At 36.4% G+C, this 70,474-nt stretch overlaps 8 protein-coding genes and 2 long non-coding RNA genes across 12 annotated transcripts; 4 read left to right on the forward strand and 6 right to left on the reverse strand.

Annotated features, from left to right (window-relative positions):
• Positions 1-268: 268 nt before the first annotated feature.
• Positions 269-8,108, forward strand: LOC125224446 (uncharacterized). Of its 2 annotated transcripts, none has more exons than XM_089062363.1 (5): positions 269-433; positions 1,458-1,840; positions 6,493-6,677; positions 6,764-7,369; positions 7,726-8,108. In XM_089062363.1, exons 2-5 carry the CDS (start codon positions 1,501-1,503, stop codon positions 7,849-7,851), a joined length of 1,257 nt encoding a protein of 418 aa, XP_088918489.1. In that variant the 5' UTR covers positions 269-433; positions 1,458-1,500; the 3' UTR covers positions 7,852-8,108. The 2 variants fall into 2 exon arrangements, with proteins under 2 accessions (XP_088918489.1, XP_047983800.1); XM_048127843.2 differs by having other exon boundaries at positions 1,479-1,840.
• Positions 8,109-9,351: 1,243 nt separating this feature from the next.
• On the reverse strand, positions 9,352-10,396 carry LOC148934301 (uncharacterized). The gene is made up of 4 exons (XM_089062257.1): positions 10,264-10,396; positions 10,059-10,190; positions 9,866-9,954; positions 9,352-9,408 (listed from the first exon to the last, which is right to left on the reverse strand). Exons 1-4 carry the CDS (start codon positions 10,394-10,396, stop codon positions 9,352-9,354), a joined length of 411 nt encoding a protein of 136 aa, XP_088918383.1.
• Positions 10,397-12,419: 2,023 nt separating this feature from the next.
• On the reverse strand, positions 12,420-14,709 carry LOC125218794 (small ribosomal subunit protein uS4y). Its single transcript, XM_048120566.1, has 3 exons — positions 14,580-14,709; positions 13,703-14,084; positions 12,420-12,787 (listed from the first exon to the last, which is right to left on the reverse strand). Exons 1-3 carry the CDS (start codon positions 14,605-14,607, stop codon positions 12,604-12,606), a joined length of 594 nt encoding a protein of 197 aa, XP_047976523.1. The 5' UTR covers positions 14,608-14,709; the 3' UTR covers positions 12,420-12,603.
• Positions 14,710-16,309: 1,600 nt separating this feature from the next.
• On the forward strand, positions 16,310-18,046 carry LOC125219195 (uncharacterized). Its single transcript, XR_007176085.2, has 3 exons — positions 16,310-16,684; positions 16,830-17,051; positions 17,305-18,046. It is a non-coding gene; the product is annotated as an uncharacterized LOC125219195 (long non-coding RNA).
• Positions 18,047-20,309: 2,263 nt separating this feature from the next.
• Positions 20,310-24,205, reverse strand: LOC125218930 (transmembrane protein (DUF616)). Its single transcript, XM_048120738.2, is given in 10 exon segments — positions 20,310-20,663; positions 20,744-20,827; positions 20,967-21,145; positions 21,241-21,497; positions 21,605-21,816; positions 22,268-22,617; positions 22,867-22,980; positions 23,396-23,495; positions 23,497-23,643; positions 24,062-24,205. Coding segments are annotated over 8 exon segments (1,332 nt in total). The 5' UTR covers positions 23,563-23,643; positions 24,062-24,205; the 3' UTR covers positions 20,310-20,663; positions 20,744-20,773.
• A 2,260-nt stretch (positions 24,206-26,465) lies between these two features.
• Positions 26,466-30,121, forward strand: LOC125223780 (sphinganine C4-monooxygenase 1-like). The gene is made up of 2 exons (XM_048127076.2): positions 26,466-26,866; positions 29,364-30,121. The coding sequence occupies exons 1-2, from the start codon at positions 26,624-26,626 to the stop codon at positions 29,916-29,918; spliced, it is 798 nt and encodes a 265-aa protein (XP_047983033.1). The 5' UTR covers positions 26,466-26,623; the 3' UTR covers positions 29,919-30,121.
• Positions 30,122-31,993: 1,872 nt separating this feature from the next.
• LOC125223421 (large ribosomal subunit protein eL34-like) lies at positions 31,994-33,793 on the reverse strand. The gene is made up of 4 exons (XM_048126560.2): positions 33,643-33,793; positions 33,413-33,492; positions 32,427-32,536; positions 31,994-32,293 (listed from the first exon to the last, which is right to left on the reverse strand). The coding sequence occupies exons 1-4, from the start codon at positions 33,719-33,721 to the stop codon at positions 32,200-32,202; spliced, it is 363 nt and encodes a 120-aa protein (XP_047982517.1). The 5' UTR covers positions 33,722-33,793; the 3' UTR covers positions 31,994-32,199.
• Positions 33,794-39,046: 5,253 nt separating this feature from the next.
• On the reverse strand, positions 39,047-42,185 carry LOC125217531 (uncharacterized). 2 transcript variants are annotated; one of them, XM_048119051.2, is made up of 5 exons: positions 41,893-42,185; positions 40,676-41,808; positions 39,822-40,220; positions 39,544-39,752; positions 39,047-39,466 (listed from the first exon to the last, which is right to left on the reverse strand). In XM_048119051.2, exons 1-5 carry the CDS (start codon positions 41,976-41,978, stop codon positions 39,215-39,217), a joined length of 2,079 nt encoding a protein of 692 aa, XP_047975008.1. In that variant the 5' UTR covers positions 41,979-42,185; the 3' UTR covers positions 39,047-39,214. The 2 variants fall into 2 exon arrangements, with proteins under 2 accessions (XP_047975008.1, XP_047975009.1); XM_048119052.2 differs by having other exon boundaries at positions 41,995-42,184.
• A 7,545-nt stretch (positions 42,186-49,730) lies between these two features.
• On the forward strand, positions 49,731-58,319 carry LOC125221813 (uncharacterized). The gene is made up of 7 exons (XR_007176431.2): positions 49,731-50,075; positions 50,162-50,706; positions 53,618-53,736; positions 53,963-54,039; positions 54,211-54,292; positions 57,765-57,803; positions 57,934-58,319. It is a non-coding gene; the product is annotated as an uncharacterized LOC125221813 (long non-coding RNA).
• Positions 58,320-68,302: 9,983 nt separating this feature from the next.
• On the reverse strand, positions 68,303-69,507 carry LOC148934302 (uncharacterized). Its single transcript, XM_089062258.1, has 2 exons — positions 69,146-69,507; positions 68,303-69,104 (listed from the first exon to the last, which is right to left on the reverse strand). Exons 1-2 carry the CDS (start codon positions 69,505-69,507, stop codon positions 68,303-68,305), a joined length of 1,164 nt encoding a protein of 387 aa, XP_088918384.1.
• Between the last annotated feature and the right edge of the window lie 967 nt (positions 69,508-70,474).

Raw genomic sequence — 70,474 nt, forward strand, 5'->3', positions numbered from 1 at the left:
CCCTCCGCCGCTTTCACCGAGTGCCGCTACTTGTTTATTCCTCCAGGAACTAGTTTAATCGTGCTCTCTTCCATTCTCAGTGAACACTTCAAAAGAATCTAAATTTTTTTTTAACTAACTAAATTTTACATTAATAAATACTATATAAATAATAGTATTAAACTAAAACAAAACAAAAAAAATTTTTGCAGCGCTGCGTTTTATTCAGTAAAAATTGCGTTTAACCCAGCTGTATTTGCTGTGATTTACAGCACTGCAGAGAATCCCATTCCGGATAGAATTTTCCTATTTAGGGAAACGATTTGAAATTTCATCTCAGTAGAGCTTATTTATGCTTCTTTTTACCTCACACGACTAAAAAGGCCATTTACTTCTCTCTCATTTTGAACAATTCACTCAATCTTCTTGCCACATTTTACGAGTTATCAACCAGGTAATTCTTAATCTCGATCTGAATATTTATAATTGGCTCTGATTTTGATTATCTATCAGCGTCGATGCTCGAATTTTTGAACTGAAAATCTTGTCTTGCTATTTGCTGTTTTTTTACTGAAGTGATGTTGAAAGGGATATAAATTTTTAATTTATTGAGCTTCTTGTTTGTTTAGACCGAAAACAACTTTAATTTATTTATTCTGATTAATGTACTGCTTTGATTTGCTATTTTCTTCGTCTACAGTATAAATTGTTAGATTGTCAACTAAATTTTAAAATTGCGCCTTGAAAGAAACGAAGATTTGAAGGGTTCTTTTTCCATTATGACCAGTTAAAAATAAAAAACATTTTCAAGTATTTCGGAAACTTATACTGGGGCTCTTTTGGTTTGCTTGACTTGACATTGCAAGTTACTCCCTCCGTTCCCTCATAGTTGAGGCGAAACTTTTCGGCACGGAGTTTAAGAAATGAATATTGAGTATGTTAAATAAATAGATATAAAAGTAAGAAAGAGAAAAAGGTAGAGAGAAAAAAGTAAAAAGTGAATAAAGTAGAGAGAATAAAGTAAGAGAGAGGAAAGTAAGAAAGAGAAAAAAGTTACTATAAATGGAAATGACTCAACTATAAGGAAACTTCTCGAAATGGAAAAATGACTCAACTATGAAGGAACGGAGGGAGTATGATATTATGTAGATTTAATAACTATGCTTTGAGATTATTATAAGGATTTTATTATTGACAATAGGAAACCAAACAAGTCCTAGTTAATCTTGCTCGATTTTTTATTGTTATTTCCTATCAAGGAATATTATAGCTAACTATTTTTGGCTTAATAAAAGGTGTTGCATAAAACCATGATGTGATCAGCCTGGTTTCGCCACTGCTTCGAGCAATAGAATGTCATGTTGAAAAGTACTAATTTGCATACTGAAGTTTGTTAAAACATTCATGCATCTGTCAATTCATGTACTCAATGAAGAGTCGCGTATCTCATTTATGTTTGATTCATGTATTGGACGAAGAATTGAAGTTCGGTAGTACAGGATCTTCACTTCCCATAGCCACATGTCGAAGGGCGAGGAATTGAAGTTGCATATCAAGGTTGTGGTGAACAAGCAGAGAACTAAGGTCCTGTTTGCAGAAGCTGGCAGCGATTTCACGGACGTTTTGCTAAGCTTCCTACTGCTGCCACTGGGAACGATCTTGAAGGTCCTTGAGAAGCAAAATGTAGACGATGCGCCTGCTATTGGAAGCTTGAGCACGCTGTACAGGGGCGTAGTGAATCTTGACATTGGTCATTTCCAGACAGAGGTTGCCAAGCAGAAGCTCCTCGCTCCAGCAAGTTGCTACGATGCTGAGTTGCGTAAACTGAGGCTCAACGTCTATAATGTTGTTCCTGCAAGTCCACACCCCGTCGCCTACCGGCTCAGAACTCAGGACTAACAGCCTCGTAATTCAGTGCCGAGTGAGGCCTTCGGAGTTGTCCTGCGGACAAAAATGTGGACTCATATGCGGGATTCCCTATCTCCCTATCTATGGTCAGAATGGTACTTCGAGCTTGGAACGAGCATGAAGAAATTAACGATACTTCTTTATCTTTTGAGTTGTTCTGCCGGATCGGTCGCTCAAGATCTTTGGTCTCTACCCGGACCCGATGAAAAAAATGGGATCACTTCTTATGGACTCGTTGAGAATGATTCGGATCTAGTTCATGGCCTATTAGAAGTAGAAGACTCAAAGAGGCGATGCAAGGTCTACTTCACATACTCTTCGACAAGACATCAGCAAATACAATCCTCTGAGAGTGAGACATTGTATTGTGTCTATGTAGCGATTGGACAGAAACGCTCAACTGTGGCACAATTAGTTCAAATTCTTTCAGAAGCCAATGCTTTAGAATATTCCATTCTTGTAGCAGCCACCGCTTCGGATCCTGCTCCTCTGCAATTTTTGGCCCCATATTCTGGGTGTGCCATCCCCCCTGGCGGGTTCTCTTCCGGATCTTGTGAAAGTGGAATAAAGGGGTCCGAAGGAAGCGGTGGTTGCCCACTTGATCCAAGATTCATTCCTCCCGACGCAGGATAGAACTGATAGAGCGTACGTGCTTGTCTAGTAAGGCCTGAGCCTTAATATTAATAAAAAGAGTCCCACACCACGCTTTAAAGGGGAAGAGACCCCAGTGAATGAATAGAAAGAAGCGAAAACGTTACCAATCCCGAACTTGAATATGCGATGCGCTTCCTTGCCGGTCTTTTGCTTTCATACTAGCTTACATGCCGCCCACGGGCCACTCCTAATTGCCATGGGGCTGCTGCATCACAATAAGAAATGGAGCCGGATAACGATAACGGGAGTGATTGCATGTAACTGTTAAGATTTAGCATTCCTCAATTATTCTTTTACTGCTCCGCTCTTTTGAGAGACTTTGTATTCAGTTTGGTTGGAAGAAGAAAGAATGGGATGAAGCTAAATCAAGCTTATGTGTAATACTCACTCGTAAATGATTGGTGTCAGAATTTTCATTTTTCACACGGATTTCCTATCTTTTTTGAATTTCATTATCCGTGTAAGAATTAGGAATTCCTCTTCCAACTCGTCCCAGAATGGGCGTTATGGCAAAAAAGAAAAAGAAAAGAAAAGGAGAAATTTGTCCAATAGTAACAAATGGTGCCTCCACAGGTTGACACCCGATCCAACCTAGTAGTAAGCGATCCGCCAAAAGCAACCAAAATATTCCTTGGTGAATCGGGCGAAAACTTGAACTACGTACATACATATTTTTAAAAAACGGTAAAGCCAACAGACATATAAAAACTGATGCCCGGGCTGCCCCTGCTGCTAAGTCCTTTCGTTCGAGTTCTGAGTTTCCTTGCTTTTTGGTCAAGAACTGGCCTAGTAGGCGGTGTGATGACAGATAAAGGGTGGTCCTTTGTCAGAGCTTCTTCGGTGTCTTCTTCGAGGCCCTTCCGGCTTCCTCCTTGCCGTCTTTCTTCTGGAGTGTTGATTCCTTTCCTCGGTCGGCGTGTTCCTAATCTCGAGTGAATGTATAACGGGTCAAGCCAATGGAAGACGTGGAACTCCCATATCGCGGTTTGAGCAAAGGATTCTGAAAAGCCTCTTTCTCTCAGAAGAAGAGAAAGATTGAATCCAGATCGGGGGTGGCCCCCTACGACACCAAAAAAACCGGGCCGAGCTTCTAAACAGCCCGCCCGCTTCCATAGAACAATATCGTGGCAACGTAGACCTAAGTGGTCATATTGAATCCTTGGGAACCATCACAAGTACGGCCGGCCTATATTATATTTGAACGAAAATGCCGTGTCGTCCAGCGGAGCCTATAAGAAGGTGACTCGCGCAGACAGCTGACTCCTTTTCAATAGAAAAGAATAGCCAAACCAACCCAGCTGGCTGGTCAATCTCTCTTCATCCTATTACTTTAGTGACCATGGCCTCCTATTGTGATGGAGTGAATTCATCCGACAGTTTTGCTTATCGGCTCCTACCGGCCCGACTCGAATTCGTCCCACTCGCCGGGCCTGGTCGCCTTCCTCTTACTGCAATTCAAGTATTTTCCTAAGAGATCATTGAACCTTTCAAGAAGAATTATAGAACTGATAATTAGGGCATCTTAGTCCATGGATGCTCGGGTCGGGGTTGCTTGTCGCTTTCCAGTGCTGACAATCAAGTCAGGGAAATATTTTCAACAAATAGAATATTCATTCCTAACCAGGATCATGAATTGGATTCGAACCAATATTTCTGTGCGACTTTCCTTTTCTTTAGTCGATCATGATGGGAAGATCCCGCTGCCCAGGATCTCGGCACCCCCCCACCTTTCGGTGAGAATTAGCCTAACCGGCTCATAGAAACATAGATAGGGTCAACGACGGAACGAACAACGAAACTTTACGACAGCTTTTTCGTACACGTTCACTTGCATCACATACACAAGTGCTCTCTGAACCGGGCAATAAAGTCACCCATAACTTCGTTCTCATGGCCCATGTCGAAGGTGAATTTAGTAGACCCTTATCTGATAGTCGAAGGAAGTCTCCTCTAGGAAAAAACTTGTCTTCTTTCAATGCTTTTGGAACCGGGCACAGTGAGAAGCTGCTCTTTCTCTGTTCAGCTATCCCTAACACACTAGACCAAGCGAACCATCTCACACCGAACTGTATAACCTAGATCTGAGCTACCTGGATCAGTCCAGTCGGCCGGTAGTGGAATCAGAGTACCATTGATCAGTCATTCCAACCATGGATTGAACTGAACGTACTTAGCTTGAGAAAGACCTTCTTTGTCGCCTACCTAGTGTTATAGAAGTCCTAACCTATAGCAAGATTCGTGCTAAGCGAATACCTGCATTGATTCACTTCAGCAGGAAGAAAACCTCCCCTTCATCCGCCCTAAGGCTCCTTGCTTTTCAAAGATGTTATTTCCTTAAGGACGCTGATAAGAAGTAAAGTCTAGGTCTGGTCTTTATATACTTAAAGATGTTGTTTGGTTCATTCTTTGACTGCTCTAAAAACACCCTGGGGGAAAGGATACGATTTGAGCTACTACATGAATAAAATGAATAAAGGACTGTCAGAAATCCAACTTAGGCTATGGATAAGAAAGGTAAAGCTCTTTTCGAACAGGCACGGTCAAGGCCCAAGTATCTAGATGCTTCCCTAAACAACTTGCTGAATAGTCCCCGCACGGATGGTGTTGTTGCCACGCCGGTTTAGAATTCGATTCTAAGGGCTAAGGCGTCCCCCGCCCTTTTTTTAGCTTTCAATGTATCCCTGGAGCCAGATCTTACTTCGAGGGTTTCCGACACATTCAAAGACCGCCTTGAGATGATTTAATCCCTTGCAAGAAATCTCCTTGCTTTCAACAACAAGCATCGTATAAAAGTAAACCAGCTAATCTGGAACCAATATAGGGTGTTCCATTCCTGCCATTACATTGGAAAGCCCCTACCGAGGGGAGAAAAAGAAAAGAGAAATCAATGTTTACTTCAAAGCTTTTACTGCATCTGCTCCCTCTATTATATAACCGGTCCATCTCTCTCCAAACCTAACGTGGTAGTTTCCCATCATAGGGCTTTCTATCTATAGATTGAGCCATTACCAAGGAGCTAATTCGTTCAGAACTCAGTTGACTCCTTCTATAGATAGATAAGGCGGAGCGTCCTTGGTTCAGCATTATAGCACATAGGGCTTCGGCCCTACTACAGCGCTTCGCTAACTCGAAGCGCCTCGCTAGGAGAATCTAGCTTCGCTAACGCTCGGCTAAGTCTTGAACCTTCGCGTTGACCGTTCGCTTTCTCGTCGCTAGAGCGTTTTCTCATTGCGCGGAGCCCGGCTCAGCCAAAAAAGGTAAGCGCCTAGCGCGAGCCTTTTTTTATTAGTTTAGTAAAGTCAAGCTTTGGCTCATGCTAATAAAAAAGATTGGCCATGATAGCATGAAAAGTAGGCTTAAAAGCCGATCAGTGCATTCTCCGGGAAAGCATTCAATTTAATCGTTGTTCTTGTCTTCTCCTTCGTACCCTGAATCGTTAGTAAAAGTCAAGGAAAGCGTTGATTTCCCGAAAGGTGACTTCTTATAAATGACGGAGTCAAAAAAGCCCGACTTTCGTCGCGTCATACAACGAACTATTTACTTCCTTCCCGACGATTGAGGAGAGGCTCTTTGACGAGTTGGACGATTCAGGAGATACTTTACTTAATGCTATAACTACAGTTTGAACGAGTCCGTTAGCTACTTTTATGAACAGGGTTGCCACGCTCGATTAGGGAAGCTAACGATATATACCCTTTCAAGACATGAAAACAAGGCTTTAAAGGCTCTTATTTTCTTTACATGAGGCTTTGAGCTTTCACGTGTCGAGAGGGGGAAACCCTTTAGCTTTAGCAAGTACTACTCCTATGTTGTCGGATAGGATAACCGATGCTATTTTCGCTCTTGCAGTAATAAAAGTCTGTTTGAAAGGTAATGCAGAAAGACAGAACTCTTCTTTATATACATAATTCTTAGTCAGAGGAAGAGAAGAGGAGCTAAGGGGCACAGCAGCCAATTCTATCAATAGATACGACGGGGTCTTCACTGAAAGTGCAGCTTCTTTCATAATCGGTGATGATCTGAAGGTGATGCCTAATGTGATGGGTTCGTTCATGGAAACTCTCAGGGGTCTCGACATTGATGGGACCAATATTGATGGTGCCGAGACGATGAATGTGGCTTTTGGATCGAAAGAGGTACTCTGTTTTTTCTCTTAATTCTTATATATTTCTTGAGAATGTTACCTAAAAAAGAGTATTGTTTATGGTTTGTTTTTTATCAGATCGTGGACTTGTTGAGGCTATCATTGGTTTCCCGGAATCCACTGACGGCCTTCGTGCTGAGTGGTGGCCAAATAAGGTTGGCGTCGAAGAAATCCAGCGAGCAGGGGAATGCTTGGTTGCAATGCATCAACGAGAAAGTTGCATCTACCAACATCAAGAAGATGATTGTGAAGGCCACTATACAGAAATCGACTAACAAGTTCCTATTTGCTCAAGCAGATAACGATTTCATCAATTTCCTTTTTGGCATGCTCACGGTTCCTTTGGGATGTGTCATGTCGTATTTGGGGAGTAACAGTGGCCTAGTGGCTATTGCTAATCTGCACCTGAGTGTAGCAGACGAGTCTAAGAAGGTCCAATTGAAGAGTGCAAAGACAAGAGTCTATCTAACCATGTCAAACCTCAGCCAATCCAACGAGTTTTCCCGTCTCAATTTCGACCCTGATGTGAGAAACCATCATGTTAAAGGAGAGAGGATGCACATGGTGACCAATAATTTGACTGTTTCACCGTTGGCTATGACATCATGCATCTCCGTGCTCAATGAGCTGAAGATCTCCGTGTCTGATATTGAAGAGGTGGACGTGCAAGTTGGGCTCGAAGAGGTAAGATTTCACTATTTGTTTTGAATCAAGAATTTGGTATAATATACAAGTGTTGTGTTGTGGGCACGGGTAATGTAAGAAAAATTTTAGGGGAGAGGGTATTTTACGCATAAAATAAACACACGTAAGATATGGAACGCGGGGAGAGGAAAGAGCTGTCAACGTTATTTCTAGGAAAGAGATTGAGAGAGGGAGAGATAGAGTTGGAGACACAGTGGTGGGTTGGGAGTAGATTGCATGATTCTTCGTGCTTAATTCCCTTTTCATGTGTCTACCATTGGTCGTGGGACATGTTACTGATAACGTGATGCGAAAAATTGCAACTGAGAATCTCATACTCGATATTGCTGCTACAGGGTTTACGCATAGTGAAAGAGGCTCTTACATCGACGACGGCATTGGAAGATGGCCTCATCAAACCCATCTTGAAGGCGTCTCTGGCTGCTTCAAAACCCGTGAAACGGCCAAAGCTTGAATGCTGAATATGGATTCATCTCTCTTTGACTCTCTAATAGGAGTATTAGGACAAGATTGTGGCCGTTCAGAACTAGCAACATGCTAACTAAGTAACTTGATAGGAGTAAGTGAAGTCATGTTAGAACTTTTGTGTTCGCCATTTTTAACATATTTGTTTTGAAGCTTTGAAATGGCAGCACCACTTGTTGTAAGTCAAAAATATCAATCTACAGTTTACATTGAAATTGGGTTTGAATACTAAACTAAATTGGGCAAGAAATAATACACTTACGTTGCATTTTGTGGTTTGTGATTTGTTTTAATTTAATTTAATACTTCGTCACTACTTTTCCTAAGCAAACGAATTCAAATAAAACTAGGGGTGAGCATTCGGATTTTGGTTTTTTTTTGCCCAAACTGCACCAAAACCGAAAAACCGAATTTAGTCTAAAACTCAAACCGAAACCCAAATCGAAAAACCAAACTTCAAAAACCGAATAAACCCAAAAACCCAAAAAATAAAAAATAAAAATATATATATATATATATAGAATATATATATTTTTAACATATAAAATTGATATTAGTTATTAGTTATTACTGTAAATTAGTTAGTATTTGATCACACGCCTATATATTTATATATGTGTGATCAAATACTTATATAATTTATTTATTTTATATATACTAATAGAATATATATATATATAGGGGTGCACTAGGGTGCCACCATAGTTAGGATAACACCATACCACCAATATAGTCCGTTAGATCTCATTTATGGACGCCTAGGATTAAGTTTCGTGAAAAAACACGGGTTTGCAGTCTACTGTATTAGATATTGCAGTTGTGGTAAACTGCAATATTGTTGTGGTAAGACTGCAATGTTCAATGAACAGCACTGCAATCTGGTAACGTAAAATTAGAAATTTCTTATTTTACCCCTCCGTGTTTTTACACGTGGCAGCATGACAAGCACACGATTTTCAGATCCAATGGCCTAAAATGGTGGTATGGTGTTACAATAAAGAGGGTTGTCATATTAACACATCCCTATATATATATATATATATATATATATATATATATATATATATATATATATATATATATACTCCCTCTGTCACGTCAGAAGTGATGAATTTCTTTTGGCACATGATTTTTGAAAATGATATATATTGAGTAAAAGTAAATCGAAAAAGTATGAGCAAAGCAAAAGTAAGAAAGATATGAAAGAATAAAGTGAAAAATGGGGAATAAAGTAAGAGAGAATTAAAGTTATTGTTTTTTTTAATATATATATGTATATATATACTCCCTCTGTCACGTCAGAAGTGATGAATTTCTTTTGGCACATGATTTTTGAAAATGATATATATTGAGTAAAAGTAAATAGAAAAAGTATGAGCGAAGCAAAAGTAAGAAAGATATGAAAGAATAAAGTGAAAAATGGGGAATAAAGTAAGAGAGAGTTAAAGTTATTGTTTTTTTATAATTATAATTAGAGGAGACTTTTGATTAAATGATTATGCTCTCAAGATTATAGCATCATCAGCGTCCAATATCAATCTCGGACCCCTCAGCTAAGAGTCAAAAATCCAAATATACATACCAATCCCACTTATTTTTTCTACCATTTTCATTTATAAAGTTAAATAATTTCGTAAACAAATGGGATTTCTAATGAGGACCGAATGGAGCATAAATTATGGATTGATATCCACTTCCACTATTTTGGACATTAAACCCGAATTTCTGATCTTTGTTGCTATGTGTTTGGTTGTTACCATTTTAAATTTCCACAGATATTTCGTCGACCCAATCTCTTGCGGGATGGTCTCCAAATGTGGACAATTCTTAATTTCTAGTTACTCAAGCATAGTCTTTGCACCTTCTTGTACTTGTACATTTCTCAGGTTCCACAACTCATTGATGAGTAGTACTGGAGCTGGGCAAACCCGTCGAACTGTATAGACATTTTTCTAGCCATGGAAGATTATTTAGTAATGGCATGGGATCTTCGTCAAGACAAGTATTTACCAAAGCCAAATATCTAATCCGTTGAGGGAAACTATTGTCACCCGGCAGCCTAGACAAAGGCCCATCCAGTTTGAGTGTCCAGAGTGTATCTAGAATACAATGTTGTCCAAACATGGTATTGTTTTGAAACGACACCCTTTGAAGATAAGGTGATGAAGGTGTTTCAATTCAGCTAGTGATGCAAAGAACTTGCCTACATCCAAATTTTCATCAACTTCTTCAACACCCAATTTTCGGAGAGAAACCATCTTTTCCAAACTCGAGACCTCATACATCCAATCATAAATCGAGATGTAGGTTAGGGTCTCAAGATTCTCTATCGCATCTACATTCAAAGGTTCCTTGCAAATCACATTAGACATGTAGATATGATGAAGGCTACCCATTTCCCATATTACTTGCAATCTCCACCATAAAGTTTAGAGCTACATCGAGAACCTCAAGCATTTTCAAGTTCCCAAATGAGTGTGGGATCTCTTGAAAATAATTGTTTCTCAATCCCAAATACCTTAACTCAATCAATGTGCCCATAGTTTCTGACAAAGTCTTCACCCCAAAATCTTCCAATAAGAGCGACCACCTCCATGGAAGATGAGAGAAACAAGATATTTGTCTTGATTCATGGACTGATTAAATTTTTCTAAGCATATTTCCTCCTCCGCTTTTTTGACTGATAACTTGTGCAGGAGAGGATTCATGCGACACCTTTTCATTTCACCGTTGACTTCGATTATGGATTCAGCAAATAACTTGTATGCCCATATGTTTATTCCCAATGTAGAATTGTTTAATCCACTTACAACCCAAATATGTACCAACTTTTCATTCCTCATTATTGCATTTTCCTTAAAAAAGGACATTTGCAAGAAACATGTCTTCATTTCTTCATCCAATACATCATACATCTGCTCCAATAACTTCAATGTTTCACCCAAATCAATTGTATCAAAAACCTTTTCCCATCCAAGGTTGTAAAGTATTTCATTTGCTTTCTGTCTTCCAGCATCTATTATAGCTATCGGCAAACCGCCACAATTTTTAGCCTCCAAGTCCACGCCTTGTAAATTTATCAATTGTTTCCAAAAACAATTTCCAGCTCTGATTTGAATCCAAGGCTTTCATCTCATGATATAATAGATATGTAGATCTGTAATCTCACGACGACTGATTATCCATTGCCTGATTTAAAACTTGTTAAGAACAGTTAATGACTAAAGGGAAAGTAAATGCTATTGAACTTTGAGATTTTGGATTATTAGACTATACTATTTGATATAGTCAGTTGATTTTTCGACCTTCCAAACTTACTCTTGCACATTTGCTTTTTTCCATTTTAGGTTCAACTAACCTCCAATCCATTAGTTACACTCTTATTCTATTATAAAACAAATGGTACATACTATATAAAAGTGAAGCACAAGCTCAAACAATTTCTAAAAATCCGTGGCAAGTTAAAATGGGAATATAAATGGCGAACGGAGGGAGTATTATGTATAAGCATTTAGATAGTTTAAGGCAATCTAATATGATGAATTTGTATTTCTAGTTAAAATTAATTCTAAGATAAGAAATAAAGACGAACATACCTAATAAAACGTAGAAAGAAAGATTCAGAGCTAAATTGTTGTCGAGAACTATGAAACATGGAAATCGTCGCAGGTGGTCGTAAATAACCTCCATGAGACTCTCGTTTTTCATATTCTTCGTCAACGAGGGATTTCCATCAAGTTCAATCAACTGTTGTATCAGTTCCAAAAACATCTCACCTCTACATTTGTCACTAGAAAGTGCTTGAATTTTCACACCAAGCATGCCTTTGATACACGATGTCACAAGGCCGGGCTCCTCGTTAAGAATCACTCTACCAAGCTGTTGGACGTTCTTATCCACGGAATCTTCTCCAACACTTTGTGGTCTGATTACCTTCTCACCATCTCCGAGCTCCCTCACACGCTTCCCTAACATCCTCAGCGGACCTAGGTCATATTCCATTTCATCAATGTTTCCCTACCATGATGATGAGGTCAGCTAACTGTCGAGCTGCATTGACATAGTCAGCTACCAAATGATTTAACAAGCTCCTCTCTCCCGAACTTTTGTCTGATCTCAACACATCCAACATTATTCTCAGCTCATTTATTACATTCCGATGGCAGCGTGCAGGATTTTTCCTCGTCTCTATTTCTCGTATTGCCTCTAAGATGATGGACTCCGACATGTATTGGGAGTTGGGACAAACTGTTCGTATGAAAATTGTTAGAATTTGCATAGAAATGAATGAAGAATCGGTATATGTAGACAAATGGATTGATAGGAATGATCTAATCTAATCCCACTATGTTTACTCCGATACTAGAATTAATCAATTTTGGGCTTTCACCACCTTATCATTTAACTACTCAATCTTACTCTTTCCGTCCCTCAATATATATCCCACTTTGACTCATCACGGGTTTTAAGAAATGTAAAGGAATGTATATTGAAAAAATTAATGGTATGTGAATCCTACTTTTATACTTTCTCCGTCCCCCATTATAGCTTTAAACAAAAATCATGAAAACCAAAAGTTCCAACTTCATTATAAATGGCAAAATTTAACATGTCAAAGGAACAAGTTCATCTAACTCTTAATATCTCAACAAAACCACTGATGATGTAAAGACAATTCATTGCTACAATGGAAAAGATGAATCAACCTGCTCCAACCAGTAAAACTATAAACTAAATGAACCTACACTTCACTCTTCATCATCCTCATCTCCATCACCACCAGAAGCCTTCTTTGAAGCTGCCTTTTGGTTCCTTCGCTTCACTCTTCCAGGGCGACCACCGCCAAATGGACTAGTGAGAGAGAAATCAATGTGTTTCTGGGAGTCAACTCTAACAAGGAAAGAAGGGACATTGACAACCTGCCTCCCAATCCTGGAGATGCATATAATTAGTTAATCCTAGTACTGGGCTAACACATAAAGGCAGTGTACACATAAATTTCTAGATATAAACATGAAAATGGATAATCTAGAATCAAATACATGTATGCAATTAAGCAAACTCCACAGAAACAAGATCAATCATTCGCACATTATTTGGAGCAGCTTCACTTAATGCTGAGGCTGGTGTTTTCGGATGTGTAAACAAAATATGGCAGTTACAAGGTTCTTCAAGACTAGGTATCAGTCATCTATTCTTACGATTTATGTTCCTACCTATTACCTAGTTATACCAAAGACAGATATATGGCACAATGAGGCTACTACAAAATATCTACAAATGAGTGGTGAAAGCTGGATGGTTTCTGATGGCCATATGGCTTAAGTATGAGTGCGCGAAAATAACATATGCAGATAGAACTTATGTGATGAGTTTGCATTGAAATGCTATGACGATGAGGTCTTAAATCATATACACACCCGAGCGACATAGAAAAGGCTTAACTAATGTCCTTTATAAAATTGGACACAGGCGAAATAATTGTTCAATATAGGAAGGATTAAAACAGGATTCAAATGATTCACCATCCATGCTAAGATCCAATTAACAAAAAATCTGGATTGCAAGGCAAGAAAAGGAAAAGACACATCATGACACACCAGATATAGCTAATAAACTTTTAGTAAAATTTAACTTTTGCAGGTATCCTCAACTGCCACCAGCTACAATCCAATACCTCAAAATATGCATGATGTAAAGGTGAAACAGAAGTGCATAAACTACAGTCCTAGTTCGCTGGAAGATTGCAAACAACTGTAAGTTGAAGCAAAGGGACACAAGTTTAAATATGACAATAACACCAGCACTGACACTAATTCAAAACACAAGCATATAGATAGTCAATACCTGATGTGCCTTTGCCTGATAAGCACTCTAGCATGGTGAATAGACTTGGCCATGCCTGCCTTGAAGACTAAAGTTTGGAGACGGCGCTCAAGAAAGTTCTCCACAGTGAGGGACAGGACATAATCAAGCTTGTTCTGGCTCTCATCCAGCAGGCCATACCTGTTCATCCTCCTCAATAGGGCCTCACCCTCGAAAATACGACGGGGATCCTTTTCATCAAGGGTCAAAAGATTTCTAGCATTGTTCCTGATACGACTCAAAGCGTACTGAACCCTCCATAGCTCCCTTTTGCACCTCAAACCATACTCTCCAACAAGCTTTAACTCAGCATCAAGTCTCTCCTTCTCATAAGGACGACGAGGCTTCTTAAATGTCTTCCCATCTGTTACAGGGTCATGTTAATTAAGTTTTGCTTAATCTTATTCACTGTCTGCTTCTTTTCCATATTGTAACTACATTAATTTGATCAATGCTCTTCTTAATCAGAACAAGTCGTTACTAAATTTCATTGAGGCTCAGAAAATATCCCAATTAACACGCATGAAAGATAGAAAAAGTAAAATCAGGTGAAGGCATAAAATACTGAGTTTGATCCTACAGTTTAGCAACTATTGAGATAACCGAATCTACAAATAAAAGAGAAATCTGCAAATTAGTCTCTTTCTAATCTATCAACGGAATCATCCATCAAGACACGCATATTTTGCTCACACTCTCAATTGAATTTACCAAACACGTCGTCGCTACTCGTCGATAAATAACGGACATACAAAGTGGCAACACACAAACACACAGAAATACAAGCACAGAAAAAATTGAGTGTGTATCGTGCAGGCATACAACGATAGAACCACAAAGAAGAGGTAGAGATGCTTACAATTGCGGTAAAACGAGACGTGCACCATGATCTGTGGCCTCCTACGCCGCCTGCTCTCTGCTGCAGCTGATCGTCGGTTGTATTGGGGAAAAGAGTGTTCAAAATTATTTGTGAGTGCTATTTATTATGAGGCCAAAACTCTAATGGGTAAGTGATTGGCTACTAGCAATATTGGGCTTCAATTCTCTACGGCGGCCCAAATTAAATAAGTTGTAACTTAATTTAGGAACGAGAGATTTCGGATAAAGGGTCAAATTTCGCAGGCCTTTCGAAATTAAGGATTTAATTAGTTTACCTTTCGAAATATGGATCATGGCATGCGAATTTTTCAGAATAAGGGATTTTCGAATTTTTATATACTTAATCATTTTTGTTATCAATATTTTTTGCACAATATTTATGAATGAACCAAATTATCCTTAATATTTTCACTTTAATTCTTTTTTCTCTAATTTTATTTTCACCTAAGTTGTAGATCACAGCTCATCACCGCCGCCTCCACCCTCATTCTCATCGTCCATTAGCTGCCGTCCACCCCTTTTTCTCTCTCACTTCTGATCCATATGGAAAAAATCAATTACAAAAACTCAAATTCCCCCACCCTCTTAACGCGATTGCGTCCTCTGTCCAGCAAGCTAGATTCTCAACATCCCTCTCGATCTCCTCTCTTAAAGGAAGATCTCGCCGCCTCTTCTTCTTCGCTACAGGTCACCTGCTGCTGTCCGGCGAGGGTAGCCGCTATTGCTAGCCGCGGTCAAACTGCCGTCGTCGCAGGTCGCCGCTTCCCGGTGCCATTCCAGCTCGGGCTACCCCATTTTTCCCAATAAGTTCTTAATTCAATTCCACATTCTTTAAGGTTTGACTCTAATTTTGGGTTGTTCGATTAATTCAATTCAGTTTACGGATTACATGGATGCAAGTACATGAAAGAAAATTGGAATTGGATGGTGGGAGAGATAAAGATATACCTTTGCAGTTCGATTACCAATTGAGTGGTTTATGCAATTGTGAAGAAATTTGGCCTTAGTGTGCAGAGGAATCGGACAGGGAGAGAGAGGGATTAAGAAATGGAGCTTTGGAGCTTTCAGTAGTTCGCTGGCGATGAAGTTGGAATTAAGAAAATAAATTGGAATAAAAAATACTCCATTAAAATTGAGGTGAGAATTTAGGGATAATATTGTCCATTCATATATATTGTGAAAGCAATAATAAGAAAAAATAAAACAAAACACATAAAAATTCGAAAATCCCTTATTGCGAAAAATTCGCATGCCACGACCCCATATTTCGAAAGGTCAGCGAATTTAATCCTAAATTTCGAAAGGCATGCGAATTGAGACCCTTTTTCCGAAATCTCTCTTTAGGAACAAACTTTGTTGTTGAAATTGTGAACCAACAAAACAATTCCCATCTACTTTATGTTCTATCATACATTCATAATTATGATTTTTGTAAGAATTATTTGTAGAAAAACTTTAATAGATTTTTAAATAGCCTCCTTGAAAGTGTTCAACCCTCCCCTTTTGGATTTGGTTTACTTTGTATTCCGTTGTCATGGTTATTGGTTGTTTTGTAGCTTAGCCACTAGGTAGAAGTGTGTCTCTAATGTGGTGTAGCTAGTGATGGAGCTTTTTACATGTTTTTTTTTTTAATGTTTCCATGAGTTAGCCTCGTGTTTTTGTAAAGTTTTTTTTTTTTTCCATTGAAGGTCGTCAATTCAAACACTCCTCTTCTCATAGCGTCTTTCATTAAATTCTATGTTTGTTTCACTTTTCTATTAAGGGCTCGTTTGGTAGCTCATACAAAGTGATACAACCCCATAAAATCCTAAACAAGCTGCCTTTATTTCATCTTGTCAGGTATTTGGTAGCTAGAGAAATTCATCCCACAACCCGGTAAAAGAAGTTCGGATCTCCTACAAACCCAGAAACTAATCAGTGATGTTCGCATAACATTATCGGAGGAAGTTAGTGGTATAACCTTTTCTCCACTTCACCGACTTCAAGTTCGACCGATTTATGCCCAAATTGCCCCCGTTTTTTTCAAATCTACCCGTCACAAAGCGTATTTTGGCGGAGGAGGATTCGACGTCCGTTGTTGACTAGGTAAGCCGCTTCATGAAGCTGGAATGAAACCCGCAATTTGATTTTTTTTGGCTGTAAACATTTGGGTAATAGCCGATTATTCAGATCCACTCAAATTGAAGAAATTTATTTGATCTCTGACTGGAATTTGTTTGTTCAATTCCAGTTTTGTGAAAGGATTTGCATCGGCAGGCGTAGTACCGACTTCACCGACTGTAACAGGGGGAGACTTTGGAATCTCGAGCTCATAGTTGTTCTTTGAAATCTTTGGTGGAGACTCTGCCCTGATAAATGTCATCAATTTTATCCTTGAATGCATGGGGCATGTTGTTCAAGATCAAATCTTGGAAGGTTTTCTGCTGCAACATAGTGCTGGGATGTTTTCCAGGTTGCTTTCTAACTCAAATTCTGCAAATTATTTTTTTGGGGGAGCTTCTGTTTATGCTTATTCTTGAATTTTAAATAATGATTTGATGAGGCTTTTTGATTTTGTTACTCATATGTTATGGGAGATTTGGGGCTGATTTCTTGCAATTCATGATTAAGAATTAGCATTTCGTGATTTAAGGGTGAGTTTGTGAATGTGTGATTTGGGATTGGTACTAATTGATCAGTTATTTTGGTGTTTGTTGATGCTGTAGTTGGTTGCTGTGAAGATTGAGGTGTAAGTTAGAATAGTAGTATGAGTGATGTGTATAGATTTGCAAGTGCTAGTGCGAGCCCGAGTTCGAGTTTAATTAGTACAGTAGCACAAATGATACAGAGGATGATCGCACCATTGCTGAGATATTGGCTAAGGTGGGAAATGATCCAATGAGGTGGGAACCTTGATATGAGGTGGGAAATGATCCAATGGAGGGAGTTCTGCAGCTTTCTAAGTAACTTCATGTGGGAAAGTTTCTCCAAGCGTGAAAACGGCTTTAAATTAAGGCATAAAGGGTTCCCAGCATCATCTTTGGATCGCAACCTCAATGATTGGAGATCAGATAAGCTCGGAAATCCACTCCACCAAAGGATCTTGACATCTATCATGATCATCACCGAGCTTGATGCAACGGAAAGAAATGTCTAGCTCTCTTAGGTGTTTCAGCTTGCTCAGGCCATTCTTTATTGGGGTCTCGTGGCTGACTGATAACCCCATGAGAGTTAGGTGATTGGGCAAGGACTTGTGGAAGTGCAGAGGTGTGTCCTTGTCTAGATGAACTTCGTTGAAATTGAGAAGCTGGAGATTTCCGCGCCAATTTGATAAGATCTCCGCGCCATCCAGCAGATTTGCAAGGACTGCAGAGGGCAGTGGTGACATTTCATGTGAAAAAGCAAGGGCATATTTGTCAACTCAATGTGTAATAGCATTTTCAAGTATAAAGCCAAATCCCTACCAAATGATGTTATTACCTTTAATAAGATTTCTACCAAACAGCATATAAAATAATCGAAAAAGTCAAATATGTGGAAACTTAATAAAAGCAAGTCAAATATATGGAAACTTAATAAAAGCCATGAAAAGCTACCAAACATACCCTAAGTTGAAACTTATATCCTTATATTGTTTTTGTTGTTCCTTACAATAACAACTCTTTTGTATATTAAATCAACAATCGAACCATCACGAATACATAACCGCAAACTTTAAATGATGGCAAGTGTGAATGTGCACACAGAAATAATTTTATACCCACTATTTAATAAATTGATCATGCTAAACAACGATAATTGGGCCACTTAACCGTTTGGATATTCAATTTTTGAATTTTTGCTCACTTTTAATATATAACTGTGTTAAAGCAAATTAAAAATTATGACGCATAGTCAGACACCCCTCCTCCCTCCGGTAGGTAAAGTTTATTCTATCATTTTCAAAAAAGTGTGGTGCAGTGTTATGTCTAGTTAGTGTTGAGTGTTGTGTGCTGCAAAAGTGAGTGTTTGTGAATACGTGGAGTGTGTTAGGGTTTAAGTCCAAATTGTGTGTTGGTGAATATGTGGGATTTATTCTTTTTAGTTTTTTGGGGTGTGTGTTTTGCTTTGTAGTATGAATCGTTTGGTGCTGGGGACAAGAAAATTGGTGGGCACTAATAGTTTATTCACATTGCTCTTTGTAAGTGTTAAGGACTGATATGATATGTTTCAATACAGATGAGACCTTCACAACAAGACTGCAATACTCCTGTGTGATGGTAGAATCATGTGGAAAGTAGTACGTTGGTGGGGAGATACAGTACATAGACTATTGTGACTCAGATAGGTGGTTTAAACTAGAAGTGGATGATGTTATGGAGAAGCTTGGTGTTAATGTAAGTAGGTTAAAGTATTATTACTTTAAGCCCGGTATAAGCTTAGATGAAAGGTTAGTGAGATACGTGTAGTGTGTTAGAGTTTAAGTCCAGATTGTGTGTTGGTGAACATGTGGGGTTTATTCTTTTTGGTTTTTTGAGTATGTGTGTTCTGCTTTGTAGTGTGAATCGTTGGGGACAAGAAAGTTGGTGGGCACTAATGGTTTATTAATATTGCTCTTTGTAAGTGTTAAGGACCGATATGATATGTTTTCAGTACAGATGAGACCTTCACAACAAGACCACAATACTCCTGTGTGATGGTAGAATAATGTGGAAAGCAGTGCGTTGGTGGGAAGATGATGTACATAAACAATTGTGACCCAGATAGGTGGTTTAAACTGGAAGTGGATGATGTTCTGGAGAACCTTGGTGTTGATGTAAGTAGGTTAGAGTATTATTACTTGAAGCTCGGTATAGACTTAGATGAAAGGTTAGTGAGATTGTTTGACAACATCTCATCAACAGAGATAGCTGAAATAGTTGTAGAGAAAGGGGTAGTGGATGTGTATGTATTAGAAATGGGTCACTCACCCCTTAAAAGGCCTCATAAGGGGGAGGGTTATCCACACTTATATAGAGAAGTTAGGATCAACCAAGTCGATGTGGGACAGGGATTTGGAGAATTTAACAGTATGCGGTAGAAGCAGATGAGGTGTGTGTTAATCAACTAACACAAGAGAATATCATTGGTGGTGTGGGTACAGTAGATAATGTCGGTGTGGGTGCTTCAAGTACTGTGGGTGGCGATGTGGGTAGTGTGGATGCTTCAAGTGTTGGTGAATTTAGGGATGGAGATGGAGCAATGGCTTCTGGATGGTGAAATTAGAGTTGGAGATAGACAAGTTGGTACTTCTTTTGAGAATGGAAATGGCAAGGGTAAAGGCAAAGGTTGGTATAAACTCAAATGGAAAGGCAGTGAGTAGAATACTGAGAAGGGGACCGAGTAGGTGAATGACAAGGTCATCGGGAAGGGTAAGGCTGAAGAAGAAGGGTAAGCTTGGTGCGGCTGATGGAGTACGGTCTGGGCAGCAATCCGGGCAGCATTGTTGTCTTATAAGTCGCACCAAGCTTATCCTTCCCGTTTCCAGTAGCCTTACCCTTCTCAGTCACCTACTCGGTCCTCTTCTTAGTATTCCTACTCATTGCCTTCCCCTTTGAGTTACCACCAACCTCTGTCTTTTGGCCCTTACTCTTAAGAAAATGTACTTCCTCTGTTATATGAGCAATTTCTATTTCACACAGATTAAGAAGAAATAAATACCGTGTTAAGTGAAGGGACAAAAAGTAGAAGAGAATAAAATTAGAGCGACGAATAGAAAATAAAGTAGGAGAGAGAGTATTAATATTGCCAAAAATAAAAAGGACTAAATTATCGTAGAACTTTCCAAAATGGAAATATAATAGTTAATGGATGCCCTCACATGACCCATAAGTAAATGCTCATCAACAACAAAATCTAGTGATTTAGGTGATGGTTTCATTGCACTTGAAGAACGAAGAAGACATTCCCTTTTCTTTACAGAGTTTCAAGTTCGGAATCAGGACCTGATCAAAGAATCAATTCCAGCATGAGGCTACAACAAAACGACATTCTTCTACTTGGCTAACTGCACAACCACTACAGCTAAAGCTTGAGCCAAATATGCAAAATGGTCGCCTTTTGTGTGCTGCATATCACGAATACCTTTTTAGACTGCATATTCAACCCGTTGATGGGAAAGGAATTATAAATCAAGAAATTTTTCACCTTTACATCAACCTAACGTTGGTCAAATCTCTACATCTCTGCTCTATGATGAAACAACTTTGTGATTCCTCTGCGTTCACAATCCTGAAAAGTAACTTTCAGAATCATCAGATAAATATGACCAGGGAGGGAACTGAAGCGCAGCAGGTTTTGATGCACTGAACTTAAGTAGAAATTTTGGGAAAGTAACTACTCTATCTACCTATCGATTGCCTTAACTGACCTTGAACATATTCAAATACAAGGGTTTGTCAGGATTCAGCCTTCTCAACTTCAAGTAAGTATAAGCAAAGCTCAGCTGATCACGTGATGTAAATCGATCAACTTCATTGAACCAAAGGCATGAAAACAAGTTTGACATTGCTGTATGTGCCCTGACAATGAATGATCCTTCAGGAACAACTACAGAAGAATGAAAGTAAAAACAGTGAGATTGCAAAAACGAGCAAAAAAAGAGGCACTAATAGGGAGAAAAAGAATTCACTAATCAAACTCACAGCTTGGAAGATGAATATCCGGGTCTGACAAGTCATACTTGGTTAGACCATCAGACTGATAAAAATGGAACTGCTCATCAATAACAGAGTGATTGTACTTATTTAGCCGTTTATTTTGGAGCACCTCCTCCCAAACACAATGACGAGTATAATGATTTGAAATAGCATATTCTGAGCCCGCTCGCCACAAAAAGTACTCGATGATCAGCATTGGATCGGCATTAAGGCGCAACTTACTATCAACCCAAATAGAATACCTAACCATGAAAATGCCACAATCAAGATTTCAAATTAGTTATTCAAATTAACAAGATATTATCAGAAATGAAAATGAATCATGGATATTTCATGGCTAGAGGACCACCTAGAAGACGGGAAAAGGCGATGCGACAAAAATTTTGGCACCTTTCCAGTTTTCCGCATATCTTCATATGGTAAGTTCTTCACAACAACTATCCTCCATAACCCAATGTTACCTCTTTCGTCAGGGATATTTCCTTCGGATGAGAGCTTAGCTAGAGTTTGCGCATCAACAAACATAACAAAGCAAACATTTTTCTTGGAGTACTCACTTATCTGCAATTAGTATGCCAATGTCAGTCCAAGAAAGTTTGTATAGTTTAAGCAACCATATTGTCATGTAAAGGCATAACCAACCTACATAGTGCCAAGCAGGAAACGGCATATGCAACCTACAGCAAAAAAGATGCCTGAGATCTATAGAGTTTTATGCCTTAATTCTATAATGACAAACTCCATCTTAGATGATGTAGGGAATAATAACTAGTAACATTTTGCGGTGATGGTGAGCTCACCCTTTCCCCATTATATAACTTTTCCCCCTCGGAAATGGACAACCGATATACAGAAAAATTTCCTTCAATTTGTGAGAATGCACTCAGCTCCATAGGATTTGGAACAGCATGAACTAAAAAATACTACATTGTACAGTACTTACAGTTCCACATAAAACATAAAGTAACAAACTAACAAGACAACAATTTTTCAGAAAGGTATCAGTCCTTACCAATTTGCTAGTTGGTCTTCTCAAAAAGTCAAAGCTCCCAAAGATGCACGAGGATACAACAATTTTACAAGCATTCATAAACTTTTTATCCTCCTCATCCAAATCAAAACCAGTGCTTGGAAATCCATCAGGTCCTCTCACAAAGCCACAATGAATAGTTTGATTAGTTGCACGGAAGGATTTCTCTCTATCCATAAATTTCTGATGTCCTCCAAATCGTGCTTCACTAGGAAGGATCCCCTGCTCTCTTTCAAGATACCTCAAGGAAAAACGAGCGAGCTTCACATTATCCTCAGGCTCTTGGAGGTAAGTAACGGAATCAAGAAAAGGTACCTCACAAGGAGAGTAGCCTGAAATTTTAAATGAGGTTAAACAAAAGGATCAGCATAGTACCTCCCTGATTTAATGACCTTATTGACTATAATTAACATTTGAGAAACACTGGCTCAAAAATCAATATTCTTATTCAGGAACTATATAGACACCTCACAAGCAAAAACTTCCCTGTATAATCTGTTCTTAAATGAACATGAGCTGAACCTACTACACCTCAATATATCCATAAGTAACTGCTATGAAAGAAATCGCTAAATACTTACGCTGCCTATGCGGTTTTTTTGGTTGCTTTGTTACATAATTTGATACATTCTTCCATTGCTCTGGAACGCTATTCGCCTTGGTTTCTTCCTCAGCGTCTTCCAAAATAACTGTCTCTTTAAATGAATATACCAATAGCAGTATCAGTTCCGGTCATGAGAAAGTTAAACCAGTATGAGATTGTGTGTGAATAAAAAGACACTCAATATAAGAATATAAATTTCTATCATCACTTTTTAAGCAATCTATACACACCAAATTATCAGTTTTCAAGATTGACATTTGACAGTGAGATGTCTCTCTTTTATCAAGACCATCTGGGAAAAATATTACAACAAGAATAGAACCATCTAAAAGTTTCATAAAAAATGTTGACAATGTCGTCAAAAATCTGTAAGAGATCATGTAAGAAGAGGGTAGCGAGTGACAGCATTTAGTTTTTAAAAATCTAGTAGAGGACAAGTCTAAAGCACAAAACATGCATCAGAACACAACAAAGTTCCATCAATGTAGTGCATGGCAATAACTCACCATATAAATGCATCTTTACCCCAAAGTATACGAAATATATCAAGAAGAGGACAGCAAGTAACAACATTTTTGTAGAAATCCGACCAAACTTCCTTCCTCGGCCGGCGAGAAGCCAGCAAATGTTTCTCATTTTGAATCTGCAACTTGTTTCCAAACCACCAATGCATTTTCTCTTAGATGAAAGTTCAATGCTGCTCGTGCAAGCCATCAGGATACACATCCAAATTCTCAACTATGAAACAACTCATCTGCAAGATACAAAACGTCCATAATATATCATTCTACAACTACAATCACTGAAAGGATGTTTTCAAAAGAGAGTAACAAAAAAAAAAAACTCTTCAATTTATGCTAATTTATCACATCTAGGGTTCTAACCAGATGCTATGTGCTCCCTAATCTTCAGATTTTCACTGTGCAAACAATAATAACAAGTATAAAATGAATAATTAGCTTAGCCGGTAATTTTACAGATTGTTCACAGAATATACTATCTAAATTTACATTTGCAGTTAAGGAAAACCACAAAATCGCATTTCATAACATAAGTAATGCCGATTTCTAGAAATACCATGTACTATAACTAAGGGTTTAGCATTTGATTGCTAGAGAAAAAAAAAAGATGTTAGGAAAATTGACAGCGAAGAAACTGGAGTTGGTGGTTACCGATTGAATCTTCCGTAGTTGAATATTTTAGCGCGCGGATTAGGAGTTGTGAAGGGGAAGAAGATAAAGAGAAATGGCTGGGCGGATCTAAGCTGAATCTGCTGCGCTCAAATTGGCTTCATTTTAACTTAAATTTAGCAATCACTTTTATTTCAAGTAATTTTATACTACTATATGTCACTTATATTTAACTATAGTAGCATTAATTTTATATAGTCGTATTACATTATATTCCATCCATCAAAATGTATGACTATATTCTTAGTTACTTGCAAAATATCTGCTATTTTAATTGAAATTAATTTACACTATATAATGATAAAATTTGGCATGTGTCCAGCCTCGATAACAAATTAAGCTGCTTAATATCTAAAAATTAAAATTTCGCCAATTCAAATACTCAGGAATTTGTAGGGTACTAGTAATTTTTTTAAAATCCAAACTTCAATTACGAAATTGATTTTTTATTCAATTTTATGGGAACATAAGTTTTCACTTTTCATAGTGTCGGTAAACAGAGCTGACCAATGTGGACTAGTTTAGAATTGGGCCACGCATCATTTTCTCTTTAGATGCCAACCGCGATAGTCTTACATTGGGCCAATATAGCCTCAAACTCAAGCCTTACGGCTTACTCCCTCCACCCACAAATAATCATTCTGTGTTCTTTGTCTGTCCATCAATAAATATTTCATTTTTATTTAGTTTATTATTTTTTATAATAGATCTCATATTCTATTAACTTTATTTTGCTCATATTTCAATATAAAACTAATATACTCCATCTGTCCTCTAAAAATAGGAACTTTTGAAACAACACGAATTTAAGCAAAATCAGTAAATTAAGAGAGAGATAGAAAGAAAAGTGGCTTGGTGAAAAATGGGTCCCACTTTATTGAAGAGAACGAATTTTCCTAATATAGAAAGTTTCTATTTTTAGAGAACGGACCAAAAATGAAAGAATTTCTATTTTTAGGGGACGGAGGAAGTATGAAAGTGTGACTCACTTTCTACTACTTTTCTTAAAACTCGTGCTCAACCATAATTGGACTGTATTGGTGGACAAAAGGACTGAAGGAGTACCATTTCCTCTTCTGTTGCAAAGGGCAAAATTTCTGACATTAGGTCAACAATACATGCTTAGGAGATTTTCTTTTACCTCAAAAAAAGATGCTTTTCTATTTCGTATCTCTTGAAAGACGCATATATCTAACGCGTCTTTAGAAAACTAAAAAAAAAGTCGAATCGCACAAGTGGTTGAGGCGCGGTGGAAGATTTTAAGCGCATTCATCGTAGTTTGAATCCCTTGTGGACTGAATTCTTCTTTATTCTACTTAGAACTAAGGTGTGCACATTAAAGATCTTATAACATGCCTATAACCATTTGTACGGTTTGACTTTTTTGTTTCTCTAAATACGCGTTAGATATATGCGTCTCTGACTTTTTTTGTTTCTCTACATACGCGTTAAATATATGCGTCATCGGACCACGGGTTAATTGTTGGTTATGGTTCAAAACTGGAACTTGTTTCGTAGTGCAACCGGAACAATAATTTTGCTTCAGGCGGTCCGATTACAGTTTAGAAAATATTTTAATAAAAACATTGGTTTTAGAAGTCTCTTTTATTACCCATATCATCTCATATAGCTTATTTTTATGGAACGGAATGAGTATTTAGTTCGGTTTTGGATGTCTCTTTTATTACATTATAGTTATTGTAACTATACTAATTGCACTACCCCTAATTTACCTTTTATTACTAATTACTCCATCCGTTTCTTCATAGTTGAGTCATTTTACCATTTCGGAAAGTTTCTTCATAGTTGAGTCGTTTCCTTATATGGTAACTTTTTCCTCTCTCTTACTTTATTCACTTTATACTTTATTTTCTCTACCTTTTCCTCTCTCTTACTTTTTTATCTATTTATTTAACACACCCAACATTCATTTCTAAAACTCCGTGCCGAAAAGTTCCGCCTCAACTATGAAGAAATGAAGGGAGTAATCATTACTCTCTCCAAAGAATACGCACTTTGGGCTTGACACGAATTTTAATGCATAATTAGAAAGTAAAAGAGAGGTAGAGAGAAAAAGTAAATAAATATTGTTAGTGAAGAATCGATCCCACCTTATTAGAGCGAAAAAAATTCCAAAACTAGAAAATGCATATTTTTATACGAAGGACTAAAAAAGAAAAGACTGCATATTGACGTGGAACGAAGAAAGTAGGATTACGTGTTATTAGTCCCTTAATAATTACAGCAATATTGAAAAGTCAACGTAGAATTTTCTCAAGTCAGAACGATTAACTGTCGTGTTTATCAAAAAATTGATTGAATTGTTGTTATCTAGTGAGAGTATTTTTCAAGTATGTATAATGAATAATGAGCATATATATATTTAAGACATAGTGGGATCAACCCAGAACTCTTCAAGTGTGTGAGATTCTCACTTTTGAGGAGGGACTATTGACCCCAAATTGATCCGTCCAATCATCTCTACCTAGGGTTTCTTCATCGGAATTTCGATTCAATTTTTCGTCGTCATCTCCTCGATCGGCGATGTTAGGTATTGAGATGATGAATGGCGTCAAAGTCTCGGACGAAATATTGGGGACATTCGCGCCGATAATCGTCTACTGGCTGTATTCGGGGATTTACGTCTTGCTAGGCTCACTCGACGATTACAGGCTGCACACGCGCAAGGATGAAGATGAGAAGAATTTGGTGTCCAAGAGCGATGTCGTCAAAGGCGTGCTCCTCCAGCAGGCGGTTCAGGCCGTCGTCGCCTCCCTTCTCTTCGCCGTGAGTAGTCTTTCTATATTCATTTTTTTCTATTTCAATCGAGATTGCTGCGCGCGCGTGATTTTTGTTGCTGGTGAGCTTGTACTGCTTGCTTGGCTGCAGATTTGGAATCTGCCTTTGTGCGTTTTGGTTGAATTTTCCTGTGAATTTGTGGATTTGCTTGGCTGTCATAGCTGTGTTTATTGACGAGATGTATTGTGAATTTGTGATCATATTGAATGGTTGATCAAGGAGATGTAGTAGGTTATCCCTATGTTGTTGTATGGAAATTGCAATTGGAATTGATAATTGCTGTTGCCTTATTATCTGCAGTTTTTGTTGGATTACTAGTATGCTTTAATCCGAGGCATCAGATTGTTGAAATATTTCTTCGATCTCTCTGGATGTGGCTTTGTCTTCTTTCCGTGGTTGTGTTCTGTGTATCATACAACGAAATGCAGCTGTGTTTCCTTCTGCTGTCAGTAGATTTTAGATTATTGAATGCTTAGAGCAGTTTATTAGGGCAATTTGCTTCTTCAAGCTCAATGGAATGTTCTGGGGGAATGCGCTTATAAATGCTGCTTAAGTTGTTGGGCATGATTACGCCAAAGGACAAAGCATTTTCTTCATTTTAGGAAGCATTTATGGTATGATCCGCATTATATGAACCGGCAATTAATATTCCGTACCTCCGTGGCATGTCGAAGCTTATTGTGCATTGAATACTTGCCCTGTTTTGGCTAAATGAATTTTAGAATATATATACGCCTTTAGAAAACGATATATATTTAATATTCTTGGCCTACTAATTATTTCTTATGGCTGATTCTTATTAAAACAACCAACAAGTACTCCTAACTTTATAAATTTTGACTTAACCATATGAAGATGTCTTTTTAACGCTCACTCACATCATTTTTTTTTTGTTTCGTCATGGATAGGTAATCTACTTGGTCGTAGATAAAATAGAAAACGCAATTGAGTTGGCATAGTTATTTAAATATCTAGTTTAATGAATTGTATATTGGAATTTGGCCGCATGGTACATTGTCCTTGGATGCATTGTCCTTAGAAAGAAAGTCGCTATCCATTTTAAGATGCTTTGGTTACAAGTTGTCGTCTTCTGACAGTTTACCTAGTTGGATAGATTAAATGTGATAACTTGCGATTAATCTGTGATATAAGTGTAAAGTAATTTGAATGTAAAGACCAGCTGGTCGTAGATGCTCCCTTTGTCCCACCATAGTTGGGGCTCTTGGGCATGAAGATTAAGGGACGGGTCTTAAGTGATTTAAGTGGAGAGAGAATAAAAGTAGATAAGTGAGGGAGAACAAAGTAGAGGAGTAAATACAAACACAGAGAGAGTTAAGTACATAGAGAATAAATTAAGAGAGATTAAATGTGTTGATTTTTGTCATAAAGGGAAATGACTCAACTACAGTGGGACGACCAAAAAAGAAATACGACTCAACTACGGTGGGAAGGATGGAGTATTTAACTTTGGTAGTTTCAATTATAGTATTAGTACTTTCCGGAGATTGTTTCTTCATCCCCCAGATTCCACCTGGAATTTTAGTCACATGCTTCCGAATAATTTATCATTAAATAAGAATTACAGATGACCCATCTCATGATTATATTGTCGGGTCTGGTGGCATTAATCTCATACTGGTTGCAGTGGTGGTAACACTCTTTGATTATGATGTTGTGTCATGGGGATATCTTATCTGACCGAGTTATGGATTCACCTCTGGATCGTTACAACTTGCCTAGTCTAGGAAATTAAAGAGGCTGTTGTTTTCAATCATATTACTTAGTTAAGCTGTATTTGTCAAACGAGGTACCCTAGCCTTCCATCTCATTTGTTATTTATTTTGTCGATCCTGTTCATTATTTAAAGAGTCATTTTTGTCCAAATCTTTTGGAGGTTATCTACTTAGGTGGTGTTCGGTTTCCTAGATAAAATAATACCAAGATATAATCTAGGAATGAGTTGTGAGATTATTTTAGTCATAGGGGGTTAGCTATGACTAATTATCCTATGATTATCCATCTAGGGTTGAGTTGTGGAATTGAATCTCATGAACCAAACACACTACATATTTAATCTCGGGATACAATCTTGCAAACCGAACACCCCCTTAAGTGACCATTCTTGACATGATGTAGTATATTTTCTAACCAGAAAATCTTGCATTCTAGAACTGCCATATGTGAGATAACTAATGCTCAGTATCACCTTAGAAAATTTGCTGGTGGAATGTATTTCTTATAAAATGTGTAATTTGGTTATGTAGCATTTTCTCAGGCATGTTAAAGACTCGAAAATCAGAAAACTTTTTTGGCTGTGTAGTTGATGATCTTTTTTGGCCGCACAAATTTTGTTTATTTATCTGGATCTAACTCTGTTTGGATAATTTTGTAATGTTGATTTTGCTAGCTTAATATTTCAGTTTTACATCCTCATAATTATCATTATGTTAGCTAGTGTTGTTTTTTATAAATTTGTACCATGCAGATTACTGGAAGCGACAGTGATCCTGCGCACGCTCAGGTGACTTCCCTCATTGTTCTTGCTCGGCAATTCTTGGTTGGGATGATGGTGTTGGATACCTGGCAGTACTTCATGCACCGCTACATGCACCAAAACAAGTTCTTGTACAAGCACATCCATTCTCAACATCACCGGTTGGTTGTCCCCTATGCGTTTGGAGCTCTGTACAACCACCCAATTGAAGGCCTGCTTCTGGACACAGTAGGTGGTGCTCTATCCTTCCTTGTATCAGGCATGTCTCCTCGGGCTTCCATCTTCTTTTTTTCATTCGCTACCCTCAAAACAGTCGATGATCACTGTGGGCTATGGCTACCGGGCAATCTCTTCCACCTTCTCTTTAGAAACAACTCTGCCTATCACGATATCCACCACCAGCTCTACGGAAATAAGTACAACTTTTCGCAGCCATTCTTTGTGATGTGGGATAGGATCCTTGGTACTTACATGCCGTATTCGCTTGAGAAGAATGTCAACGGGGGCTTTGAAGCACGACCCTCAAAAGAATACAAGGAAGACTGATTTTAACGACAATCACTTGCTGTAACAATTTGTATCACTATAGGTTTTATTTATTTTTTTGAATTGTTACGCCGGCATTGTTTAGTGATTATGAGTGCTCTTTATATTCGTACATATACATACACAATGTGCATGTACAACGATTAGCTCTTCTTAATATAAGCATTTGAAGAATGGAAAAAGAAAAACAGTATGTTTCTATAGTACTACTATTAATACTACTTGATTTTATGCTTTCTGATTTTGGATGCTGTGATATAAAGCATAAATCTCTCTTTCTGATTTTGGTTGCTGTGATATAAAGCGTCTAATATTTTGTAGCTTCCAAAAATATTACTCCATCTGTTGTTCCCTGTAAATAAAATTGTAATCCTATTTAGGGCGTTCCAATATAATAGATGTACTTTACTATCTTTTTAAATTTTTTATTATTTTATTCTCTCTTCATTTATCTATTTTATTTTCTTCCTACTCAACACACTAAACAGATGCAGTAGTTTCTTTCGCAAACGTTGAAGTAGGTCAATAATATCAAGAGTTTTGTTCGGGATGCCAATTTTCTACCTGTAAGAGGTATCTTTGAGTATTTATACATTTTTTCCATTTTGAAGAGATATCTTTATCCTCATCAATGGAGGGGTAAAATATTATAGCTACCATATTTGCCTTCTTTTCATGAAAAATTATTCTCCAAATGGGAGGTATTTGAGAAAGTATTACATTTTATGTTTTTTAATGCATTTTGTACTACTCCATTTTATGTTTTAAAAATAATTTACCTTCCTATATAGTACTCCCTCCGTCCCATAAAAGATGTCACACTTGTGGAGGTTTTGTTTTGTGTGTTAGATGAAGAGAGAAAATATAATTTTTATATTAATGTGAGAGAGAACTTTTTCCAAAAATGAAAATGTGACATCTTTTGTGGGACAAACTAAAAAGGAAAGTGTGACATCTTTTATGGGACGGAGGGAGTACCTTTTTCTCTTTGGAATGTGTTACTTTTTGGAAGAATATATTTCATTTTTTAAAAAGATAAATAGATGATATATTCCTTTCATTTAACTTTCCTTCTTAGAGATAGTTCTAATAGATTTAGGGTTTAGATTTCTATAAAATGATGTAGAAGATGAGATGCTATTTTTTTGATTTCTCGCTTTTTGATCTTAATTTTGAATTCCTTTTGATCTAGGGGTGCCTATGGCGGCAATTTTGTTGGGCGATTGAGAATTCTGGCTTTGCTTTGTTAGTCATGGTCTTTCAAGCTAATTTCTATTCCTAGTCTTAATTAAATTTTACTAGTTGCTTATCGATTCGCTTTATATTTGTCGCTTGGCTTTGTGAATGTTTTTAAAATTGGAAACAAATTTTATTACCAATGCATTCAACTTATTAAATGGGTTTGGATAAGGTAGTAGTATGCCCTTCGTCCCATAAAAATATGTGCATTTAAAATGATACGAGAATTTAAGTACAACTAGCTAAAATAAGAAAGAGGGGAAAATAAGTTGAAATAATATCAAGTAAATAATAAGACCTACATTATTATTTATTTAAAGAGTTGTAATAATGGTCCATAGTTGTAAATAAAATAGTAACTTCATATAAATAAAAAAGCTAGCAATTTTTCAGGAACAAACATGAAACATAGATATTTTTATGGGACAATTGGTGTATTTTTGAAATCTCTTATCACGACATACTTCCTCTGTTCCATAGTAGATAGAGATGTTTATTTCAGCACACAATTTAAAAAAATTGTGTTAAATGAGTAAAGGAAAAAAGAACAAAGTAGGAAATGAAAAAGGAGAGAGAATAAAGTAAGAGCCAATCAAATCAATGAGAAGAAATGTGTTAATTTTTATTAAAAAAAAGTAACTACATTACTATAGAACATACTAAAATAAAAAAAAATTACACATAAATAACTATGAGATTTTGAAAACAGATGGTGGTCATGATACTAAATTTGTCTACATCTACTTTCATACTATTTGCCAGAGATAATTTCATTCTTAATTAGATTATAAGATCAAATATCTGGAAACATGTGCAGGAAATATAACATAACTTAATAAGACAAAATTTGAAGTGACATAAAAAGAATCCAAAATGAGTTGATAATCATCAAATAGCCAAAAACTGGAAATCCTAATTAGGCAGATATCTCGACAAACCGAAAGGTGAAATTCAAAAGAAGCAAAAGAAAATTACTGATATCAAGCTTAACACTCTCACTATAGTTCCATGATTCAAAACTAACTCAGCACAGAAATCACACTTAGCTCTTGCCAGCAACCTTTTCCTTTAGCTTCTGTATCTTCAACACCTTCTTCACGATCTTCTGTTCTTCCACCAAGAAAGCTCTGATAATCCTACAAAATCCAAAAAGAGACAAAGATAAGACAGTTTGCCTGAACTATTAACATGTGAAAGGAGGTAACCAAATGCAAGAACCAAAACTTGAACAAGTGAAAAGGTAGTAACTAAATGTGAGAAACAACAAACCTCTCTCTCACAGCACCACCAGACAAAACACCACCATAGGCACGGTTCACAGTCCTCCTGTTTCTGGAGAGTCTAGACCTCTTGTACTCAGCAGGTCTCAAGTGAGGAATCTGATAGTAAACAGCAAAGATTGAGATTAATTTCCCACAAACAAAAGCTTATTATTACTTTTCTTCTATCCTCAATTATAACACATACTACACCATACAACACAAAATTACAATTTTCCAACCAGCTCTATGCTAATAGATCAACTCTATTGTTTTCCACAAAATGATGCTTTAACTAAACATTACAGTACTTTATTTTATGGGCAATAAACCAGCTAAGTGCATACTTATATAACTTTAAGCCCCCTAGTTAAAAGGTATGCAACCAAGATTCTATTTATTTTTCTAAAATCCTTTCTTACAAAAATTTTCCCTTGTCAACATGCTTTACTCAGCATATAATCAGCAGTACAACAAACTAACAACAAGATCAATATTAGCAACATAATATTATTGCAACGATACTACCATATTCCCCTGTAGGAGTTAATTTGTAAGAGATCATTTCACTAAACATCAATGAAATGGGATTCATTTACAGGTGGAAGTAAGTGATCATCAAGCCATTCATAAAAAACAACTCAATATAAAATTTACGCAATTGGATAAAGGTCAAAAACACTCAAGATAGATGTTATTCTCCACTAATAAACTAGGGCAAACACTCAAAAATAGATGTTACCGTTCCCTGTCAAAACATAGACCACCATGGCAACATTGGCAAGCAATAGCATGCAGTACGAATTTTGCTTGTGGTGAAGTCATTGAGTATGCAATGTTGAAGTTGAGAGATTACACTGTCTTGCTTGAGTTGAAGTTAATTAGATTAATTCTAGTAAATCAAAAGCTACACTTTTACAATCAACTATAATCGAATCTCACAGACTACATTAACAAATAAACAATAAATCAAATAAAAAATCAAGCTATGCTTACCCCTTGGATTCTCTTTCCAGTAACGGGACACTTAGGGCCGCTTGCCCTCTTCTTCGTTGTCTGGTAAACTAGCTTTCCCCCTAAATTTCACACACAAATCATACTCAATCAATTCATGAATCCAAATAAATCGGTTGAAACACAAAACTTAAAAAGACTATCAACGTATTCCTCGAATCAATCAGAACAGCAAATCGAAAAAAAAAATAGAGCGAGAAGTTTGTGCAAACCGGGAGTTTTGACAACCCGATGCTGGTTGGACTTGGTGGCATAGCTGTGGCGCTTCCTGTAGGTGAGCCGCTGCACCATTTTTGTGTGTGAATGAGTTGCAGAGAGTGGCTGTGGCGGAGGAGGATGAGAAAATGAAGAGAGATGAGTATATAAGCTGCAGCCCTATTTTCTAGGGTTCAGATTTTCCTTTGAAATCCACGGCTCAGATTCTTTGTTGTGAAACGGGCTTTCGTTCATTCCGTTTATAAAGCCCAATGCTCACTATTTAATTCCCAATTTCTACGCCCTTTTTCTTAGGCCCGCTTTATTTTCACTTCTTTTTTCACAAAGGGGTCCATATGGAAAATAATTTATTTATTTTCAGCATTTGGTTTTAGATTTATTAGTTAATAATTGGTTCTTAGAATTGATTATCCTTGATTTGCGATAAAATTCAGTTTATAGTAATTGAATGGTTGGCGGGTATAGTTATGGGTGAAGAAAAATGCTGAAATATCAATATATCATATGTATTGTATCAAAAAATATTAAATTTTCGGTATGGTATAATACTTTACTAAATAATTTCGGTACGATACTGCATTATACCAAAAATCCAATACATATGTAATTTTGATATATCGTACTCCTCACGTCCGCCATTAGGAGTCTCATTTTTTGCTGGCACGAATTTTAAGAAATGTTAAGAAAGGTGAGTGAAAAAAATTATTGGAATATGAGTCTCACTTGTACTAGTTTTAAATGAAATGAGAGTGGAATGAGTTTAGACTTTAGTGGAATGTGAGGCTCTATTACCATTTATAGTAAAATAAACAAGGACTCTTATTCACGGACGAACTAAAATGAAAAAACGAGACTCCTATTCATGAACAGATGGAATAGTATATATCAACAGTAGTATATATCAACAGTAATATGCAAGTGTGCAACCATCGTTTATAACAATATGTTTGCTCGAGACATACCAAATATTATAAAAGTTTGGTGATTTGCATATACTTCCACTTCGAGATTTAGGTTTTTCCAGACTCTCTTCACAAAATATGAAACTCGATATAACAATTCTCACAAGTACGCTCTTCTAGTGCTCCCATGTGTGATTTTGGATTCGCCATATATTGTAAAAATATGACTGATCTAGATGTAGCATCACAATCACAAGATCTACATGGTAGTACTAGTAGGACTAAAGCTACTAGAGGATTAGATATGTACTTGCAATCGAGCTTTATTTTTCGTGATGCATGTCCTCTAGCCAACAATCGACGTCCTTCAATGGAGGTCAACACATGAGAAAGAGTTTTCAATACTCGCAGCAATGCCAATGATATTTTTGTTGTTGAGCAAGCTTTTAGCAATCGACGGTTATGTCTTAGACGACAAAAAGGAGTAGACTATCTGCCAAAAACATGGAGCAACTATGTTACTCGATGATTGGGCAAACATGCGAAAACAAGAGTCAGATTGGAATACTCATGAAGAGTGATAGCGAAGAGTTACCGATGGTGAGGTAGGACCCAACAAAATATGACGATGAGCTACGAGTACAACCGAGCCGAATATGTAAGCCATGTAAGAGAACTATGTAGGCATTGATTCCTCATACTCCATCCGTCTCATAAAAATATGTGCACTTTTCATTTCATCCATCCCATAAAATTATGCGCATTTCCATTTATGAATAACGGGGTCCCACTATCTATTAAGACTGCTTTAACTACCATTTTTCTTCTCTCTTACTTTACCAATTTTATGTTAATTTACGTGTCATATCATATGCCCATATTTTTCTAAAATGAAGGTAGTACTCCCTCCATCCCCAAAGAGTATGAACAATGAGTTTGGTATAGGTTTTAATAAATAAAGGAAAAAGTAAGAGAGAGAGAAAGAGAAGTTAGTGGAAATAATGTTAGTGGAGAATGAAGTCCACATTATTGTAGTGTTATTAGTTGTAAATAGTAATGATATAAGGAGTAAATAAAATGATGTGTAGGAGTAATATATTGTTTGACTTTTTCAAAATTAAAAAGTTCATACTTGTCAAAGATGAACGGAAAATGAAATAGTTTATATTCTCACATGAGTATAAACTATGGATACATAGACAAATCTAAAATATCTAACTTTAAAAGTTCAAAAGTTGAAGTCAAATCCTTTTCAATATATTTCTTATTTCGTGTTTTTAAACTTTGTATGTTGTTGGCACTTGTAAATCAATATGCATATTGTACAACTCCAATTTAATAAAATTGCAATTTTTCTTTCTTATCTACTTGTTTTCAATTTAATTTAAGTGTTGTCAAGGTTAAATTTATTTTATACATTATAATTACATAATTCAAAATCTAAAAAATCAATTCAAAAAACTCAAGAAACCTCCAAAATCTGAATTAAAACTGTCAAAAATCGGAATCGTCTAACAACTCTGTATTAACTTAACTAGTATCACGCATGTGCTGCGCACAGATTAATACTACCTCCGTCCCCCAAATTTTGACACGGTTTGACCCGACACGGGTTTTAAGAAATGTAATGAAAAGTGTGTTAAAAAAGTTGGTGGGATGTGGTCCTACTTTTAAAGTATTAGTTTTATAATAAATAAGAGTAGGAATGAGTTAGTGGAATATGAGGTCCACTACCAAAAATGGTAAAAAGTGAAGTGTGTCAAACTTTCAGGGACGGACCGAAATGGTAAACTGTGTCAAAATTTGGGGGACGGAGGTAGTATATTTTTAATACATTGATTTTCACTTTTAAATTAATTTAACAAAATTAGAATTAATATTAACAATGAACAATATGAGTTATAAATCTATACAAATCAACATTGAAGCATAATAAATTTGAAACAAATCACATAATATAACGTTTAAACATTAAATCATGGAATAAGAAGATAAAATTCTAGCACAATAAAGAATTAAACACAATAGATAATTATTCATCATTTTTAAAACTGCTTTATACACTGCATTAACTTTAAAAACTAAATCAATCTCATCATTTAAACTAAAACCTTCAATTATTCACAAATCGTCACTCTTCAACAGAACTCATAGGTAAAATAACTCGTTTGTCATCTTTAAAGCCGTCCGCATCACATAAAACTACAATAAAATAAGAAACAAAATCAATAATAAATATGTATGTAAAAGATCATCCGTAGAACAAAGCATAAGATGTGATACACTAAGTGAACATTTAACCACCATTGTCGGGATGTTGCTGCATTTGTTGCTGGTCGGAGTCGGCCCAAAATGGCGGCCAGTATGTGGCGTCGTCGCCGCCGCCGGAGTACAACGGTGATACGAACTGATTTGGTGGTTGTCTGGGAGTTGGAAAACTCATTCAACTTCTTTTAATTTCTCACTACGTAAAGTTTTGAATCTGAAATATGAAAGATGAAAATCATATGCAAAGTTTTGAACCTCGGTAATTTGTGACTACTTCAAATAAATCAAAGTTTTAAAGATTGTTTATGCCACTCCGGGCGATGAAACTGCTATACTACGACGACAAACTGGCTGGAACGGTGGAATGATGACTCTCCGGTGGACGACTGGAACTTCAGGTGATCATGGCTGTGGCGAGGAACGAGAAGAACCGGACAATGCTGAAGGAACTGATCTTCTAGAGAGAATTCTAACTAAGTGTAGTGGTTGGACTTTCGAATTGCGAACTCTTCTCTCTCTCCAAGTGGCTTCTTTTATAGGGAGGCTTGCCCTTGTTTTTAGGGTAGACTTCCTTTGCGAATTGACTTTTCTGCCCTTGTTATTGATCATCCCAGCTATCCTTCTTCTCCATCTCGAGCCTTTTCTCTGGCTTGCATCCTGGTCAGTATTGCACCCTTCTTGCGCTCTTTTCACCTGCGATGTTCGAACCATCTCCTGCTGACTTGGTGCCCTTTCTCCTGCACACTCAAGTAACTATTTTGCGGATAATACATGCAAATCACGACATACTGACCAGTAACCAAGGCTTAGAATACGACTTATCAGCAAACATGTAATTTTTTTGGGATATTGGCGCCTAATATTACAAAACTTTTCAAAACTTTATTTTTCCCACGAACTTTGAACTTGACATATTATAATATCACAAATTTAAATAGTTGTTGAATTTTTCTCACCGTCGACAAAATCTAATCTCTACTACATTAAAATGAGATGGATAACCAATCTGGCTTCTAGAGATTTTGTAATCACACACCACTATCATTTTTAAGTGGTAACCATATCTTATGTGATGTAATAACAAATTAAATGTAGCCGGATTTTGTCGTTGGTGGAAAAAATTCAACAACTATTTAAATTTGTGATATTATATGCCAAATTTAATATTTGTAGAAAAAACAATTTTTTGGGAAATTTCATAGTACTTAGATACCAATATCCCAATTTTTTTTTTTAACATCCTAAGTTTTACAAATGTAAAAATAATTTGAATATGTATATTAATATTGAAAATTTTAATTATAAAATCAAAATTAGAAGAAATTAAGAAGTATTTATTTTATATTTACTGAAGTATGTTAAATAAAATGATTTATTGATATATAAAAAATAAATTTAACCTTAAATGAAATTATAAGATGAGACATATTTTCTTAAGAACTAATACAAATAAAGAAATAAAAAGTCGAAAGCCTATTTTACAATCAAATATACAAAATTCAAGATATTTAATCTAGTAGTAGGAGTATTAATTTTAATCAAATACACGTAAGTCTATATGTTAGTATCCAATTATAGCTTGCTAGGTAAATAATAATACAAGGAATAGAAATCAATAATGACCAGAAAGACTTTTTTGTATTCACCATCTTCAACTTCTCTCCTCAACCACTGCGCAAAACCCAGTTCCGTTTCACTTTCTCAAACCTCTCCATCTCTTCATTCTCGACCACCGCCTCCCAATGCCTCACTTCTTCTCTCTATACTAGTCTCCTCATAATCTCACTGCATTGGGGCGGAATGCGAACATTGTGGTGTCGGAGGCTGATGAAAGAAGCTTTCCAGTGGAACTCCGAGGCCGATGGTGGGGTCAGCCGACCCCACCCGATCCCACCTGGATCCGCCGATGTTTTTAGTCCATCCTATAAAAATATGCAATTTCTAATTTTGAAAATTCTTTTATCTCTAATGAGGTAAGACTCAATCTCCACTAACAATAGTTTAATTACTTTTTCTCTTTACCTTTCTCTTATTTTACTAATTTTATATTAAAACTCATTCCGAACTCAAAGTGCATATTATTTTGGGACGGAGAAAGTATAATACCTTCGCCCCAAATATATAAATTTTCAATTAATGTTAAAGACACTTGAAATATATATGCATAGCTTAAACAATGGAAGTAGTTCGTTGTGGTTATCCATATTTATATATATCGAATCAATTACGATGATATTAAATTCAACCTCGCATATCATACTAATTTAAATACTACGGAGTAGTATTATGTACTAATATATTTGTGTATACGATTATACACTACTAAATTACACCTAAGTACTTCTCCTGGCCTTGATATACAAGTCGGAAGCTACCATAAATAAAAGAGAAGAAAATTCTAACAAGGGAAAAGCGAAAAACATGCATCCCTCCGAAGCTTCTTCCCCACAAAATTGATGTTGTTCAATTTCTTCTTACACCAAAGCAAGTGATCTTCTCTCAATCTTGACATATTCAAAACCCTCGAAACCAATCTCAAATCCACCTCAATTGCCATTATCTCTCTATCCAACCCTCTCTCTTGATGCTTCCTCAACTTCCTCACGATGCACTTTTCACCCCTCATTTGCTCCTTCATCCTCCTCCCCTTCTGCGAAATCGAACACCACCTAAATTAATCAAACAAACCACTTCCAACAAAGACTTTATATACGAAAAATAACAAACCTCGTCGAGGCTCGAGATAACTTCCAATAGAAGCCCATGTTGTAGGGCATCATCAACCTTGGCAATTAGGCCACCACAATTTGTCACCTTCTTGTCACCAAAAACGAATTCTTGAAAGATCACCATTGTCTCACTTATGGTCCCCACCAATGTTTCTAGTGTGATCGCGTCGTCCCTCTCCTCTCTCTCCTTCGTCTTTGCACAATCATCTATGATATATATCACACATCCAATAAGTAACGAACGTTAAATCGCCAAAAATATTTGACTCATCTTACCCTTGATGGTTGGGACTTGGAGGAGGCTCCGGATCATGCACCGACTCCTGACATAGTTGTCGATCCTATGCCCCTCAAACTGCTCGTCCTCCATGAACCGCTGCACGAGGACTTGAAACTGCTGGATCTCCTCAGCAGTGCGGTTGTAGGAATGCCTCCCTTCACCATCATGCTCGAGCAGCTCACGGACTCTTGCATCGAGCCACCACAGAATCTCCCACGACAGGCACATCTGGCCGACATACACCACCTCCAAATCGCGGTGCAACTCGCTTATAGTTTTGTGCATTGGATCAGCATAGACCCTCCTCACCTTCCCAGCCAAGAATCTTGGCAAAACAGAGTTGGCCTTTTTCTTGCCTGCTGTGAATGCCTCAGTTTCCTTCAGCTGCAAGAAACCTGCATCATTTCAACACATCTTTTACCTCATTAGTCATCGAGATTAAAATATGGAATAAAGATCAGGTTTTTAGGTCAAGAATGCACTCGTGAATAGTAACCATACTTTCCAAAAGGAATTTTATTTAATAAAGATCAACCTTTTAGGTCAATAATGCACTAACTGAAAAGCAAACCATACTTCCCAAAAAGAATTTGATTAAAAGAAGCCATTCCCATATTCAAAATGTGATCTTTTTTAGGCCTATAGACAATTGGGGGTAGCTTTTAGAGGAAGGATATACTATTCAATAAAGCCCAATAATGCAAATCCTTTCAGACAGCAATATAAAAAGGTATCTAACATGAAACATTAATCACATCAAGTAATATCAGATCCTACATATTTTGATCATGTTTTGCAACCAAAAATCAATCCTTGAACGTATAAAAAATTAAAATTAATAATAACTTACTAATAGCTTGTGATGTCTGGTAATTCAAGATGTCCAGTTTTCTCATTTTTTCTGTATAGCTCTTGTAGAATCTCTGGATTCCAACCATCACATCCTTGTACCCAATCTTGTGATCGATTTCAAGAGGCCTCAAATCTTCAATCATCTTAGGAGTTTCGGAGTCCTCAGATATCGTTGGAAGGCCTCTGATTCTGCAGCTCTTGAGCTCCATCTTCATCTGCTGCACCAAATTCTGGTGTTGGGACAAAACATCTACTCCATCATCTTCATCTTCATCATCTGAATCCCAACACTTCTGTTGTGAACTATTATTTGCATCAAGACATGATGGAGATGGAGATGGAGATGGAGATGGAGATGGAGATGGAGATGAATCACTCTCTCTCTCCAAATCCAAATCCAAATCATCACTCAGCTTCACAGATTGAGGCTCCATCTCTATGAACTCATCATCATCAAAAGTGGCCTTATTTTCATGATCATCATCTAATAGAGATGATTTTGATTCATCAGCCTCATCAAGAAAACTACCCATCCAGTTCAAGGAATCATTTTTTTCCATTTTCTGATGAGCATCAGATTCTTGATCAAGGCTTGAAGAATGGCTGCTGGGAATCAATTCGATTTCATAACAAAATTCTTCATCCACCATCTTCCCTTCAGCTCGAAAATCCTCCTCCTCTTCTTTCGCATTTTCGCCACAAACACCTTCCAAAGAAATAATCTTTTCCATTTCTGATGAACTCTCTTGATTAACCGAGAAAGAAGGATTCAACAATTTGAAATAAAAGGGCGAGGAGAAGTTTGATTCTTGTTCAAAATCCTCTGTTTTCTCTGATTCTTGATCATATTCCCCTGTTTTTTCTGATCCTTGATCAAATTCCTCCATCTTTTCTTCTAATCCCATGATTTCAGAGGCAATGATCAGATCACTCCCCACAATAAACTTATCTGATCCGACAAACAATTCTTGGACCACAAATCCCACTGCCTTGGGCTCTTCCAAGAATCCACTCACATTATTAGCCGACAAAATTTGGCATTTACTATCTTTAGCAACCAAACAGCTCCCAAATGAAACAGAGCTCTCATCCATGGAACCCTTCTCTTCTTCAGCAAGACTCGATTTTGACCTGCAAAATGCATAGAAATCACCCCTAAATAGATGATAGTTAAAAAAGATTGGATTTTTTATCTAGATTGAGATGAATATTTACATGTAAACGTGTCTGTGAATGAGGCCAAGAATCTTGAGCATCACACTAGAAAGAGAAGCCAAGAAAATACTACCCAAACTATACATAGTTTCTCCGCAATACCTCAAACAGCAGCAATCAACGGAGCGCAATCAACGAAGAAATTATTGTTTTTCATTTCGAAGTAAAGAGGAAGTTTGAAGTCTCTCTCAATTGGAAATTGGAATGAATATATTGGGGAATTTTACAAAAGTGGAGTGGGACGAGTGTCAACTAATAGAGGTAAAGAATTTTGTAAGATATTTATTCATAGAGGAGTAATTTTTTTAAATGGGAAGGGAATTAGGAATATTACGTCTTGCATCATGCTTGATATTTGCATTTAATTTTGTGGGAAATTATTCTATTTTTCTCAATAATTTAAGACCGTTGAGTTTGGCTCTTTATTTCTATTAGAAGTCTTCTGTCGGTTTGAGTTTTGGAAGAATTAAGAGTTGACACGTTTCTACCGAGGGAGGGAAGCTCACAAATCCAAGTGTAAATTTCTCTCTCTTAGCTTTTTGCGTATGGAAGTTTTGTGGTATTGCAATTGAAGACTTGGTCGAATAAATGCATTCATTGTTATTGAAATGGTCATTGCGTTTTATGGGATCCAAATAAATGTTTGAAGACGAGAACCAAATTATTCTTTCATTTGGAACTCCTGATAATTTATTAATTGAAATTTAAAAGAGAAACATTTTACAATTGAGTACGTGGTGAATTTGCAGATGTTCGTTAATATTTTAAGGTAAAACTTGTGGTAGATCTAATGTTTTACTCCCTCCGTCCCTAATAATTCGTCATCATTTGACCTGGTACGAGTTTTAAGAAATGTAATAGAAAGTAGGTTGAAAAAGTCGGTGGCACGTGAGTCTTACTTTTATATATTAGTTTTATAATAAAATGTGAGTGTGAATGAGTTAGTGGAATGTAGGATCTACTACCAAAAATGGTAAAGATGAAAAGTTATACTCTCATCCGTCCCAAAAAAGTTGAGTCGCATTCCTTTTTAGTCCGTCCCAACAAAGTTGAGTCATTTTCTTTTTTAACAAAAGACAAAATATCTAATCACTCTTTTTTTTATTTCATCATTTACTTTACTCTCTCTTATCTTTCCTACTTTTTTCATTTCTCCTATTTATTTAATATAAATTCTTAACCTCCGTGTCTAAAAGTTTTGTCTCAACTTTTATGGGATGGAGGGAGTAAATTTTTAGATATGGATAAAAAAGAAAATATGTGATAAATTTCTAGGGACGGAGGAAGTAGTATTTTTTTTTCACGTGATAGGGTAATTGACTAATGAGTCAAACACTAATCAAGGAAGAAGACTAGCAACTAGAAGAATCTAAAACAGATGGAGGAATTTATTATCTTGCAGGTCGATCGTGTGATTTTTATTTAATGCTAACTCTTTGTCATTAGTAATGCTGTATGGATGAATATTTTTGTTAGAAATTATTTCTTATTTTAACAACATTTATGAATAAAAATTTCACTAGAAGTACATGATGTGGAAAGATTAGTGGCTAGCCACCAGCGTTAACATTGGCCTAAATAAATTATTTAATGAGGCTTGATTTTAATAAATTTATAATTTTGATCATTTTACTCGTAAATTGTGATTTAAGATGTAATGTTCATGGAATTAAAATAAAATGTCAAAATGAGAAAAATAACAGCAACAAAAAATGTAACACAATTTCAACACAACATCAACCGTTGACATCACGTTAATATTTTTTGTTGCTGTTATTTTATTATTTGTTGATATTTTTTAACGATCTAGATCATAGTTTAGAGTTTGTACAATATTTAGAGTTCGTACAATATTTAGAGTTTGTATTTGATCATATTCCTATATATCTATTTATATTGTGGAAAAGATTAGTGCTACCAGCATCAACATTGGTTTAAATAAATTATTAAATGATGCTTATTTTAATAAATTTATAAATTTGATAATTTTAATTGTAATAGTAAGTTATGATGTAATGGAAATAAGAAAAAGGAAAAAAAAATGCAAAGGTGAATCAAACATCAATTATGCCGATGATAGTTACAATGCAATATTGTTATAGTATACAACGATAACTTCAAGATACAAATATTTTTGGGTACAAAATCAATAGAAAGTGAACAATCTTATTTTACACTTGTTTCTGAACTCTTTGTATCATCGATCAGAAAACGGAATTTATCCCTATTGTCACATTAGAAAATATTATACTTAACGTCTTTGTGGAATGCAATTCCCATCATTTTTCCACAATCCACACTACAGAATATTCTCAACCTTTGACAAAATTGATCGAACAGAATTATTCTCAATGAATTTACGATGAACGTGGTGATTCTAAGGCATATATTTATTCTTTAAATCATGTGATATTGTCATGTACTATTATTCGTGTTAATAAATACTACAATAGATTAAGTCTATAGTTTGATTTATACTGTAAATAAAAAAATAATGAATACTAATATATTGTAATCCCTCCGTCCCATAATGATTGTACACTTTGGTTCCGGCACAGATTTTATAATAGAAAATGGATTGAAAAAGTTATGATATAGAGATCCAGTTTTGTATATTAGTTCTATAATAAAATATGGGTGACATGAATTAGTGAAATGTGAAATCTATTTACTATTTATGGTAAAAATTAAGTAGACAATTAATGGAGGATGAACGAAAATGACAAAAGTAAACAATTAATGAGGGACGCCGAGATGGAGAGAGTAATACACTATGAATTAAAGGATAATTTTGGATGATTTTACTAACCGGCGTTGTGCCTGATCTTGCTCTAACTTTCATAGGAACAAAATTTTCAATCTTCTAATAATTTATATCAATCTTGTTTAGTTTTTTTTATAAAATTGTCCAACTTATCTTTCAGAACTTAAATTTACTTTTTTTGCTATACCAATTGCGATATATATTATTAAAAATTAGCCATTTTTATATCGTGATGATCACAAATTATAATTAACTTTAATGAATATTATACGGAAAACGAAAGCCAAGAGTTTGGGCGGTGAATGGTGATATTAATTGCTGCATATCCACGCGTTTCATGTCACTCTTTAGTTGACTCTTTTAGTTCAAAGTTGAGGGCCAAAATTGTTAATTAGCTCAACTAAGATACTTTTATTTCTTTTATAATGTAGCTAATAATTAATTAGTTATTCAAGTTTCTCATACTCGTCTTCATCCCCCAAGAGACATTTCAAAAATCAAAATAAATAAATTTCGTGCTTGATATGAACTATGTTCAATAAATGACCCCTTAATATAACATACTATATTCTTACCTTTTCATAATCTCAACAGTTATAATTAATGCAATATTGGAGTATATAAAAGTATTGGCCGCACGCCCCCAAACAACCAATCTTAAATAGTTTTATTATACTATTGATTATAATAGTTGCAATATAATTTTTAAAGGCGGCAAGCCACTTAACAAGTAACAATTGCATATAATATTAGTCTTCAATGTCCTACGTAGATAGTGATAGTTCATCGAGCTATTAAACATTTCGATCTTGTCCTATAAAAACAGAAATTTTAATATAAAATTAATAAAGTAGAAGAAATAGAAAAAATATATAATTAAAGTATTATCAGCAAAAATTGAGACTATAGAAATTTCTTTTACCAAATATAAAAATTAAGGGAAGTGATCCAGTAATATTTAAACCTTCTTGAATCCATTTTTGTTCTTGAATTTCGGATAAAGCCTCCTTGAGGTATCAACTAAGAGCATCTCCAATAGCGGCAAGCGGGCCGGCTAGCCGTTTCCCGGCGCTAGCCGGTGCGCTTGCCGTACCATTGTGGCCAGCTAGCGCCAATTCGGCGAGAAAATAGGCGAGCGCTGGCCGATTGGCTCGCCGCCATTATAGGCTGGCGATCGACCAGCGGTGTTTTTTTTTATATTTCCGAAACACTATATATATGCGATTTGAACGTCATTTTCATTTGTACCGCTTGTTTTAACGAGTTTTCTCTCTCTAAATTTCTGTACAAGAGCAATAACGCGAAATGAATAACGCGGGTGGTAGTGGTGGGGATGCTAAGGAGGAGTTCGAATGGCAAGTGTTGGAAGAGTTAGAGGCCTATACGACCCGCGAGGCAGAGCGACTGTTAGAAAGGGCCTTGCAGCCGTGGGTACCTCGACCTCGACCCGTTGTCCACCGCCGAGCAGTGATTGATTGGGATCACGTAGCTGCACATCAGCGGCTATATGACGACTACTTCGCAGAGCAGCCGCGGTTTGGGAAAAACCTGTTCAGGAGGCATTTTAGGATGCGTAGGAAGCTGTTTATGCGTATCGTTGACGCTTTGGAGCGTCGATATCTGTGTTTCCGCTTCAGGCAGGATGCGGCTGGCAGACCTGGCCACTCAGCTATTCAAAAGTGCACTGCGGCAATCAGGCAGTTGGCCTACGGAGGCGCGGCAGACATGTGGGACGAGTACCTCCACATCGGTGAGACGACTACCCTAGATTGTCTGAAGTATTTCTGTCAGGGCGTGATTGAAATATTCCGTGATCGGTATCTTTGAAGCCCTACCCTCCGAAGACTGTCAAGATCTGATGCAGATGCATGGGGAGAAGCATGAGTTCCCGGGGATGTTAGGCAGCATAGATTGTATGCATTGGGAGTGAAAGAACTGTCGCTGCCTGGAAGGGGTTCTACACCACCGGCTACAAGGGAAAGAATCCCACGATGATCCTCGAGGCCGTAGCTGATTACCGGTTGTGGATTTGGCATGCGTATTTTGGGGTAGCCGGGTCGAACAACGAACTCAACGTCCTCAACTCGTCGCCCCTTTTCAACGAGCAGTGCCACGACGTCGGTCCGACCATCAGTTTTGTCGCCAACGGCAACCGGCATGATATGGGCTACTACTTGGCGGATGTGATATACCCTAGGTGGCCCGTCTTTTTGAAGACGATTAGATGCGCAAATGAGGACATGAATGTCTACTTTGCAGAATGGCAGGAGTCGGCGCGCAAGGACGTGGAGCGCGCATTTGGTGTGATCCAGGCTCGATGGGCGGCAATTAAGGGTCCAACGCGTTTGTGGCATGTCGACTGCATTGCTGATATAATGTACGCATGTATTATCCTGCACAACATGATTGTCGAAGATGAAGGCATACAACTGACTAGTTGGGCCAACGACGATAATGAAGCCGGTCCAAGCGACGGTGTGGCCGCCTCCAACGTACGACGGGGGGTACCTCACGATGAAACTGGCCGCCTCCAAGCACATGCCGACATGCGCCAAGTGGATGCTCATATTCAACTCCTAAAGGATTTAAATGAAGAGTTGTGGACGCGTAGGACTGCACGGCGATAGTTTTTTTTTGTTTTATGTACTTTTTTTAATTGTGTAATTTTTTTTCGGATGCACTTTTTTTAGTTTAAATGAAATTATTGCATTGTTCTGTATATGTGTCGTAAATTTAATTCCATATTTTGTGATAATTTTGTTTATTGTGGCTAGCCTATGGCTGACCTATTGCTTGTCTAGTTGCTTGTCCTGATGATGTGGCAAGATGAATTTTAGTGCAAACGATGTGGCAGGAGGAGTTTGTGGCTAGTCTATGGCTGGCCTATGGCTAGCCTATTGCTATTGGAGATGCTCTAATGGGGGAGAAACGATATTAGACAACTCAACCCCATATTTTTGAATGAGATGGATTATAATAAACGAAAATAGTAAATTATTTTTGTGGGAAAGAGGAAATAGAAGAATGCTCACAGTTGAACTTAAAACCCTCGTAGATGATCCAACACCGTAATCAACAATTGGTGGGATTTCTAAATTTCTTAAAGGCGAATACTCAAAAAATAATTCAATATGATGAGTAGAATTTTGAGCCTCATTGAACATAAACATCACACTTTCATCACTGTCAACCCCAGTACATATGTAACTCATACCGGTACCAAAGAGACAATGCCTCCATAATATTTCAATGGAATGTTGATTCATATCTATTCTTATCTTAGCACATATCTTTGCAACTAATTCAGAGAATGAAACACACAAATTCAATACGATGGAGCCTCTCGCACGAGGTGGATCATAACCAATACCTAATTGAGGAAGTTGAACTATTCTACCATTCCAATACAAACTCACAAACACTGGCATCATTTCTGCATAAATAAATGTACAAAATAACAACAATTAGAGACAATTTTTTTTCTATAAACCCTAATTTAGTAAATTTGACAAGTTTGGCATTAGGAACCCTAATGTTATGCAATAAACAACGAATAAGTAAGAAATGTTGAAAGATTGAACAAAACTTACTGAAAGATAAGAGGAAATGGCCGGAAATCGGCGAGAATCGCCGGAAATCGCCCAACAAATCGCCTGCCCCTTTTCTTTCTTTCTCTCAAGCTGAACTGAGCTTCTGCCTCGCTTCTATTTTAAGTTCGAAGAAGAGACGCATGACGCTTATGCGTCTTACAATAAGACGCATGACAGTCGTGCGTCTTCTAATAAAATAAAAATAATAATTAAAAGACGCATGAGCTCTATGCGTCTTACCCTAAAACGCATGACGCTCGTGCGTTTCATTAAAAGGAGACGCATAACCTTAATGTGTCTCTCCTAAAGTCGGATTTTAAAAAATGTCCAGTACAATCATGGAATGTAAGTTTTCCTCCATAAGTAAAAAAGAAATACCCAAAATGTTAGTATAAAAGATGCAAAAAGTTGCCGTAACGTAATATTCGAAAAGTATTGACTGAAGGTGAAATAATTGTTGGATAGTAAGTGTGGGAAGTAAATCATGTAGTACTAATTTTTTTTTTTTCTCATTTCATATTTGTAATAGTAAAAAAATATTATCTTACATACTTTATGTATGTATTGTCTATTAGCATCCCTCTTGTTTACTTCACTAGTGTTAACACCCGTGCTATGCACGGGTCAAACGATTTTCAAAAAATGACGTTGAATAATAAAGAAAAAAAAGAGAATAACAATGGCGTTTATGATTAGAAAAATGTTTTAATTACATTAAGTATAAATATTTAATAACATTATCAAGAATTATAAAAGGAAAACGTGCTCCTTCGAACTCAATCTAAATAAAAAAATTATAAAATTGATATAATTCAATCTGAATATAGATAGAAAAATACCTCTAGATTGAAACAAACATGACGATGCAACAGTGCTCCCTTCCATATTAGACGTATCAAGTTCATCACGATCAACATCATTTATAAGCCAAAACCCAATTAATTCAACCCCAAAACCCAATCCTATTGTAAAAAAATTTAATATATAATATTAAATTTCGTAGAATACATATTAATTAATAAAATAATTAAAGAAGGGAAAAAATGTAAATAGTTTAATCTCATGGTACATGTTATATCTAATTACATAATTATGAATAAAACAAATAAAACAGATTTTTTGATAGATATAAAATTTATTAAATAAATAGAAACAACAATATATAATAAAAATAAAATTCTCATATTTACATATAAATATTAAAAACAATTATTATACATTCATTATAAAGCTCTAATTACACAATTAAATGGCCAACACATTAAAACACATACGCAAAAAAAGAATGGAATAAGCCCAATTCGATTTTTTAAATTGGCCCATGCATCTAAATAATGCAGGCCCAGAAAATCAAAAGTCCAATAACAATATTATCATTAGTTGGAACTAATTAACTTAATTAGACTATATCAAATATAATTAACACGCTTAGGAAACAAAACCATAATTTATACACCATATATAAGTCATTCACTCCTCTCTCTCCTCCCTCCTTGTCGGCGCAAACCCTAAACTTTCTCCATTACAATTCGCCGGAAAATCCGTCGTCTACCACCGAATCGTCGCCGGGGACGACACCAGCACACCTTACAACTCCTTGCCAACTTCTTACCACTGCTAATCCAAAGATTTGAACCTAAAGGACTACCAAAACAATCTCAAAACCTACAAATTCGACGATTTAGATGCCCGACTAAATTCTATTCGCCGAATGCTTATCGAGGTCATCGGTTTAACGAAGAAGACGAAGAGTGGTGTAAAATCCGTTTCAATACAGCAAAAATCCATTGATATTTCAGCAATTACATCGAAATCAGTTTCGGTTAAAGGTATATTCGTGAGAAAATCCATTTAATATTTTCCAATGTCGAACAATAGATCTATTCCGACTCTTTTCATTTTGGTTTTTTTTCAGATTCGGAGAAGTAGTAGAAGACTTTCTATGATTCAACAAATTGATCGAAAATATTGGAAAAAAAGACCACAAAAAATTCGAAAAACCCTATAATTACATGCCTATTCAGATAAGTTTCTCACACTAAGTTCGGTTCATCAGTATTTTGAGCAATTACAAGTTGAAATGTTGTTGACAGACTCTATTAGGTAGAGATCCACAGTTGTGACCAAATATATAAAAATTTTATATCACTCTGAGATTTCATTTTGATGCAACACCATTGGATAGAAGAGCATTTTATAGAATTTCAGAATCTGTATAAGACTTGCTATCTATTAGAAATTAAAGGTTTTATGACAATTTACATGATATAAATGCTTTTTCTACATGAATATACATTCTATAGATGCTGTGAAAGGAGATTATACAATACTGCAAGCTTTTTAACAAAAAAAAGTACTTACTTTTGTTTAATGCCAGGAAAGATATTTGAAAGACAATGATATATGCAAGAAGAAGAAGGATAAAAAGATTCTGCACTCAATTCAGCAAGCTAAACAGAGGTATAATACTAACCTGAAGCTTCAGTTGATAAAGTTATAGTTGTGGAACTCTTCAACTTTTTCATTGTAAACACACAAAAATGTAAAACACAAAATACTGCAACAGATGAGGATTTATTTATAGATGATTAAGGAGTGTTTACTTACCTTCCAAAGAAATCCAAAAATTTGTAAATGATTACTACTCAGCCTGCATGTAAAGTGAGAGTATTGAATCATGATTGAGAATTGAGGATCCATATAAGTAGATTCAGCACAAAAACCTTATGATTTTGAAATTCTGATTTTCAAACTATGGCATTTTATGTTAACATCATGTTATGCTTTACATAATTTCTCTGTAGTATTTGCAACTTTGTGGCCAGTTTGTTAATTTGAGGTCAGGTGCCAGTTAGTGGTCAATGTGTTAATTTGTAATCAATTTGTTTATCTCTTATGCCAAAACCTTTGAAAACTTAAGAGAAAATGGATTAAAAATATTTAAACATTCCTATTAAAATTAAAACATAAAATAAAAATGGAATAATGAACAACTGTAAAAAAAAAACTTAAATAGAATATCAAGGAAGAATAAAACATAACATTAAATAATAGTAAGTCATAAGATTAATAGTTCAATAATAAGCCAAAAAGATGATCCCAAAAAACAAAACTTAAACATCTGTTTTAACTTCAAAACACAAGCCAAATATCTTTATAAGGATCTACTCTCCACCATTCACTTTCTGCCTTTTAAGAGTCTCAAAATCAGTGTAATCTTCACATGCATCAAACTCCATATCCAAGCATCTCTTCACAGTGCCTTCCTCAATCCATTTAGAATTATTGTCATTCTCTATACTGGACAAGTCTGGTGTTCGAAAGCTTTTTTCAGAGACCTGTAAAGTAAAAAATTTAATAACAGAATAAAACACATAGAAGAAGAATAATAATTGAAATAAATACCTCAGCAAGATCATCTCCAAACAATAGATCTGACAGCTTCACCTGAGAACTAATAGGTTCGGAAACAAAACCTTCAGGGATATATTTTTCAACAATTTCATGAGTTTTACAGACTTTATTCACAGTAAATGGATGGATAACTGGATAATCAAAATGATCCTTCAGCTGGACTTTAAACAGAAAATTCTGTCCACAAAGCTTGTCCTCTATCCTCCTAAGAATGGAATCAGTTAAATGAATCTGCAACAAAAGTAAAACATATTATAAAATATATACAAATTATAAAAACTATAGCATTGTTTCTTATTATTAATACCTTATCTGCATCAACAATATCATCAACTTTCAAATCCAATAGCTGAATAGCCTCTCTATCCCAAAGCAGAAGTGAAACATTGCTAGTGTCATCTACAATATTTAGAACAAATCTGTACCTACAAAAGATTCAATTTTAAAAAATTTAAAAAATGCTATAATTCTGATTAATCAAACTAATCAAACCACTATAACAATAATAAAATGAAATACCTCATTTTGGCATAACCAAAAGTCTTCTTACAACGCACACAAAAATACTTCCCAGGGGCAACTTGTTCAAGCTTCTTCACACAAATCTTGTAGGACTCATAAAACCATTGACCATAGTGACATTCCACAGAAATAACCCTTCCAAAAACTCAATATGAACCACTCTGTGAATAAGAATAAGAAATAAACTAAGTTGAAATTTTAATCAGTAAAGTAACAATTAAAAAAAAGGCAAAATTTTATATAAAAAAAATATTCACTACCTTAAGACATAAGACATCCTCCCGACTCTTCAGTTGCAGGTCATCAAACTCACTATTTATCTTCTTTCCAACTTCACCTAATGACACCATACTCATGAAAGTTGGATCCCCGGATATCCTAAAACAATAAATTAATATAAGAATGTTAAAATCAATGACATAATATAATTACAATACAGTTAAAAAATTCAATAACAGTTGTTATAATACCTGCTTCTAAACTGCTTAACCTCACTTATATCAGCATTGATAACCCTAAACCCTAAAAACTTGGGTGGAATTAAAATGTGTAGAGACACGCATCTCACCTAAAAATAAAGTTATAAAATAATGATTAAAAAATCTAACAGAAATTAAATCAAATTAAAAAACTAATAGAAACACAAAAAAAATCTATAAAACAAACAGAAAAATAATTATTAGTTAAACATATTACCTTTAAACATATTTGGCCGGCAAAATTGAACAATTATAATAGGCAAAGTTCCTTTACTTTTCTCCAACTGTTGAAGATAAGAATCAACGTTTGCATCCTAAATTGTGCAAAAGATCCTGTTATGACTGCAATAAGAGGGGAAAAAAAGATTAATAAGATCAGAAACCTTGATTAGATATCTTCAACATTGTTTTCAAACTTACTTCTCATCTGCAATTTCAATCTCAATAAGTCTACATTTAGGCTGACATAGAACACTCCCAGGTGCAACAATCACTCCTATTACATCTGGAAAACTGAAAAGTTAATATCTGGAAAAATTTAAAGTAACAAAATACCAAAATATATGCAAACATAATACCAAAAAATGTTTCTTCAGCAGCTTTGTCAAGCCTTGCTATCTGATCAAAACTCTTAAATGCAAACCTAGAATATAGGAATTTAGAATATGTGACTTCAGATATTTCAGTTTTGGCAACCATGGTGAGCCTAAATTGGTGATTGGTAGTCTTGTTCTTGAGATTGTTTGGTCTCACAAGAAAATTCCTAATGCAAAATATCCTTCCTTCACTTAGTTTAGCAACAATACTCTGGCATGAATATCCTGGAAATGATGCTTGAATCCTGGAAATGACAATATATGTTAAAAAAACCTGAAAGTAATGAATAGTCAGTTTTTCTTATATTTTTTTTGTCTCCATTATAAGTGATATTTTTTTAATTATATATTCATTTTCAGAATGTGAAGAAGTCAGAAAACATGCCACGCGATCATGGAAGATAGCTTCCAAGGTCTTATCATTCTTATCTCCAGAATTGTTCTCATAAAGCTGGACACAACGGACCTTGATGACAGAGGTAGGCACTTTAGGTAGAAGATTATTAACCAAGGTAATTATAGGTGCCATTCTGCGGTGGAAACTTTCTGCAGTAAAAGAGATAACAAAAATACATAAGTGAATATAATCATATAAAGGATTTAATGGATATAGAAGATAATTAATGCTGTAACTTGTTTATGATTACAGTTTTATTATTCCAGTCAAGGAAGTAACTCAATGAATTCACTAACATTTTTTTGCAGTAATCATCTTAAAAAATTTCAAGAAGAATGGAAGCCAAGGCAAGGACCACATATTGCATGGAAAACTGGAATAAGAGGTCAGTGTACATTGTATATAAGCTCAAATGCATGAAATATAGAAAAACAAATAAATCTTCATTCCAAATTTTAAATGCAGGAGCAGTGCAAGGTATCAAGAGTCAAGAATAACATAAATGTAGAAATACAAAAAAAAACTAATGATTTTTCATTCTACATTTTGACTGCAGGGACAAAAAGTATAAAACCTCAACTTCATGAGCCATTCAAGGTTTCAAGCATAAAACAAATGGAAGGAATAACAAATTCAAGGTAAGAACACTTCGTTAATTGTGCACAGATTGTTCATCTTCAAAACATGATATAAGAGAAATGAAATGATTAAGAAAAGAGAGGGAACATTCAGAAAAGAATAGATAAATATGGTATAGGAAGATAAAGATCATGAAGAATATGAATATCGATTAGGGAAGAAGAAAGAAAGGGTTGAGAAACTGAACTGTTTGTGTGTGGATATTGCTTTCTGATTTCAATTGAGAGGAAGATGAAGTGACTGATTCTGGGAGTGTTAGAAGAGGGGTATTTATAGAGCATGCCTTCTTCACCATGCTGTTTAGAAACCATGTAAGTCCCCATAAAAACATCATCACGAGAGACCTTTCACGTAATAATCAGAAATAAGTATTAGAAAACAAAATATGATAATAAAAAGAACACTGAAAATACTCAATTAGACTATCAGTTATCAATACAGATATTTACTAACTAATATAAATATTAATCTAATAAAAAAAATTCTAAATCGAATATATCATATATATGCACAAATATATAAGTTAATAGTATTTTTACTAAAATATTAAAAAAAATAGCTTGTCCAAAATTCGGCCCACTCAATTTTAGAAGTTTCCATTAATATAGCTTAAGTTAAGGCCCATTAAATTTATGCATTTATTAAATTATTATTCTTGTGTTATTTATATGAGACTAAATAAGTTTCCCCAATAAAGCTGAACCCTGATTTAGAGCATCCGCAATGGTGCTTAGGCCAGTCATAGGCCAGCCACTCTCCCCTGCCACGTCAGCAACACTAAAAAATCCACGACCCACATCAGATTTAGGCCAGCCGCAATAAAAAAATTCAAAATATACTACATTTACGGAATTAAAATTACGATTAAAATACGGAATTAAATTTACGACACATATACGGGAAAAATAATCCATTCCATTAAAAAAGAAGTACAAAGATTTTTAAAAAAAAAGTACATGATTTTTTTTTTAAAAAAAAGGGCTTCAACACACGAGCCCCGCCACTCTCTACTCCTCATTGCCGTCGCCGTCGTCCTCGCCGCCGCCGCCGCCATTGCCGCCACCCGTGGTATCTGAGCCCACGTCGGAACCCGCTAGCCGTGCCCTCGCGATCTCCAAATCAACACGCATGCTCTCGAGCATCTCGTGAAGAAACATCTTCTCCGTGGGGTCAGTGGCGTTCTTCCACTCTTGGAAGACCTTGTACATCTGAGCCCGCGTTTGGTTACGCGAATGGAGAGTGTACTCGAGTGGGGCGGGTGGGAGGGCGGAGGATTGGACCTCGCGGGGCGATAGGGGGGATCCGCCCCTCGCAGCCCGCTGCGCCCGCTTCTGTCCAACCGGGCGGTGGCGACCAGTAAATGAAGGAGGGGATGGAAACTCCTCAGCATCCGGGGGGAGGTCGTGGGATCCGCCGCTGCTGCCGCTGTAGTCGCCGCTATAGTTCAGTCGCTGCTTCTTTGGCCACCCAACGTCGCACCCCACCCGGAACTTCTCGGAGTCCTTCAACAACAAAAAGCACTCTCAGAAGGTGAACTCCTTATACTTCCCCTCCAAGGGGAACTGACTCGCGGCTATCCTCCGGGCGTTGTTCTCATTCTGCCCACTTCTGAGCTGACGGAGGGCGTTGGCGTACAAATTCGCAAAACGGCCTACCGCGGCCCTGGTGCGCTCCCACCCCTTCCGGACCTCCTCGTTGCTGAAGTCCTTCCCGTGCGGGCAGTGCCTCCTATAGGCATCTCTGATCTTCGACCACATGTTGACGACCCGCTGGTTGTTCGCAACCAACGGATCGTCGCACACCTCCAACCACCCCTTGGCCACCCTGGCGTACTCATCCTCCGTCCACTTCTTCCGGCCAGGGGCAGCGGGCTGCGATGACTCGCCGACCGCCTTGCCCTCGTCTTCTTCTTCGGCGCGGCCCGCCTCGCTGGAACGGGAGTATCATCTTCCCCGAGATCGATCCCCTTATCATGCAATGACAGAAGGTCATCGCCAGTGAACTGCGTCTCCACTGGGATCGACGTGTGAGACGAAGCCGTCAAAAAATCAAGCGAGGGCCGATATACCGTGTCCCCTCCCGGTGACCCCTGTACCTCCCGTGCATCCCGGGATGCATACCGTGCTGCATCCTCCCTGCATCCCGCCCTGCCACATCATCCTCATCATCTGCTGCAGCATCATCTGCTGCTGCATCTGGGGCATACCCCCCCACCCGGGCGCTGACTGCCTGCGCCCCCCTGGCGCACCGGCCATCATCCCCATCATCTGATTCAAAGGGATGTTAAACCCCCGGCCCCATTTGCCCCCATCCAGATCCCACAGGTACCGTGGGAGTCTGAGATCCACTCGTCGCTGGACTGGACTCGTTGTTGTGATCCATCGCTCGATGATGCTCTTGTACAGAAAGTTAGAAAGAGAGAAAACTCGTTAAAATAAGTGGTGCAAATGAAAATAAAACGAAAATCGCGTTTATATAGGTTTTTTTTTTAAAAAAAAAAAATCAAAATCAAAAATCGGCGCTGGCCGATCGGGCCGCCACAATGGCGGCTAGCCGATCGGCCAGCGCTTCGGCCAGCGACGAGCGATCGGCCAGCCCACGCCGAAGCGCTAGCCGATTTCGTGGTCGCCGACTGCAATGGTTCGGCAAGCGCGACGAATCGGCTAGCCGGTCGCTAGCCGACCATTGCGGATGCTCTTATAACAGCCGCCTCTCTCACTCTCCAGTCTGCAGTTAAAGGAAGTAGAGAGAAGAAGAAGAAGATAAACAGCTGCCTCTAACTCCTCTATAATCATTACTCAAAAAGTTGCTCAAAAAGTAGGTGATAGTAGGCGTGGCTTCTCTACAACCTATTCTATTGCATAAGCAACATATCAACATATGAATACAAATAAATCAAGGTACGTAATACTCTATATATTGTCTAATGAGTGCAAATTTATTAACGTACCTACTAAGATTTCTATCATCTATTTCCTGATGTTTCAAAGGATAGTTCTCATAAACCAATGCTCCATCTATATCTATATTTTTCAAAATTTTCTTTAATTAGTTAGTCTCTGAACTTTTAAAAATTAGTCATTTTATCTAAGGTTTCAAATTTTATGTAATGGGTGCACATTAATTACCACACCTGCTATTATTTCTATCATATATGTATTTATTTTATATAACATATTTCAACAAAGTAAGCATAATGTATATTATATTAGAACTGCTTTGAAGGTGTTAATCTTTGGTGGAAAGCATAGCATATTTATAATGATTCACACAATCTGCAATTCACATTCTTAAACTTGAAATTCTTTTAAATTTAAAGCAGCTAGATTTCAATTAATTACTGCCCCACGTTCTGCCATTTTCTTTAGAGAAATGAATTTCATGGTTTAGTATGGTGCCCACTTTCTGCTATTTTTTGCATCTAAATATCACGTTCACACATCTTGACTATATACATAATTTTTTTTCCAGGGACAAATTGCAAAGGATGTAAATAATGGATTCCAAAGAGTATTATTTCAAAACTGCCTTATTATATTTAATTTTCCTTTAAAAATACGAATTGTATAGATATTTATAAGTTGATATTCATGAAAGGTTTTAAATATGCATTTAACATATGAAATATATCTTTTTTCAGAGACACAATGCATTGGAAACTGGAGTGTGTCAGACAGCTTTGGAAGAGTGGAATAAATAGATACTCCCTCCGTCCCAAGGAAGATGACCCCTTTCTTGGGCGGCACGGGATTTTATGCAGTTATATTTTGTGTGGTAAGAGGAGAGAGTAAAGTAAGAGAGAAGGAATAAAGTAGAGATAAAGATGTTTCTATTTTAAGTAATGGGTCATCTTGATTGGGACAAACCAAAAAGGAAAGTGGGTCATCTTCAATGGGACGGAGGGAGAACTATATTGTACTCCCTCCGTCCCCTATTAAGAGTCATACTTTGACCGTGCACGAGTTTTAAGAAATGTAAAAAAAAAGTTGGTTCAAAAGTTAGTAGAATGTGGGGCCCACTTTTTTATATTGGTTTTATAATAAAATGTGAGTGAAGTGAGTTAGTGGAATGTGAGACCTACTTACCATTTATGGTAAAAAATGAAGTGTGACTCTTAATTGGGGACGGACCGAAATGGGAAAGTGTGACTCTTAATCGGGGACGGAGGGAGTAATAGAATAGTGGTATTTCTTATAAAGCCTATGCAAAGCTACATGAATAGGCTGCAGCCACACCATTAAAATCTCGGTCTAATCAGAAATAAGATCCATATTAAACAAACTGCATTTACAATAAGTTAATAAAATTTAACCCAATGTGTTGCCCAAATTTCATAACGTTTCCTGCCCAAATGTGGGCCCAATGGCACTTATGTAAATTTTCCAAACAAGTCTCTCTTTATTTTTCAAACAAGTCTCCCTTTATATGAGTATAGATATAGATTAGTGTTTTCTTATTTTGTTTATATATTTATTTTAATTAAAATTTCTAATAACTCAAAATTTATTGTTGGTGTTGTTAAATGTTAATTTGACATGAAACCTAAAATTAAAGCTCGATTTACCATTTCTCTATGTGCATGGAGACAAAGTCAATTTGAAATTTAATTTTTACTCTTAAAATGTAAAAATTATTAATGAACAATATCTAAAGGTATTAAATGTATGTATATCTAAAAAAATTATTACTATATATCAAGGTATAAATTAATATCGGTGTGCGTTAAATTCATTACTTCAAATTATAACTTTTAAAATAAAAGAAAATAAATATAATTAATTACTATAAAAAAAAAACTTAAAAACGGCCCAAAGAGGAACCGAACTCTTGTCTGTAACAAATAAACTGACATACGTAAGCTACCAACTGCGCCAACTATGTACTTGTAATTTCTCGATTACATATAGTAAATATATATGTACACTTCGAAATGTTGAGGGGGGCCCCCTGGCCCCACCGTGGCTCCGCCACTACCTCTGTCCCAAGATTTTAGTTAATCGACACAAATAGAAAAACAAAAATATTTTATTATGATAAGCGATAGTGTCTATGTTAACACTTACTCCCTCTGTCCGTGATTAGGAGTCCCGTTTTTTAATTTCAATCCATTTGCAAATAGGAATCCAGGTTCACTTTTACTATAAATTGTAATAGGCACCACATTCCACTAACTCATTCTACTCCCATTTCATTTAAAATTATTGCATACAAGTGGGACCCATATTTCCACTAACTTTTTTCTATCTACTTTTCTTAACATTTCTTAAAATTCGCGCGGCCAAGAAGTGAGACTCCTATTTGATGGACGGAGGGAGTAGCGACTACATTTGAATAAAGTGTAATCTAGCCAATAACCGCTAGATTAAAAATGAGAGATATTAAGAGCATCCACAACGCAGCTCGTCTCGTTGGGATGAGACGACGACGAGCTAACGTTGCAGATGATCTCTCCCGTCTCACCCCGCGGAGTGTCTCATTCCGGAGAGAAAGATGGCAAGCCATCTCGTGTCAACATGGCGCATTCCTATAGGGTGGTGAAGCCCACTCGCCCCCTGCCTTTGGGCTTCTTTTGTCCAATTAAAAAAAAATTTAAAATTAGATTTTATTAAAAAATATGTTTTTTAATCATAAAAGATTGGTTTTTAATTACTCCCTCAATCACATAAAAATAAGCATTTTCCACTTTTGGATGTCTCCTAAAAATATCCCCTTCTATTTTTGATAACTTCTCTCTCTAATAATGTGGGTATCATTATCGACCAAAAATATTATAATTATTTTTTCTTTCTATATCCCTCTTACTTTACCAATTATGCATTAATTTCCGTACCGTCCCAAATGTCCATATTTTTGTAGGATAGATAAAGTTTAAAGTTTTGATTTTATTTTAAAAAATCTATTTTCAAAAAAATTTAAATAAAATAACTGTAATTTTATAATGATCCATTTGAAAATTAATTTGAAATTTTAATAAAATTAATTCATATGTAATTATTTTTTTTAATAAATCTTGGATTTTAATTAAATTGAAAATGTAACTCAATGAAATTTTTATCATAAATAAATTAAAATTGACAAAAAAAAAGAAATTGTGAGACTCATGATGAAAAATTGGAGTTGTCATCTCTTAATTAAGAATAAAAAGTATTGTCAAAACTCAAAATAATATGCCCTGTCATTTATATACAATGCCACCATGTGGGCTATATTAATTGGTCCAGCTGAGGGGTTTGGGCTCAAATATATATATTTTTTGGGTCGAGCATGAGTCGGTAATGTACCAATTTGATCATAATCAATAGATAAAATGATTTCTTTTGTTTTTGGATACTGTATGACCATAACATATTTTTTATCATTTGTTTCATTAAGTGTTGATGTGTTGGCTCAATAAATTTTTCTAAAATACTCTCTTTGTCCACTATTTAAAGAGTCATTTTGACTTGATACAAGCTTTAAGAAATTGTTTGTCTTTATGAAAAAAAATAAAGACAGAAAGTGAGTGAAATGTGAGACCGGACCCATTTAAAGTATTAGTTTTATATTGGATTATGAATATAAAAAGTTGGTGGGATATGAGATTCGCATACTAAAAGTGGAATAAAGTAAATGGTTTTATAAAGCGTGGACAAACCAAAATGGCAAAAAGGTTCTTTAAATCGTGGACGGAGGGTGAATATAAAAAGTTGGTGGGATATGAGATTCGCATACTAAAAGTGGAATAAAGTAAATGGTTTTATAAAGCGTGGACAAACCAAAATGGCAAAAAGGTTCTTTAAATCGTGGACGGAGGGAGTAATATACTCCATTTTGTAGGTTTAACTTTCCTGAAAGAAAATCAATGATTTTATTTTATTCTAAAATTACTTATCAGTACTTTATTCATCACAAAATTCTTTTCATACCAAAAAACTCTCACTTATTTTTTTTTTTTATTTTATTTTTATTTGCATTCTCAATTCAAGTATGATTGACTTGAGAGGGGAAATGATTTGAATCCTTACACAAAAACTGAAGGAGAAAAACTTGCTGCTGCCGCGAATCCTCCTCCCGCACAAATAACCCAACACTACATCCATAGAGCGGGAGTAGGCCTGTCAAATCAAGTACCTGCGGATATCCGATCCCGAATTTCCCAAAATCTAATACCTGATACCCGATCCGAAAATGATTTCGGGTACCCAGATACCCGACTCGGATATCTAGTCCCGATTGTGGATTTTTAAAATATTTTTTTAATTAGTTTTTTAAGAAAATTAACTACAAAATTTTAAAAATACAAACTTGTAGTTCGAAGTTGAGACAAACTTGAAGTAGATAAAAAAACTACTACTCCCTCCGTATTAAAAAAATAGAAACATTTGAAACGGCATGAGTTTTAATGCACAATTGATAAAGTAAGAGAGAGGAAAAGAAAAATGAGTAAAGTAAGAGAGAAGAAGAGAAAAAGTAGTGTAAGTAGACTTAGTGGATTGTGGGGTCCATGTCCTAAAACCGAAAGATTCTAAAGTTTCTATTTTTAAGTAATGACCCAAAATGGAAATAGTTGTTATTTTTAAAAAACGGAGGGATTACAAATTATTAGAAATAAAAAATTCATAAGTTATAAAATCCATCATTCATCCATAATAAACATCACAATTCATACATTAACCCTAAATGAGTAAATGTGACTTAAGAGTGAAGGATTTCGGGAGTACATTTGATTTTTTAAATAATAAAATAGATACATAATTTATTAAATTTAAAAGAAATTAAAAAATGGGTAATTCGGGTAATTTGGGGATCGGATATCGGGTTCCCGATACCCAATAATCCAAAAATTCTATACCCAAATCCGATCCCGAAACCCAGAAAATCTGGTATTGGGTATCCAATTACCCGATATTTCGGGTTCGGACTTCGGATATAGGGTCTCCAATTCCCGATATCCATTTTGATAGCCCTAAGCGGGAGGAAGCCGCACAAATACCGCCGATGCCGTTTTCGCATGCGCCAACACTTATTTTTGTGCATCGAAAATACATTCTGGCAATTTTTTATTATACGATAATCCGACACGAATGCAACGAAGTTAACCCGACACGAACACACACTTTTAAGGTTTGGATCCTTATAGGATCGACCCAATCAAAACCCGAAGATAACGGGCTGGGTTGGGTCTGGTTAGGGTCGGGTTTGAGTTATCTGTTAACAGTATTTTAACTATTTTTATTAATTAAAAAATTATTTTTGTTATTTCTATTAATTAAATTTTTTAAATATTTTAACTTTAATTAATTAAAAATTATTACACTTTTAATTTTATTAATTAAAAAAATTTAATTTTATTAATTTGTTTCTTATACTTATAATGATGCATTTATAGGAACTATTACAGCAATATGATGACAAATTGACGTAAAATGCACGTGAGCTGAAGGATTTATTAGAGAATGCATGTAGATTATGGAAAAAAATTAACTGGAATATGAAGCAAATTTACCAAAACTAATATTTTTTCCACCCCATAATAGATATTACATTTTTCTTCTTAGTTTATCCAATAAAATATGTCACATTTTTCTTTTTGAAATTTTGTTTCTCTTACATTAATATAAATGTACTATTTTCTCTCTTCATTTAAAACATAAATAACATCTCCTATTTAGTGTCATTTCTCAAATGTATCATCTATTATAAAACGAAGAGAGTAGTAATACGGAAAGAAATGATAGTAGAATTTCATTGCTAAAAGCAGTAAATGATCGTAGTCTTAAAACAACAAGTTGATGTGATTATCATTGCTATTATTTTCATGTCGAGGAAATGTTTCGAGACATAATGTATAGTGTATGTTAATATTAATTTTTTCATTTTATTTATTTAATTTGATTTCAAGATCTTACAAATCTTTATTGATGTCATTAATTTAACAAGTAATATAAAAGTTTTAGGTTGAGGAGAGTGATCAATTGCTAACTCATCCCTTAGTCGCTAACTACAACTAATTTAAGACTATAAGATTTTAGAAATCTTGTGGTCTACAATTTGCCATGTGTAATTTCGTTTTTCATTTTTTAATATTAAAAAGATAATAGCAATTATCAAATTTAGGGTTTAGAAATATAATGTCAATACAGTGTATGAAATACAACAACACGAAGACATAATAATGTCAACACAATTTCATATTGACATTTAGGAGCATAATATTGACATATTATGTAAGGTGTATTGACATAAATCTGTTCGTCAAAAATACGAAAATTCAAAAAAAAATTCAAATTTTTTTTCAAATTTTGACGTCGGAACATATGCATGTAGTATGAATTTAAAATTTTAGGATTTCTTTTAAAAGTTACTTATAACTAACTTGACATTAATACTCCTATTGATTTTTATTAGAATTAATCTTATAGCCTTATTGACGTTTTTTGTTGATCGTATTGATATTTCGTGGTTGATGATGTAGGCCTTTAATTTGAATATCTAATGACTATTATTGAGTTGTAGTTAGCAATTAAGCAATGAGTTAGCAATATAACACTCCCCTTTAGGTTGATTTATCCATTTTCTATATAACTTTAAATATAAAAACAACTTGAACTTTTTTTAAAAATATTACTCCTTCTGTCCCATAGTCGGTGCCATACTTTCCTTTTTAGTTTGTCCCACAAAAGATGTCACATTTCCTGTTTTGGAAAAATTTCTTTCTCACTCTCACATCATATAAAATTATATTTTCTCTCAAAACTTAACACACAAAATAACATCTTCTAAAATCTCGTGCCATCTCCCAAGTGTGCAATCTACTATGGGACGGAGGGAGTAACAAAGTTAATGACATTCTTAGTTATTTAAACTGAATTCAAATGAACAAAACAGATAAACTAATTTTTAATACTGACTAAAAAAGAAGAAGGTTCATAGTTGATGTTTGTATAAGATTTGCAGCATAATATTTCTATGAATACCAAAGAGAATCAGATTCTGACTAGACTCTGTGTGATTATTATCAACGGACTAGGAGGGTACCCATACCTAGTTGTTTCGTTGGGTCTGTGTCTATCTTCTCTATCAAAAACCTCAACCACTTTTACTGGCTAGTATAGTGGAGTAAATTATTGATTCCACAGAGATCGATGTAGGCGTTATACACTTGTGATGACATTCTGGAAGGGTTGGTTTGCTACCACGTTTTTGGGTTGAGTTTTACCTAAGCGTAAAATGGGACCTAGACCTATCAATGTGAATGAAGATTCGATGTGCAATATAAAAGAAGGTAGTGCACTTGCTGAGCTTATTGTTCGAGCTAAGCTTATCTAAGAACTTTCAATTAGTTATGATTTATCTCAATAATTAGTTCTTAATGCTCTCGGTGCTTGCATCTGCTTCACCATCAATATCTGAATCTACCCTATCTGGCCCGGAGACGATTTGCACTGCCTCATGGTGAATAATTTCAATGAGCTTGCCACATCATTGGAAGGTCTAACTTTAGTACCAACAAACACACATTCTTTACCAAAATATTCCCATTCTTTTTTTCTTTTGAATTTTTGATCAGGTTGTAGGTTGTATCAATGACTACTTGAGAATTGTCAACTAGGAGAGAACGAGCAGCCGAGTAATGGCGCAAGCATCCAGTGTTCAGATTGACTACAAATCAGTCATAGAATCTGCAAGCAGAGAGCAAACCTTGGTAAAAATGTTACTTTCAATAACTTTGTTCATTAATTATTTTTGTTGTTATGTGATACGCTCGGATTTTGCACGGTTTAAGGCCATTATTTGGTCCGTTTTAAATGTCAAAGTTGCATTACATGTCCATTATTTGCACATTTTTATTTATTTTGATATTTTGACATGTTTTGTGAGAAATATGCATATTTGAGCCTAAAAAGGAAGTCAAAACGCGAGGTTGGAAATTTGGAGCTGTTTTGCAAATATGCAAATTTAGGGTTTAGGGTCGTACCAACCCCTTGCACAATGATGTAAGCTTCGGACCAACCCAGAGCGACTGACTCAACTTATTTTAACACAAATGATACCCGCAAGTGTACGGGGCTAGTGTAGCAATTAGCAAGCAAGAGTATCGTATCCCACAGAGACAAATTCGTATCAACTTAACTACCACGAACAAATGTTGACTACTATCTAGAGAATCATGAAAGGTTTGTTGTTTTCTAACACTACGAAAAACATATAATGAGCAAATAAACAAATAAAAGCAAGTAAACACGGAATGAAAAGATAATATGGAGAAAATTGTAGAACTCAAGGATCCGATGCACAATTCCAAGCTCTTATCCAATCAAATTGTCTTACCTTTTGGTGTCTCTAGAGTTACTAAGTCGACCACAATTATAGATTAAACCCCCTCCCGAGGTGAGAAACCTGTAGATTAGGTGCTAGGATTGAAGTCCCCTTCTAATCCTAAAACCCCTAACTCCCAAAAGCTCGATTAGGTCAAAGACCTCACTCAAAACCTCAACTCTCCCGAGTTTTATTGCATTAAGGTGTGAATTATTCTTATTTCCAGATTAATTATTTCATCTCCCGATTAATCTAATTAATCCTACACAATCAAATGGTGATCAAGCAATTGAAAGGAATAAACCCAAGAATAATCAAATAACTAAAAGAGCAAGGCAAGAACAAAATTAATTGGATAAAAACTATGAAATTAGTGCATCTTCACCAAGAATTCTACAAAAAGGTGTTTAGCTACTCATGTTCTTCACAAAAACCATGTTTAAAACACAAGATTCAATGAAATACATGGAGAAAAGATTAAGATACTCCTGTGAGAATGAATCTATGGAATTGCAACTTCAATCTTCCGATTGGAAGTCTTCAATCTTCAATCTTCAATTCTCTCTCTCAAAGGTGTTCTTGGGGGTGTGTGTGAGTGTTGGAGGCGGTAGATGTTGAATGGATGTGAACCCCAGGCGTTTTCCCCTTAATCTTCCATCAAAAATCGCATTTTTGCCAAAATAATACGCCAAAATAGCGTACCCGGCCGGGTGGAATTATAAAGAGCAAAATTCACCCGGCCGGGTGGTCATTTTCGACCCCTTTCTGGCCATTTCCCGCAGAATTACAGTACCCGGCCGGGTGAATTTACAGTGTAATAATTCACCCGGCCGCGTGTAAGTTTCTGGATAGCGCAGTATTTTTGTAACGGCCATAACTTCTTCTACCGAACTCCGATTGAGGCGTGCAAGATACCCACGCGAAGCTCTTTCGAAGGCGAAGAGATTGATATGCATTATGGTCTGATTGGACTTCAAAATCTCCAGTAAATATTGTCTCAAAGCAAGGCTGCTGCACATCCACATATTTTGTACCTTTTTCTACACATTCTTAACAAAATGGTCAACATACCAACATAATAGAGAAGTATATATAAACATGTCCAATAATAGACAAAATATGATCGAATTCATACATAACCACCCTTTAAAACCATGTAAAATCCAAGTATATCAACTCCCCCAAACTTAAATAATTGCTAGTCCTCGAGCAATAAAGAAAAAGAACTAAAAGAAGACTTGGATTTAAAGGGGTTTAGACATCATTATTGTTTTAAAGAGTATGGAATAAAAGAGCATATCACAATACAAATTCTATCAAGTCAAGCCGTCGAGTGCACTTTTACTACTAACTCGTATATCACCTTGGATTCATGCTTCTCTCAAGATATGTGTATGTGTATCTCACTCTCAAAAGTGTATGTATAGAAATAATACTCTCAAATCAAAATACAAATAGTGTTTACCATAGGCTTGCTCTTAATCAAACATCTCCTCTACTAGAATGTGAATGTGAATCTAAAATCAGAAAGGACTTATTAAGGTTGTAACGTGGCTCTTTGGACGGTAGGGTAAATTTAGGCTTAAGTGGCTGAAAAGTATAAGAAGCACAAATACCCACATACTACAACTCCCAACAAAACACCATTTTCCAATACAAATCTCAGATAAGTAAGACTTTGTCAAACTTCTTCCTCCCATCCGGTCCCCACTTATTTAGAAACCCAACCAAAAACTTTTCTAGACTTCGTCCAGCTTATACCTCCACAAATTTATTATTTTTTTTTTTCTTTTTTTTTCCTCTAGACTTCGTCTAGCTTATACCTCCATTATTTTTACAACGCCCCATATGTGCTTCCAAGTTTGTAGGCTTATCACTTTGACGGTAACTCAACAATTATTTGACATTGGAATACTTTTTAGGCTAGGAGGGCTAACTAGGGATTAAGACAAAAATATACACTTGTGAAGGGAAAAACAAAGAATGCCTAACGTCATCTCCTAAATTCACATTCACTATGTAGATTTAATATGATTAGGAGCAAGTTCTAGAAACAACAACAAGCATATGATAAAATCACACAAAAAAATGAAGTTTTGGCTCAAATCTCACTCGGGTATTAGCATGAATCAAGGCAAACAAGCAATTCGTTACTTATGCACCTATTACTCAAACTTTTAAGTCAAAGACCATGATAGCTTAAAAGATGGATGAAGTTTTTATCATTAACAACTAGTCTTTACCCCAAGAAACCAGAATTCAAACAAGTTCAAATTCAATTCCACAACAACCAAAATCAAAACAACTCACAGAGGTCTAAAGCAAAACAAATCTACCCTAAAACATAAATAAAAGCAACAAAAGACAACTAATAAATTTGAAACAAAAATAAAGCAGTAAAATACCTCATAAGGCTCACTATCCACCATATCACCCCCCAAACTTATTCAAGGCTATGCAAAGAATAAGTTTGAAAAGTTGGTGGAGAAGGAAGACTTATATGATAGGCAAACTAAAGCAAAAATAATTTAAAAGTTACCTACTAGGGGTTACCTCCCCTATAGTGCCTTTGGTTATCGTCGTTGGCTCGACGTCTTCAATAAGCTCATCATTTCACTTCCCCATTAATGGGGAAGTTGGCTTCTTCTTCGTGTTCAAGCTGATACATTCTTGCCAACCTCTTCTTCCACCAAGTCTTCTTCACCAAGTTATCATTTGATTTGCTCTAACTTCGTTGTGATCGATATTCCTGATTCCTCTTCCTTCGTCTTCTTGGGCTCTCTCTGTCTTCCTTTGCAATGAGTCGATCCACCACATGGGCCAAATAGACACTGTGGTAAGGAAATATTCTCGACCTTGGGCTTTACCCATTGACCCTTTTGAACCTGTACAACGTTCACAACTTTGCACTCTTTCTTCATAGCAAACTCTTCCACCTTAGGACTCCCCATGGCCTTGTAGATGGACAAAATATGGTGTTTGGTGCCCATGCGAAGGGTAAGCTCTCCCCTTGAAACATCAATCAATGCTTTCCCCGTCGCTAAGAATGGTCGACCAAGGATAAGCGGCACATTCCTATCGTCTTCCATGTCAAGCACGACAAAATCAACGGGAAATATAAAGTCATTTACCCGCACTAACACATCTTCTATGATCCCTTCAGGATAGGTGACGGATCTGTCGGCCATTTGGAGCGTGATTCTTGTCGGCTTGAGAGTGCCGATTTTCATCTTCCTAAAGAAGGATAGGGGCATCAAGTTGATGCTCGCCCCCAAATCACACAGTGCCTTCGTGTGTTTGTCATTACCAATGACACATGATATGTTGAAGCTTCCAGGGTCCTTAAGCTTTGCCGACAATTTCTTCTGAATTATGGCACTGCAATTCTCCGACATGCTCACTGTTTCGTAGTCCACCCACTTTTTCTTCTTGGAGATCACGTCTTTTAGGAACTTTGCATACATAGGCATTTGTTGCAGAGCCTCTACTAGTGGGATATTCACATTCACCTTCCTGAAGATGTCCAACAATTTTTCAAATTTCTCATCCACAACCTTCTTCTTGATTCGGCTAGGAACGGTATCTTAGGAATATATGGCTCCAATCGAGGTGGTTCATGTTGTTTCGTCTCTTCCTCAACAACATTATCCTCTGCAGTCTCTTCACCAACCTCTTTTTCCACTTCATTGGGTTGAATGGTCGCACAGATGGCTTTGCACTCTTTGTGTTTGACGGGATCAGTGCTTGTATTGCCAGGAAATTGCCCCGGGTTGGGTAGAGTTCCCACAGCTTGGTAAATCTGACTGAGTTGAGTATCGATGCTCTTCATGTGTATGTTCAAACTTTCCACATTTGCTTCTACCTTGTCTAGCCTCTGATTTGTCATGCAATCTCCTGCTTGCTTCATGAAAGCCATCAACACCTCTCCAAGCTCTTCCTTCTTCGGCTCCTTGACTTGGCCATTAGATACCTGGAATCCTGGGGCTGCAGAGCGTTGTTGGCATTCCCGTAAGACAAGTTGGGATGCACCTTGTTCCCATAGTGGTTGTAATTACCACCCCCTTGGTTGGGGTGGTAGTTGTTGAAGTTTCCATTATTGCCACCTTGGTGAATGTAGTTCACATCTTCAACCCCTTGTCGACTTTTGAGCCCGGATGGCTCTGTTCCCATAAAACCAAGCTTGCTAGTTAAGAAGTCCAGCTGCTTGGACATCATGTCCATCCTATCAAAATCAGATGCAGATGCCACCCTATAGGATTTGCTTCTCTCATTCTTCCACCCATCATCGTTGGAGGCCACCCTCTCAATCACCTCTAATGCATCGTCTTCTCCCAACTTAAGGAGTGATCCCCCTGCACTCATATTCAACTCCCGTATTGCCTCTGGAGTGGCTCCCATGTGGAAAGTTACGATCTGTTGCCCCGGGCTTAACCCGTGGTTGGGACATCTCTTCATCAGGTATTTGAATCTCTTCCATGCCTCGTGAATATTCTCCTGAGGATGCATTGCATAAGAGATGACTTCAGCTTGGCGCTTGAGTGCCTCGCTCGGTGGGTAGTATTTGTCCAACAAGAGCTCAACCATTGCATCCCAAGTTTCGACCGAGTTGGGATCTATGCTATCGTACCACTCCCTAGCATCATCCTTCAAAGAAAAAGGGAACAATCTGAGGCGAATCTGATCGTCGGAGACCCCATTAGCCTTCACCGTGTTGCTGATTTGTATGAACTTGGTCAAGTGTTTGTTGGCATCTTCCGAACCTGTTCCACCAAATGCATGTGCTTCTGCTCTGTTTATCAATCCCGGCTTTAACTCAAAACTGTTCGCCGCAATCCCGACATTATTGATTGGTGGATTAGCAACTTGTCTATATGCATACAGAT

The sequence above is a fragment of the Salvia hispanica genome, chromosome 1, assembly GCF_029641045.1.
Source record: "Salvia hispanica isolate PSC_SH4W2 chromosome 1, Shi_PSC_v1, whole genome shotgun sequence".
Taxonomy (NCBI): domain Eukaryota; kingdom Viridiplantae; phylum Streptophyta; class Magnoliopsida; order Lamiales; family Lamiaceae; genus Salvia; species Salvia hispanica.

Excerpts from the sequence above, each read along its gene's own strand:
- LOC125224446 (XM_089062363.1), top strand. The coding sequence starts at position 1,501 with ATGTCGAAGGGCGAGGAATTGAAGTTGCATATCAAGGTTGTGGTGAAC. Across the intron at positions 6,678-6,763 it reads TGGCTTTTGGATCGAAAGAG|ATCGTGGACTTGTTGAGGCT; the intron begins GTACTCTGTTTT and ends GTTTTTTATCAG. Across the intron at positions 7,370-7,725 it reads TGCAAGTTGGGCTCGAAGAG|GGTTTACGCATAGTGAAAGA; the intron begins GTAAGATTTCAC and ends TTGCTGCTACAG.
- LOC148934301 (XM_089062257.1), bottom strand. The coding sequence starts at position 10,396 with ATGGGCACATTGATTGAGTTAAGGTATTTGGGATTGAGAAACAATTAT. Across the intron at positions 9,955-10,058 it reads TGATGAAAATTTGGATGTAG|ATACACTCTGGACACTCAAA; the intron begins GCAAGTTCTTTG and ends ATTGTATTCTAG. Across the intron at positions 9,409-9,865 it reads GGATTAGATATTTGGCTTTG|CTGAGGGGTCCGAGATTGAT; the intron begins GTAAATACTTGT and ends TTTGACTCTTAG.
- LOC125218794 (XM_048120566.1), bottom strand. The coding sequence starts at position 14,607 with ATGGTGCACGTCTCGTTTTACCGCAATT. Across the intron at positions 14,085-14,579 it reads CGTCTCGTTTTACCGCAATT|ATGGGAAGACATTTAAGAAG; the intron begins GTAAGCATCTCT and ends ACCCTGTAACAG. Across the intron at positions 12,788-13,702 it reads ATCAGGCAAAGGCACATCAG|GATTGGGAGGCAGGTTGTCA; the intron begins GTATTGACTATC and ends ATGCATCTCCAG.
- LOC125223780 (XM_048127076.2), top strand. The coding sequence starts at position 26,624 with ATGTTAGGTATTGAGATGATGAATGGCGTCAAAGTCTCGGACGAAATA. Across the intron at positions 26,867-29,363 it reads TCGCCTCCCTTCTCTTCGCC|ATTACTGGAAGCGACAGTGA; the intron begins GTGAGTAGTCTT and ends TGTACCATGCAG.
- LOC125223421 (XM_048126560.2), bottom strand. The coding sequence starts at position 33,721 with ATGGTGCAGCGGCTCACCTACAGGAAGCGCCACAGCTATGCCACCAAG. Across the intron at positions 33,493-33,642 it reads TCGGGTTGTCAAAACTCCCG|GGGGAAAGCTAGTTTACCAG; the intron begins GTTTGCACAAAC and ends TGTGAAATTTAG. Across the intron at positions 32,537-33,412 it reads CTGGAAAGAGAATCCAAGGG|ATTCCTCACTTGAGACCTGC; the intron begins GTAAGCATAGCT and ends GTTTACTATCAG.
- LOC125217531 (XM_048119051.2), bottom strand. The coding sequence starts at position 41,978 with ATGTATAGTTTGGGTAGTATTTTCTTGGCTTCTCTTTCTAGTGTGATG. Across the intron at positions 40,221-40,675 it reads CCAGACATCACAAGCTATTA|GTTTCTTGCAGCTGAAGGAA; the intron begins GTAAGTTATTAT and ends GAAATGATGCAG. Across the intron at positions 39,467-39,543 it reads TTATCTCGAGCCTCGACGAG|AAGGGGAGGAGGATGAAGGA; the intron begins GTTTGTTATTTT and ends TCGATTTCGCAG.
- LOC148934302 (XM_089062258.1), bottom strand. The coding sequence starts at position 69,507 with ATGGCTTTCATGAAGCAAGCAGGAGATTGCATGACAAATCAGAGGCTA. Across the intron at positions 69,105-69,145 it reads CTAGCCGAATCAAGAAGAAG|GAAGGTGAATGTGAATATCC; the intron begins GTTGTGGATGAG and ends GGACATCTTCAG.